The 52,822-nt window shown below is 36.4% G+C and overlaps 4 protein-coding genes across 4 annotated transcripts; 2 read left to right on the top strand and 2 right to left on the bottom strand.

Moving 5' to 3' along the window:
- Nucleotides 1–534: 534 nt before the first annotated feature.
- Nucleotides 535–19,167, top strand: LOC116300545 (uncharacterized). Its single transcript, XM_031709428.2, has 18 exons — nt 535–576; nt 1,524–1,600; nt 2,057–2,222; nt 3,837–4,029; nt 4,620–4,837; nt 5,112–5,216; nt 5,498–5,654; nt 7,124–7,311; nt 8,606–8,734; nt 9,577–9,730; nt 10,684–10,756; nt 11,000–11,052; nt 11,559–11,843; nt 12,225–12,299; nt 12,381–12,503; nt 14,196–14,309; nt 15,748–15,846; nt 16,551–19,167. The coding sequence occupies exons 1-18, from the start codon at nt 535–537 to the stop codon at nt 17,486–17,488; spliced, it is 3,189 nt and encodes a 1,062-aa protein (XP_031565288.2). The 3' UTR covers nt 17,489–19,167.
- A 119-nt stretch (nt 19,168–19,286) lies between these two features.
- LOC116300546 (RYamide receptor-like) lies at nt 19,287–20,431 on the bottom strand. The gene has a single exon (XM_031709430.1). The coding sequence runs from the start codon at nt 20,379–20,381 to the stop codon at nt 19,404–19,406; it is 978 nt and encodes a 325-aa protein (XP_031565290.1). The 5' UTR covers nt 20,382–20,431; the 3' UTR covers nt 19,287–19,403.
- Nucleotides 20,432–21,922: 1,491 nt separating this feature from the next.
- On the bottom strand, nt 21,923–22,819 carry LOC116300548 (growth hormone secretagogue receptor type 1-like). Its single transcript, XM_031709433.2, has one exon. It carries the CDS (start codon nt 22,817–22,819, stop codon nt 21,923–21,925), a length of 897 nt encoding a protein of 298 aa, XP_031565293.2.
- A 7,594-nt stretch (nt 22,820–30,413) lies between these two features.
- On the top strand, nt 30,414–31,743 carry LOC116300551 (somatostatin receptor type 5-like). The gene has a single exon (XM_031709436.2). The coding sequence runs from the start codon at nt 30,483–30,485 to the stop codon at nt 31,380–31,382; it is 900 nt and encodes a 299-aa protein (XP_031565296.1). The 5' UTR covers nt 30,414–30,482; the 3' UTR covers nt 31,383–31,743.
- Nucleotides 31,744–52,822: the final 21,079 nt, after the last annotated feature.

A 52,822-nucleotide genomic window follows, 5' to 3' on the forward strand; every position in this document is an offset into this window, starting at 1 on the left:
AAAATATTTTATAAAAGCAATATAAACACTCTTGGAACACTCTAAAAGCAAGAGCAACGCCCGGCTACGCTACGTGTTCCGCCGTGCACATATATCACTGAACAGAGCACGAAACAACTGTTGTAGATTTCAATGCTTTTTTTAATACTTCTTTGCAAAGTTACTGCGCACGCGTGGATGGCGTCAGCAGCCGTACTCCGTTCCTCACTAATAAAGCACATTTTTCGACCAATCATAGCGCACTTTTATCTAAGCTATATAATAAAGACAGCATCGTTCTCTGATATCAGTTGGTTCACAACCAATAAGAGCAACTGTATGAAAAGCAAGACTAGAAGCTTCTCATAGCTGGGTTTCAACATCATACATATGAACCAGCTGTATGAGGCATATAGAAAGGTCTTTGTTTCGTTGTGGCCGGATTGTAGTTTCGCTAACTCTATGATCACACGATGGACGTGAAATAGGTAGGAAATATAGCTCAAGTGAAAAGATTCTCTCTCTGTAATCTAGTTTGCTATAAATATGAACACGATGAAAGGATTCAACAAACTTGTTCTCTGTTTGATGATACAGGTAAGTCTTTGGAAAGGAAAGTTTATTTATTCTGTTAGTAAGTTATCTGTTCTATTAAATGGTCTCAAATGTGAAGGCCTTTATTAAACATAAATAATTAATGACCTTAGAACAATACAAAATCACTACCGTGAAGGCATCTGTAAACCCTGATACAGAATTCGTCCTGATTTCATAAGGTTGACTTTGAAATATCTCGGCCAAATTACATTTAGGCCCCGTCCACACGTATCCGGAAATTTTTGTATCCGCAAAATATTTTTTGCGGATACGAAAATGTTTCCACACGCAGCGTATTTGAATCGTTTTCACCTTCCACACATATCCGTTTTCGTAAAATTTGCGGATACGGATACAAAAATTCGCGGACACGTGTGAACACAACCCGTATCCGTAAAAAAAAATTGCGGATACGAAAATTTGCGGATACGTGTGGACCGGGCCTTAATGTTAAAATTTTTACTCTAAAAAGAAGCATCAATTTAGACATTTTAAAAGCAATATACAATATTTGCGTGAGATCTGTATGAGGCTTAAAACAGCTCGCTGTTTTAAATCCTCATCCCGCTCATATTGTATATGTTACATAAATACTTTAGCCTTAAACTTATACAGGAATGTACTTATCGCTCGGCTGATTTTTGATTGGTCTTTTTGATCAACGAAATTCTAGTATACTCTGTCTTTGAAAAGTAATAAACTTTCGTACTCATCAATCTCTGGCAAAGAAAGTCTCATGAAAACTATCAATGATAAAAACTCCCTGATTGATTAAAAATTAAACATTAGAACTTTATTGAGAAAACGACTTGGCCGAGTACCTCCTGTCTTGTGCAACGTGTTTGTCGTAGTTTTTGTTACTGTTTTTTATAATATACAGTCAAAAATTCACGTAAGCAAACCACGCTGTCGAGTCCTTAGAGTGAAAAAGTTTTTTTTCCTTCCAGTTGTCTTCTGTGCTTGCCATCGCATCTTTGAATTGTACGTTAACAGAAACCACTAATGCTGGACCACATTATCCTGGGTAAGAACTCTTCATAAATTTGCTCCGGATTAAAATGTCAAAGAACAACTGAACTGAAGTTGTGTTGTTATTCTAGAAGTCAACAGGTGTACAGATCTAAGACCATATTTATGCATTTGAAAACATGAATTTTGTCGTGGTCGTTTTATTTTGAAATAAATTATTCTCTTGTGGAAAGAATAAATCAAAATAAAAAACGTTTCTAGTATTCTCTTGACGAAGATTTTATATAATATCTAAATATATATAGGACTAAAACTTTTTCAAACATTTATTTAGGTGCAAGTCAGTTTACGTTTCAACTTAATTAAGGGCTTCAATTATTCATTGAGACCTACTATGTTTTGATATATGAAAAGTTTGACATTTCTAGTTTGGTTTGAAAGCTAGCAGAACTGATAATTTTAATTTCCCCTGCTTTTGAAATTAATGTTTTTATTTTCTTAAACCTCTTAGAAATTCTTCAGTTCTGTCATTGCTTTGCGTTCATGGCAAGACATCAAACCAAACCGCCAAAGACTTGACTGTGACCATCTATTTACCACGAGTCCTTGTTTATAAAACGTATGCGTCATCCAAGTCTCCAAGTAACTTTGTGAACTCCACCGCTCTTACAATTGAGGTAAACATAAGCTGTTGTATGCATTTTTTTACAATGATTTATGATAGTATGCTTCTTCACAATAGTGATTATTCAAGAAGACCCTATAAAAAGACTAAATGATATTCTATAACAAAATTGAGTTCATGGAAAATTTCAAGACGATAAGTATCGGAACAAATTGATAAATTCATGATTACGGAAAGAACATTCAAATTTTGAATTACAGACAGTGAAAATAAGATTTAAACTGGAAAATCTTAGAGTACCGCTTAATATCATCATTCCCGATTCCCAGTCTTTAATAGATTCATAAGATATCCTGTGTTTTCGGAAACTCGCTTTCATTTCTTTTATAAAGAATTTAATATTAGTGTGTTTCATGGGTAGCACAGGCAGTTACGTAAAGCTAAAACGGCCTAAGTATGTCACTGCGAATCTTGCCGGAGGTCCAACAGGTCCAAGTCGTTGTTCAGACCTAAAGAATTTATTTGCTGTGTTGTTCAGTCTCTCTTGCCGCAAGGGTTTTTGCAATATCTCATAAATAGTGACGTCATTGCCCCGACATACGGGATACTCAACCTCATATAAAGTAGTACAATGGCTGACAACCATGTGCTTCATGTTGTATTGAATAAAGCTTTTTTCTGACTCGAAGTTACAACAGTTTTCCCAGTAAGTCTAGGTTTTCTTCCTCTGTAAAAATCGAAATGCGAAGTGAAAGTTGTGGGCATTGAATATTGGACATGGTGTGTGTGTGAATGAATTGTGTTATTCGGTTATGTACCAATCCTCCTCCCCTGTGGACGGTAGGTTTCATTGATGGCCATCAGATTTGAAGAATTTCGGACTACCTTACTGATTCGTACAATCTGTTGCTTGAAAGAGAAGGAATTTGCGAGAGAGTTTCTTTGTGAGCAGTTGATAAGTTTTGTATTTATGCACTAACAATCTGTTGCTTGGAGAGAAGGAATTTGTGAGAGAGTTCTTGTCAGCAGGTGATAAGTTTTGTTTTTATGCACTAACAAGCAGTTGCTTGGAAAGAAGGAATTTGCGAGGGTTTGTTTGTAAGCAGGTGATAAGGCCAAGGCCAAACAAAGGTCACTCAGATTTCGGCACAAACACGATAAACACGCCCACGTCTCTTAGCTCTGGAGTATTCGTAGCTCGTTTCTTGTGAACCCCTAAATCACATCGTCCCTCCCCCCGGTAAAAAAATGAAAGGTTGCTTATTTTTCGTTTTCCAAGTAAAATCAATAAAGCGTAAAATGTCGGCCAGAGTTTTTCAAGAACAAAAGTAGGCCTGTGGGTTGGCTGGTGGTGGGTTTTGTACACTTAACAAAATGCCCTAAGCGAGAGAGTAGTGAGTAGCCTCCTCTGCAAGCAGCACTCCAATCTCGTCATGACGCAGAGCCGACGTTCCTCTTCTTGTCAGCACACATAAATGAGAGGGTCTGGCTGATTTGTTAACATTCTATGCTGCATTCATGAGGTTTAAACCTCATTGAGGCCAATATGATTTTACCACCGACTTTTTTAGTTTGGTCCACGGTCGGCCATTTGTTCTACGGCCTGCTAGTCTCCATCCGTTGCTAACCATTTGTCAGTTTGCTCAACGTTTTGCTTTGTTTTCAGTTCCAAAGTCTTGAAGCGTCAGAGAAAATAGATGTTAACTTAACAGTGGATATCGACCCGTTCCGCATATCCAGACAAGGGTATCTGTACAAGGTTGTGATTCCATATGAAGTAGCGTACAGAACAAACTCGTCGACATGTAAGGAAAAGACTACAACTGTCGCTCAAGCTGCTTTGACTTTTTATTCGCCAAGTACGTACATCATTTTGCTATGCCATGCCATGTCATGCCATGCCATGTCATGCCATGCCATGCCATGTCATGCCATGCCATGCCATGCCATGCTATGCTATGCTAGGCTAGGCTAGGCTATGCTAGGCTAGGCTAGGCTAGGCTAGGCTATGCTATACTCCCGGCGGGGAGGGGGGGGGGGTCACTCCCATATATGGACTATACGCTGAACAGGGTATGGTTTTTCGAGCTTCTTATCATAACATGGTATGCAATTTCACTCAAGTTCCAAGTTCTTCCCGAGTTTCCTGTCATACTCAGTGATTCTGCTTTCGTATTGACCGAAACTGGTTATTATGGTCTTCAAAAACGATACGCGAGATGACATGATAATTGAAACAGGAACTCAGTGCAATAAATTACATCTTTTGTCATAAACAGGGTCCACAAATTTGAGTTTTTTTATCTTAAACAGGGTACCCCTTTCAGAATCCCAGCGGAACACCCTACCCAAATTCTGGCGGAGTACCCCCCTCCCTGGGCTATGCTATGCTATGCTATGCTGTGCTATTATTTATCGGTATGCAGATATTCTTAATATTTTCCCTTAGAGTGCAGTGGTTTCACAGCTCTCGGGATGGAATCTGGAGCTATCAAAGAAAGCCAGCTCTCTGCCTCGAGTATTAAGCTAGACAGCAATGGTCATATGCTGTCGCCTAGTTTGGCTAGATTGAAGCACAACACCTACTGGACCGTGGCCAACTATCAAAATAGCGTCAACAATAACTTTATTCAAATCGATTTTAGGAAAGTTGTGGCAATTGAGGAGGTTGGTAGTAAAACCAAAGAAAAGAAAAAAAAGATGCAAATCTAAATTCTTGCTCCCCTTCTCCCCTATCCCTATCTTCTTCCCTAATCTAAATCATTGCTCCCCTCTCATATATTCCTACCACTTCCCCTCTATCCTCCTTTCCTACCCTTGTTTTACTCCCTTACCCCTATCCCCCTCCTGTATCCCTATCTCTACCCACTCCCTTAACGCTACACCTATCCACTCCTCTACAGAACTGCAATGAGTATTGATGGTTTGTTTATAATTTGAGATGGTGACACAAGGATCGATGTCCGAACATGTGACCAGTTTCCGTATTGAACACAGTAAAGATGGTATAACATGGACTGAATACAGACAAGATGCCCGTACCAAGGTATGTATATGACTGTCAATCTTATATATTGTTAGAAACTTAGATGAATCAAGTATAATCCTTTAAAAATAACTTCACAAGTCACTTCCACATTCATCCACTCACGACGCGCAACTTCGCTGTTCATCCAATCAAAATGCGTGTTCTACTCATCAAGCAGTGTTAAGAAAGAGCCCAAACTTACCATAATATCCAAAATATGTGAAACAAATATCTTGTTATGAAAAGGAGAAAGTCCTGCTTCATTTCATTTGAGCTACAGCACTGATTTTATCTCGTAGATTTTTAAAGCAAACAGCCCAACAAATCAAATGGCAGAACATCCTCTGTGGTTTCCAATAGCAACGAGATACCTTCGAATTTTCCCGACAAAATGGCAAAAAGAAATAAGATTCAGGGTTGAATTTTATGGCTGTGTGAAACAAGATATTTTGCAAGGTAAGCGATACTGGATAAACGAAAACATTATGTTAGCATAAATGGCTGCGCGCGCGCATTTAAGCTTGATGAACAAAAACATCCATCTCGTACCCTCGCCGCAGGCCAGAACAAATGCAGGCTCTGGCATGGGTACGAGATTGCAAAAAACATAACATAAGCATAAGGAGTTGCGCACGCATTCCAACTTGATGGACAACAAAAGTTAATCAATTTAGCCTAAAGCTAAAAATATCAGGTAATCATAAAAGCTTGGGCCTGCATTCAATCTATATTTTTCTCAGGGTTTATCGGTTTTCTTTCCCCCATAAACTCAGTTTTGGTAATATAAGGATTGAGTAAAAAACGACAACATAAGAAAAATTAAATGGTTCTAGCCAGAAATGGCCTTCATCCCAGGCCTTCACGAGCTTGAGAAACCTAACAGTCCAATTTCAAATTCGATTTTTTCCTCAATTTTAATTCACCGCGCCCTGACTTTGATCAGCCTAGTGGTTGCTTTGAGGGTATCGATAAGATTCCAAGTTATAATGAATTTCCCAAAGTTGTTAATTGATTCAAGAATTCTTGAGGACAATTGAGCTTCTGGTATTTGGTTGAGTATAGAGTTCTTAGAAGCAAGGGCGATTAAGCCATGATTCCTATTAGAATCGGGCTAATTCTCCACTGACTTTTCTGCGAGAAATATCAATCCACCCACCCCCCATCGGCTCTCCGACACCAGAGGACCCTGAATCGTTTTTCACTCGTCTCTACTGAGTTGTCAATGTTGCTTAGGGCATAATAGAACTGCCAGTACCGCCGCCCTGATATAGCTCAGTTGTTAAAAGCTACTTACTAGTCTCTTATATTTTCCAATCTTAGCCCCCCCCCTTTCCCATACTAATCTCAACCTTAGCTCCCCCCATTCTTTTTTGGTTGCTCCGCGGCCCCTGAACATTTCCTTTTTGTATCGGCAAATAGTTAGACCTTCACATGGCTCGGATGACCACGATAATGGCGGTTCCGTCCCTAATCAACTAGAAAAGGTTAAAAGAAGACTACGAGTTTATCAGTTGAATTACTGTCAAGTGTCATTCCGTTGATGAATAGATTTTTATTTTTTTCCGGTCCGGTATCCTAAAAAGCATGCGTTCTGATTGGCTGTTTGAGCGGGCGGTATTTTGTCTGTATCTACTCGCGCTCGCGCTCCGGTATCCTTTGTATCCTTTGCCACTAAACAACAAAACAAAACGATTACAAAAACAAGTAAAAAAATAAACATAATAAAAAAAATTAAAAAAAAAACGGCAAAAAAATAAAAAAGTTATTTAAACGTCCTATAGTCGGTCCGGATAGGGAAAAACTGTGCCCGAGGTCTTGAAAACGGACCTCGGCCTAAGCACAGTTTTTCCCTATCCGGACCGACTGTAGGACGGTAAATAACATATATATTTGTAACAATTGTGTATTCTCTTCTAAACGAGAAGACGACCAGTCTTTAGGTATGGAAGCTGGACAGATCTTATCCAATCAAATCAGTTCTTCGTCGAATTTGGTGGGAACCCAGTCAAGCGCTGGACGTCTGAATTACCCTGGACAAGGATGGTGCGCGGCAACACAAGATGAGCTACAATATCTACAAATAGATTTATTAACAGACCACGTAATTAAAGCGGTAATAGTTTTTTTTTGTATCTAAATTGTTGGTGTTGTCATAGTGATGCACGCTGCTATTTTCCTTATGCTATAAACAATACTCTAGATCTTGGAGAGGAGAGCTGGCAGTACAACATCAAACAAGCTAAAATTAATTGTGCTGCAAGCGCGCGAAAAATTGTTTGGAAAACTTATAAGGAACTCTTCATGCACTAGATTGCAGGGCTAAATTTAGAGGTGTTTAAAATGTTTCAAATTGCATTCATCCTCAAAAGGCTCAGGAGATATAGTGCCGTAGATCGGAGAATAACGTTAACGTTGTTGAAAAGTGAACTGACTAGCATTTCTACCCAAAATTTCTTATCATTGCCGATAGGTAGGAACGTCGTATATGGTACATTATTTTATTTTTCTGCCAATAAGCGTAGTTTGTGATCGCCGTATTTGCACTATACATGAAGTACCATTCGACTAAAGCCTTAAGATCAAGTCTGAATTGTAAGATACCAAAGGTGGCCTATTTCATTCCACAATCCCACGCACCTGAAGGCTTTCTTTCGGAAATAAGAGTTTCTAGCTCTATAATATGCACTATAGCTAGGTTATTCTAATATAGTGAATTTGCTTATCTTACCTCTTTTTGAGAATTTTGAGATATAGCGCACGCGCAGATTGGCTGGCTGCCGTGTTTATATCAGAGCACAGAAACACGCTCGCGCAAAATCGTTCAAAAATATTTTATAAAAGAAATATAAAACGTCTGTTGGGTGCTGTAGAGCACGCACGGCTATGCCGTGTGTTCCTAAGCTTATTTCTCTCGTCCTCTACAGCACCCAGCGTATATCACAGTACAAACCGACGTGCGCGCCCATTTTATATTTCTTAATCAATAAACTCATTCAAAATGTATGAGGAAAACGGGAGGAAAACACAATGGAAATTATGACCGAGAAGAGTTTTATAATTCTGATATAGAATCATGTTCATTTGTATAAACTTTAACTTGGATTTTCTTGGGCAGATTCACTTTTATCTTGAAGATTTTAGTGAAACACAAAGGAACTAACCTAGACGTTTATTAAGCAATATACAATATTCTTGTCCGTTTTGTATTCTTCGTTTGCACGTTACGTCATCGCGGCCATGTTGGTACCATTTAACAAAATATTTCTCATTAGCATCCATTGTTAACGGTACCACAATGGCGGCCATGTTTTTGTCTTTTAACTCTCTTGGGAATGCTTGCAACCCATCAATACGATATATAGTGTGATGTGATGTGACATGAATACATTGACTACTTTATTTTGCAGGTGTCTGTTCAATCTGGTGGGTGTACCTTTGGTAGCTCATGCCCTCTCAACACCGTAGAGTCTTTCTACTTGGCCAACAGTACAGACGGTACTATATGGGATATGTACAAAGAAAATGGAGCAGATAAGGTATCAAGTATAACTTTCTTGACATTAATAGACATATCAAGCTTTACTCTATATGTTAGTGTCAAAGTTGGAGTAGAGAAAGCTCACTCCATATATGGTATGATCAATTCCATAATTGGATGTGCGGAAAAGCGGCAAACAAAAAGGCCGTCGTTTTATAACGAATTCGACATGAACATTTTTGAAGAAGAAGAAGAAAAAAAAAAAAAGACAAGTAAAAAAAGAAATACTTTGGAAAATCGAGGAAGGATACGAGGACGATCCTAATTCGTGGGTCTGCCTCGCAGACAACAGACACAGGGAAATACGACACTCAATGCTTGAATTGAAATCTTAACATGACGGACGACATCTATCAATGCATGTTGGAAGACAGAACGAGATCAGAGAATCCCGGACAGAATCTTAAATAAAGATTTACCTATATAACACATACTAATTTTCTTCATTTTTTCCATCAAACATAGTAGCCTGACTGTTATATAACGAACTTACGTGTCAATCATTTTAAGTGAATTTTCGCAGGACTATTCCTTGTTTCATTAACTGAGTTTTTACTAGGTCCCTGGAATGACGTCATCATTTTTTACTGAATATCTCAACAACACAAAGACACATCAAATAATAGTCAACGTCATTTTCATTTACTTTATATATATATATATATATATATATATATATTAAAAAAAAAAAACACAAAAGAATCCTGTAGACATTAGGTGCTCATTTTCATGCTTGTAACCAAAAGCTAAACAAGTCTGCGCCATGTTCCTGCGCTAATTAATTGCCTTAAATATCTACTTTCACATTAACTAATACCTATTCATTGATTTATTGGATAGCTGTTTCTTGGTGCGTTGCAAAGCCAACCAACCAAACACACTCTGATTCAAGCAATCACAACACGTCTGGTTAGATTTAAGCCGAAGACGTTTAGAACAAAGATCTGCATGAGAACAGAGATTTATGGTCAGGACGCCTCTCGAGCAAATGGAGGTTAGAACGGGATTGAATCAGGAATAATGCATTAATGACGTCTTGTCGGGACTTTTTTCTTTGTGCGGAAACCTTGTAATTAGTATTTTATTTATCAATTGAGAAGGTTTTCTATCAAATGTTTAAATATTTGACAATTGAAAAATGAAGAAAAAAAAAAAAAAGAAAAAGATAAACAAATAAATAAAAAGAGATTGAAAAATACAACCTGCATGAGCGGGGCTAATGATTTGAACTGAATTGCTCATTATAAATGCGAGGTCAATATATAGTTAATAGAGAGTTTTAGATTTACGTTCACGGCAAACGTGAAACGTCAGTTGACCATTTAAAAGTTATTCTGAATAGTTTAAAAAGAGTCGCAAAAAAATCCAAGTAGTAGAAAAACAAAAGAATATTTGCGCTTGGTGAGAAGGTTTGTAAAAGGTAAAGTAAAATACACGAAAACTATGAAAACGTGGTCACGTTTGCCGTTTGCGGGGAGAAAAAAATGTCAATCTAAAACTCTCTAGTAATTGGGTTAATAACTATATATTGACCTCGCATTTATAATGAGGGTTATAACAAAAATAAAGTCTTGTGAACAATAATGAAAACTGGTCAACTGATAAATAATGGCTTATATGGCTTTCGTTCTTGGTGATTACCTCTTATGTGGTGATGATGATGATGGTCAGTGATAATGATAGTGATGAAGAAGAAGAAGATGATGATGATAATGGTGGTGATGATGATGATGACGATAATGATGATGAAGATGATAGTGATGATGATGATGATGATGATAATGGTTGTGGTGTTGGTGGCTTAGTTAACAGATTGTGCTTAGATAATTGCCTTGGATTCACAAATTGGCAGCCATATAGTGGCTCTACGCACACTAGATCTTCTCCTGTTGTTGATAATGACCATCTGTTAACATTCATTCTATATTATTTTCTTCTGTACCGCAGACGAGCTGCCATTCTTCTCCCGTAGTTTTATGCTTCTCCCAGATGATAACATTTTGATCATGTGTAACGCAGAGTAAGTTTTTTTTTTTATAGCAACCTTGTTTATTACTTGAATTTATTTTGTGTTTTGCTTGTGTGTGTGTACAACAAAACTGGAATTCAGTATTGACTGGAACTTCGGGAAATCAGTGTGTTTTGTGGTCCCTCGAAGGCACTGTTTCGTCGTCTCGGGACCACAAAACACACTATCTCTTAATAGTCCCAGTCAATAAAAGTGTTAAATATTATGTTATTTTCCCCATGTTTTAATCCAAAGAAATAAACGCATGAGATGTTTTTTGACAAGAGGTGCATCAAGGCATTGGCTTGGTGAGTGACGGAGTTTCGTTAACATACACTGTTTGTAATAAATGAATCTACTGCTATAGTATACTATATACCTGAAATTCTGCTTTATCAACTGTTTGTAATAAATGAATCTACTGCTACGGTATACTATATATAACTGCTTTTATTTGTCTAACATATACACAAAATGCTTCATTGTGTGTTTGAAAATTGTCTGTTGTCAATCAGCTCAGTGAATGAATTTCCTGAACCAGCCTTGAGTGAAGCGAAATACTGCGCCCGTCATGTGCTATGTCATGCAACCAGAGAGTAATCTATCGCTAGCCTTGTTATCAATCAGCTGAATGAATGTCATGATTCACATTACCAGCCTAAAAGCAAACACTGCTATCCATACACAATCATCTATCATGTACATTTCTATTATAAACAGCTTATAGAAATGCTACATGAAAACGGAAATGACGTCTATTCATAACAACCAATTTGTTCAATTCATGCTGATTGGTTTGCTGTTATTTTTGAAGGGTTTCCACTTGGTGTTCGAAGTCTTCTTGGGTACGACACTGTTAACGATACTCTGTACGCCGTAGGAATGAAGAGGAGCATGGTATTTCAAGTCAGAAATATACGAAGCACGAATATTAGCCTCAAGACGTATTTTGTACCAAGAGCATCCTGGGAGGAGGTGAAGGGTCTAGTTAGCACCATCTGGGCCACCGAGGTCCCTTCTGTCCCTATCACGGATTCATCCTCAGATCAACCATCTGAGACACTTCTAAAGCAAGCAACTAATGGAGATACATGGGGTGGTATGTGTTATTATGACCATCTATTTATTGCCATATTTATAAAAACGCGAACTCGCTAGCTGCGAGCTGCTAGCTGCATGCCGAAACTGGTTTTCGCTGCGGTTAATCAAAACTAATGACTTGGTGACTTTCATATTTTTGACCGCGAAATACCAAATTTTAGTGTGTAGCCCGCAGTTACAGAGTTTGCATGTTTATGAAAATGGCAGTTACGAGAACCCACGATTATATGTGCAGTAAAGGTAGTTCCGTCTAAAAAGGCAGTTGCAGTTGCAGCTGGTGTCTGCGTGGTCTTTGGTCAGTGGACTTTGAGGAAATTTCTCAGTCCTTTCGACTAATATTCAAAATTTAACCACCAATTATAATGTTCTTTTTTGAAAGCCTCATCACAGGGTATTCATTACAAGCCTTCAGGAGGAGCCACATTCATTCTAGCTGCCTATTGGAGGACTCGAAGTAAATAGAAAGTTTTTTAATGTTGCTCGCTTTTCAGTCAGTTTGTTGTAGAAAAAATTGACGACGTGATTTTTTTTTCAGAATTCGATGGTTGTCTGAGTTCTCCTTGTTCCAATGGTGGAACCTGTGTTCGTAATGCATCTTCAGTGGGGAAATATTCATGTGTTTGTAAACACGGCTGGAGAGGTAGCAGCTGTAACACCGGTGAGTGCTCAGCTAAAACAAAAATAATTTAATATACTCCATTAAACATTACCTGTGTTCCTTGATCACAGACTCATTTACGCAAGGTTAGCCTCGAATACTTTGAATTCCCACGGACCTTCACTTAAATGTATGAATATTCTGCACAAAATGGTGGCTAACCCTGAGCAACAGAAAACTAGAAACTGGAGTATTATATTTTTATGATTTTTAAGAGCATTCAATAAGCCTTATCATAGTTTAAGAATCGATTCCACTGCGCATGCGATTTTATCCCGAATTTCTCACCTTCAGTTGTCTAAACCTCCTTTTGTTCTTAATTAAACAAAAGAAGGTGAGAAATTCGGGATAAAATCGCATGCGCAGTGGAATCGATTCTTAAACTATGAAAAGGCTTATACTGCTGGCCAGATTGTGAAGTAAATGAAAACTTAGGGAGCGCGTTGCCTTGTGTTGCTGATGTTCGGCAGGCACATGGTTAGACATAGCTGGCCATTGTATAGCATTTTTTAAGTTTGGTAAGATGATAGCAATACATCAAAAGAGATAATTTGACCCCAACATTGAGCGATAACCCCACCTTGGTAGCTCATGTAGACTCAGATTCTTTCAAAGTGTCAATGATTACTTCTAGAAGTCAAACTACTTTTTAGAGGAATTAGACTAAAGATTCAATTTGAGTGCTTGTAAAAGCTAAATATTATACTTCTTTGAAGAATCTGACTCAAAGCGACTTCACAAAGGGTCGGTAAAATAGAGTCAAAACAAGCGGTTTTGAAGGGTGTTCTCTCTCTTATTCATTTAGGATAATGGACCTAGTCCAACTATAGTAAATATATTACACTGTAAAAGACCTAATACACTATTTTCCCATTTCAACCCGTGCGTCATTCCTTAGTTTATCATTTGTTTGTTTAATCATTACACAATGGAAGATACATGAAAGAATCTTCGGGGAATGACACGTGCCATTAAATGGGAAAGTCATATCCCTATTCACAAATACCATTTAAAAGTCGTAGGATTTCAAAACATTGGTATTGTTCAACTTGCACATTCCTTACATTACAGTTGTATAACTTTTGCAAAAGATTTGCCCTCAAACGAGGATAAATCTGTACAGCGGTATTAACCGATTAAAGTGCACATGAACCCTTTGACAATACTTTCAGTACTGGTTCTGCATAAAGTAAATAGTTGATTGGTAAAATATTTCTTGATTTAAGTGATGCGTCTCTAAGTTACGAAGGTTTATACTTCCAATATGTAAATGATGGTGACGTCAGGTAAGGTATTTGAGTGTTTTTGTTGTAACTAGTAATACTAAATGCTGGCCATTTTGAAAATAAAATTTTTAAATAGCTTTCATGTAAACCATGAATAAAATAATGATGCTTTTTAAATACTGTATCTATGAACCAGTTCGATTTTGTATATTTAATTAAGCCTTAATAGACGTCACGCTCATTAGCATATTGAAAGTATAAACCTTCATAACTTAGAAACGCATCACTCAAATCAAGAAATATTTTACCATTCAACTATTTACTTCATGTAGAATCAGTACTGAAAGTATTGTCAAAGGGTTAATGTGCACTTTAAAAAATGATTAATTAAGATTAAAAAAATAATGATTAAGAATGATTAAAAAAACTAGTCATTAATTATTCAACTCTTCATATCTGTTGTCAGCAATCAAAGCGTGTGAGTCCAGTCCTTGTCAGAATAACGGCGCGTGTATTGACACAGTCCATGGATTCTCCTGTAACTGTACAGACGATTGGACTGGCGAATTCTGTACCATATGTAAGTAACAACAAATTAAAGTGACCCAGACTCTCTGACGAATCTAAATACAAAAGACGAATTCAGATACATTATCAACGGATTCACAGCTGAATTTATAGTTTTTCCAACTTTCGAATTCTCTCGATTTCCTCCTTCAAGAGATCCTAGCCGCCATTTTGTTATGAATCAGTAGTTATTACCAGGGGCGGAACCAAGAATTTTTTTATGGGGTGTCCCAAATGAAATGAAGAAATATATACAGTATAGAGATATTATGCATCGCTTCAAAAAGACGTAAGAGTAATTACAGCGTTAGGGGGGCGTCCGGTGCACCGCAGGACACACTCTGGATCCGCCCCTGTGATTACAGTGTGACTATGTATTAACCAAGATCACCCAAACAAATTTTAAATCGCATTAACAACATTAGCATCGTTTTGACGCCGAATAATACGATGGTAATGAAATTTCTTCAGATTCCATTGTTTTTAGTAATTAAGTGTTTACCGAATTGACGGTCTGTTCAGTATCATGCCCGTAATAGGCGACTTGCACTAAGAGGTCACGTGATCAAATCGGCCATTGTGGCTGGCATTCAACAGGATTTTAGCAATGCGAGAATGTAAAAAAAGATGGTGGATTCGAGTAGTTTTATTAGTAATAAATTAGTAGATTTTTGCTATTAACTCGCCAAGAAGAGAAAAAATATGGTATGTTTTGAGGTAATGTAGCCTGCGAAACAAGACTAAAACACTTCGTAGGTCTTCACATCGTAGCGCAAAAAATACCATATTTTCTCTCTTTTTGGCGAGTTAATAGCAAAAATCTACTTTAGATATCTACTAAGAATATATTTCTTGGAATTAAAGGAGATTTTTATTGTTATTTAGTTCGCTAACGTACCTTTTATCACCAAAAAACTACCCGAATCCGCCATCTTTTTTTACATTCTCGCATAGCTACAATCCTGTAGAATGCCAGCCACGATGGCCGATTTGATCACGTGACCTCTTAGTGCAAGTCGCCTATTATTACTCAGTGACTACACCAACCAAGGTTAGCCAGACACACTTACATATCAATTAGCCAATCACGATTCAGTATTTTTCAATACAAAATGTGTCTGATTGGCTTTGGTTGGTGTAGTCGCTCAGTAATAATTACGGGCATGATACTGAACAGACCTTAAATTCGGTAAACACTAGTTTCAATTACTAGTAATACTCAAACCATAATTGTAGGCAGATATTCTCGGTTAGGACAATAGACCTATCCCGAATTCGCTTGACTGACCACGAAACAATGGTTTGAAGTCTAGATTGAACTTGATTCTTTTATTCATCAAGTCCAACCTCGACTTGAAACCATTGTTTCGTGATCAGTCAAGGGAGTTCGGGATAGGTCTATTCCAGTTTGAGTAGATTGATAAAAAATGATATATTTATTATGTTAACAGATCAAAACCCAGCATGGTTCTGCGAGGGAACATGGAAAGCGAATACGAAGACATGCTACTGTGATGTCAAAGATTATTGGGGAAGACACTGTCAAAAAGGTAAAAGGATCATCTCATTGTGAAAACAATAGACCGCATGTTGAGCCCGCGGCCCAGCGTTATCCTTAATGACTCGGAGTGTACATTGAGTGAGGCTATAGATTCGAGCTCGCGATAAGTTTCGAGAAAAGCCATGTAAGATATATGGACTTATATGGATATATTAGCTGCAAATTCATATATTCATGAAAATGTATTTATATAAATATTAAATAACATTTTTATTGAGAGGGAGAAAAACCTAAAAGCATAAGAGGAGAGAACAACACATCGAACAAACTCAACTGAGCGCGGAACTACACAGCAGAGAGATACAGCGCCACAGCAGCGCATGCCCCCATGCCAAACAATGAAAAAAAATTCATATATTGTACATAATTAAAAATTGATCTCATGGCCTGACCGTATATTAGTGGGAGCATGTTGGGGATGGTGTACTTGGAGAAAAAGCGTCCAGTTCTTGCAAATGATTTATCTTTCTACTAACCTTATAGGAAATCAATGGTTGATTGCTCTGACACTACTAAATGGAGAGGGGTTTCATGAACCCAAGTTGTAGGGCCAGAATTAATGCAGTATTTTTGCATGCCAAGCGATGTTATTTCTCGAAGGCGAAACTGATTTTTTAATGTTCTGCACAACAACACGGCTGCCGTTAAATCCTTTTGTTATAACTGACGTTCTTTATCTGTTTCTACTGGTAGCTGCGCTCTATAGGTTGGTCAATGGACTCAACACCTATGAGGGACGCGTGGAATTGTTCTATAACAACCAATGGGGGACCGTATGCGACGACAGCTGGAATCTTAACGCAGCAAAAGTATTATGCAAATCTCTCGGTTATCCAGCCGCAACAGCTGCTCACGGCACCGCATATTATGGTCAAGGGACCGGTCCTATGATACTAGACGACGTTAACTGCCTTGGCAATGAAACACGCCTTGGGGAGTGCTCGATGAAAGAGCCACTGAACAGTAACTGTGCACATTCAGAAGACGCTGGGGCAGAATGTATACCGAAGTACAGACTAGCTAATGGGAGTAAGCTGAATGAAGGTCGATTCGAAGTCTTTTACCTTGGATCTTGGGGAACCGTTTGTGATAGAGGTTGGAGCAATGATGCTGGGCTGGTTGCTTGTAAAAGTTTAGGATACAGCTCATTAATCAGTTCCTTCTTGGGTGGACACTTTCCTCGAGGAGATAACTCCAGCCAAGTAGTGTTTGACAATGTTGTATGTACTGGAAGCGAGGCAGAGTTAAGCTCGTGCAAGCACAGTGGATGGGGAATTAGCACCTGCAGCCACCAAAGAGATGTTGGTGTGAAATGCAAGCCAGGGATGCGGTTAGTAGGCGGAACCACAGCCAAGGAAGGAAGAGTTGAAATATTTTATCGGAATAAGTGGGGAACTGTATGCGATGATCACTGGACATTAACGGAAGGAAATGTGATATGCCGTAGCCTAGGGTACCAACATGCGTCTTCAGTAACGATCCAAGCTTCCTTTGGTGCGGGCACAGGAACCATTTGGTTGGATAATGTGCACTGTTCTGGTTCTGAAGCGTCTATTGAAGAATGTCAACATCAAGGATGGGGAATAAATAACTGTGGTCATACTGAAGATGCTGGCGTTGTTTGTAGCTGAAGGCTTTAGTGCACATCCCAAATTGACTATTACAATAAATCAATCAATCTTTATTTAGTATCGTAAGAGCAAACAAATACTTAGATTAAATTGAAAATAATAATGATAATAATAATAATAATAATAATAATAACCCCAAAAACAACAACAGAACCCTTATTGGTGCTGGCCAGCTGTAGTAGACATAGGCTAGACGAGTCAGTTGACATTTGCTACTCATTTACTCACAGTTATGCTGGTCGACGTTATTCAAGAATGGCTGCCACTATTACTCCGTATGTTTTTTTAACCAGCCACATTGTTTGGGAATTACCGCAAAGCCATCAACATTAACCGTGCATGAACAATAGATATATTACCGATTGTTCACTTACGATAGGAGGTCTGAATTTTTGACTGAAACAAATGTGTCGTAGTAGATAATTTTATCACCGTAGGTACGAAAGATAGTAGACTGACGTTTCGGACGTTAGTCCTTCGTCGGAGTCAATGAGAGAAAGAGAATGATGGAGGGGTTTATATAGTTGTGTAGGGAGAAAACAAACCAATGAGAAAAAAGGAAGTCGAAAAACAAAAGAGAACAAAGGGATCGAAAATAGTAATGGCAGGTGAGAAGTGGCTAATCAAAGGTGAAGCGTTCATTCATCCCGTGCGGATGTGCCAAGCGAATGAAGCGCATTTCTTTTGTATTACGTGAATTATTGCTACCGTGTTTTAAGCAAAGACCAAAAACATTAGCATTAGTTTCCGAGTGGTTCGCAAAATTAAAATGTCGAGAAATGGGTTTAGAGAGATCTTTCTCGCAAAGGTGGTCTCTGAAACGATCACCTAATCTTCGTCCAGTTTCTCCAACATACAGCATGTTAAAATAAGAGCATTGAATGCAATAGATGATGTTAGATGAAGTACAGTCAAAATGATTCTTTATATTAAAGGTAGATTTAGGACCTTTAACTGTTAACAGATCGACTCTACGACAAGAGCTGCTTGACTACGAGCACGTTCTCTTAAAACGACGCTGAACAAGCTGATTACATTACGCTCGACCACGTCGTCACAGGTATTTTTTTACAATACCACGCGCGCCTTCAATCGCGTCGGTGGTAATTACGAGGTGTAAATCGGTAAATCTAAATCAAATCGCATAAAAATTTAAATCTAAATCAATCAAAAAAGAGGTTTCTTCCTACTAGTGTCACTCTTGTCACAGCCTCTCACTTTGTCATGAATGTTTTGAAACATTTCGTAATCAAAACTTGTTGTTTAAATTCTTGTTTGATTCATAGCCATATCAATATATCTGAAAATCTAAACCACAATAAAACACAATGGCAAATTGATTTACGTACAGTAGTTAACATTGCAACATAAATGCATTTATTGGGGAAGGAAGGTTACCACCATTATCGTTGAAGTGCAACCCTCTAATATCAATGTCTCGTTTGCCGACTAGCAATTCGATCGACGGCCGTCAATCAAAGAACTGAAATATAAAAAAAACCTATCTTAAGGGAGATTTTAGACTAAATTTTAATCTTTAACAAGATTTAGAGGATTAGTGAGTTAAAATCTATTGACAGTCGCCAAAATGCTAGTCGGCAAAGAGGACAATAAATTTTGCGGGTCGCACTTCAACGATGATGGTAGTAATGTTAATTAGTATTTGCTTCGTACTTGCTGACCTGTAATTTAGTATTTCTCATTACGAAAGATGAGAATAAACCAATTTAAAATTACAAATAATATCTACAGTGTAAGATTTTCCATTTCAAACCCCTTTTAATTAATTACTCCAAAGCTGACGTGTAATTTCACAATCTCCCGCAAACGTTGTCAAGAGGTTGGAATCGGTGTAAGTACCTTCAACCCGTCCGATTCCAAGTCCTTCATATCATCATTTTCCAGCAACTGATCATCAGTTCGGCTCTTGTTTCGCGCGCGTTGATACAGCAGGCTTTGGAATTTGAAGATCATTAGATTCAAAGTTTACTCTGTTTCTTTTTGGAAAAATCTTGTGCAAAATTTCCACATAAGCTTTTCTGTACTCGCCAGATCGGAAGAAGTAGATGAATGGATCAAAAGCGGAGTGGGAGAGAGCGAGAATAAGAAACCATTCTCGTTCAGGTTTGTTCATTTGTTGTGTTAATCGTACAACAGTGTAAGGTAGATAACATATGCCATACACGACTATTATCAAGGCTAGAGTCGTAGACATTTTCTTTTCTAGTGAGTGCAGGTGATTTTGATGGACGTTCAGAGACACGCGAATTTTGTTTTGTCGTAGTATCCTTAAGAATATGCAAGAATAGCAGACAAGGACCAGTAAAAAGCAATGAATTGTTGCAGCCACGGCGAATATTGAAGTTTCCTTTCGGTGTGATTCGAAACCTGCGAAGATTCCATAGATAATACAACCAAACCAACCTAACGACATGAGAACAACACATCTGGGAGTGGAGATAATATCTTTGTGCTTCAATGGCCAGAAAATAACAATAAAGCGCTCGATACTCACTAACCCAAGGGTGAGCAAAGATGCTGCCGAGCTAAAACTGATCACACATCTTCTGGCATATAACAGTTCCTCAGAGAGACAAGCCTTGTACACAGAACGTAGATATACCCATGCTACTTCCAGAGGAACTCCAAAAGCTGACGTTAAGAAATCCGCAACGCAGAGGTTTACAACAATAAACCGGGAGCATGTTCTCAAAGATGGTGTTGCAAAGAAGACAAGACAAACGGTGATGTTACCAAGAACTCCTGCGAGCGAGACCAGAACCCCGAAAAGAAGCACCAGTACCCCAGAATCATGTGGATAGTAGCAGTTGGTGAACAGTGTTTCTGTTTGGTTGAAGACGGACGTGTTCTGATATCTACTGTAGTTGGCCATTGTTTATAACCCTACCAAATTAAAACCTTAGCAGCAGTTGTAAGATATATTGCTAACGGAGACCTAATGTTTTGCTCATCATCGGGGTACTCCTATCTTTTATTTCCTTACTTCTGATAAGATTTTAATCCAATTGCTCTTCGAAAAGTTAAGTGGAATGAATATGTAATTAGTTTATTCAGCTCGCTTGATAAGTCAACAGAATAAAATGACAGAGATCAAAAGACATATTAGAGCGATATCACATAAGCAATGTTTACATGCAAATGAGCTGCCCTGTGAAATAGCATGCTAATGAAGTGTGCACATGCTGTTTGCACTACTGAGCTTGTGGCTTTTATGGCCGAGAGACGTGTTGAACTTTTCTAACAAAAATGATAATGAACAAAAAACGGCTTTACACTGCTATATTCAATTTTGATTAAGTCCTTGAAGCACAGCAATATTTTTTGGATGTCGTGAATAATAAAAATTGCACCATGCATAGTATAGGTGGGAAAACAGTCCGATATTCACTACTGTTTAAAAATGAGATATGCGTGAATCATACAATTTTCACAGTATTAGAAAACAGTTCAAGTCCTATCGATCTTTAGTTTGTCAAAAATAATATTTCCAATACAAGGCAATTGTTGTAACGTTTTAGCTTACAAAACTCATCTGGTTCACTTCATTATCATGCTATTTCACTGGGCAGCTCATTTGCATGTAAAACATTGCTTATGTGATATCGCTCTATTAAAAGTTTATTTCTTGTAAAGCACACCAAAAGTGTGAATCGTTGAAAAAATGGCTGTGAAATATATAATTTTGAAATATATTTCATGAGCTTCGCACTGGGAGTGATTACTATACCCCGTTCACGCATACAGTCAATTCAAAAAACATTGTCGTCGACCATGCATCTCCGCCTACGCGACTGGACCGAAAGGAACTCTGGGTAGTAATCATTGAAGCCCAGTTGACTCCATAACTTTATCTGACTAGTTATGCCTGGTTTACAGCACGAACCTTCGTAGGCGAGCGGGAAGTGTTGAAGAAGACGTTTTTTTAATGCCTTCATATTTTCGAAATTGTGAACTGAATCATAACTACTTTGTTTTTCTTTCCCTAAACCCAAAGACATACATTTATTGGATTGTTTCTCGCCATTATTATCTTATTACTAGCGGGAACAATTAATTCAGAACGAATATTTAACGCTTCAGTGATTTTTACCCATATTCCTTTCGGTCCAGTCGTCCAGTCGCGTAGGCTTGAGCCGGTCGACGACAACGTTTTTTGAATTGGCTGTATCCGGATAAGCGTATCCATACGTAGCGTTTTCGAAACGTTTTCGCTCTTCCAAACGTATTCGTTTTCGAAAAGTTGCGTTCTCAAGACCAATCTGCAAAGTAAAAGTTCTGTTTTCCAAAAAAATCCGGATACTTGTGGACGGGAACTAAGACTACCGAGTCAGAGGCTCGGAATTTAAAAGCTGATTTTGTGGAAGGAGGAAAACTTAGCTTTTCTATCGCAGGCCTTTATATCGGCGTTATTGGTTAAATTTTAAAACATTTCAATATTTGTTTGAACGCCTGTCGAAAGTTAGTGCTTTGAAAAGCATACAAAAAAGGGTTGATACCAGCTTCTGTGAAAAACAAAATAGCAGCTATTTTGTAGTAGCTTCGGTAGGTTCGTTCATTAAAGAACTTCATAATCGCCAAAACTGCAAAAGGAAGAAGAAATACAACAAATACTAAAGTGACTGAGAGAGAAAGTTTGACTACATGACGCTTGCGTTGATTACGAAGTCTTTCTGCTGCTGAATGCTCTCCAAAATTAACGTTTTTCTTCCTGAAATATAAATTTCTAACGATATGAAAGTAGCATACCACCATCACAGCAAAGGAAATGAAGACGACGGAACTAACGATTGAGACTTGATAGGTAAGGTAACCCAAACGATTCCAGTACAAATATTGTCGACATATCTTTGATGTCTCTCTATAATAGCCGTTAATGAACATAGGTAGTGTAAAGAGAATCCCAGTCAGCCAAATTGCACAGAAAGCATACTTGATGGTGTTTTCTTTCAGTCTCATCCACCTTTTCATCGGCTTGACAACAGCGTGGTATCTCTCCACAGCAAGTATAGCCAGTGTTAGTATAGATACGATGCTTGCCATAGTAGGAACATGGTAGGATAAAAAAAACTTGCACAAAATGTCTGCCAGTGTACCGCTCGTCAAGGGGATATATTCAGCGAAAACTGCCATGGCACAGAAAATTAAGCAGGCTACATCTGAAATAGCTAGATTCGCGAGAAGGTAGTTTGTAGTCGATCGCAGAGATCGTTTCTTTGATACAGCAATTACTACAAACAAGTTGCCAATAATACCAAAGAGAAAAATCGGTACTACGAATACCCCAGCTATCATAGCTTTGTGGATATTCATTGTGATAATTCTCACCTCCAATGTGGGGAAAGTATTGCTCCTTACATCCAATATTTTCCCTCAACTACTTGATCCAAATGATCCAATCTAACACCAGAAAGAGAGACACATGAGACCGCTTTAAGATTTGATAGGTTGCTAAACAATTCAGTGATTGGTTAGAATATTTTAAAATTGTATGTTGCGTTGTGAACGTGCCATATATAAGGTTTGCTTGGTCTTAATAATTGGCTAATGTTGTCTGTCATATGGAAAACTGTACGAGAATATGCGAGCCATGTTATTTTGCTGGGATTCATCAATTCTGAGGTTTGTATGGCCGGAATTAAATCTTGCTTGAGCTTGACAAGGCTATTTAAGCTATATATGAGCATCATATAGTTTGGTTTATACTTATCCATTGAAGTGTTTCTCTTTTATCAACCGAAAGTGAAATTGAAGTGAAATTTTTATGAAACGGCTTTCACGGGCTTTTGCAGCCATTTACGAACATTGACAGGCTTATTCTTGTCAAAGTAAAAATATTATATATATATTTTATTTAAATGTAAACAGGAACAGTTAAGTTTCAATCTGTGCGCCCGCACAATAAAAGCTCAAAACAGCGAAATTACCTTCAAAATTTTATTAAGGAAACATACACGTTTTGAATTTCAACAGGGCAAAATCTCTATAGTGAGGACTTTTTCTTTGAATTTTCTTGAACAATAAGAACAGTTAAAGTTTGATAAAAAAACTTATTACTTCAGCTTATAGAAAAAGTGTTGGGTGTGTTTCTTGTTGTTGTCGTTTGAGAATGGTTTTTGGTACATTGAGCGAAGAAAAAGCGAACGCATACAGAACCCCTACAGACCCGTAGAATAGCGGGTTCAACTGACTAAAAACAGCGACACATCGCCGGGCTAGACTCACATGCACTGCCAATTATTTTTCACAGACTACTATAAGTAAACTGAAAAGGGAACAGAAGTAATTTGTGGGTTTTGAACTGCTCTTATGGGCTGTGCTTTTCAGTTGGAATTGTAAAGTGATGTGATGAAGGTCGAACGAAGAAGAATGTCCGAAATGTGATGTCTTATCTTCACTTGACTCTCCCGGCGCTGATTGACACATGTCATTTGCAGTATATTCGTGAAAATCATTCTCCATCAAGCATGAATTTCCCCTTTTAACCAATCTGCAAGCAAGAAAAAGGAAACAATCACATAACATCGCTGGAGCTTGGAAGCCACAAGGCAGTAAACTTACAATACAATCTAATAATAATTTTTTCACTAAATTTTCCGTTCACCCTATGCCTCATCTAGTTCTCTCATGATATCGGCCAAGGCAAATATGTAACAGCTTGTAACATTTTCCTCATGTTTCTTTTTCTGTTCGCCTTTAATACGACTGAAAACCATTATTTTACAGGGGCCGTATGCACGAGGGCTTAATAGTTCTATGCACCGGATAAATCCTTATCCATAAAAAAACTATAAAAATTATATACTCTGGGTATTCTTATCCGATGTGGATGATTTTATCTTGTCTTCGTGCAACCGGCTCCAGCTGTTTTTGTTGTCGTTTTTATATAGTTGTTTTTGAGATAAGGAAATAAGATGAGTATTAGAAATTATGATTGATGGATTCGATTAATTTTAGCATCATGGTGAATTGAAAGCATTTCAGTCCTCTTGTATCAACACACCCGACCTTCAGCCTACATCAAAAGAGGCGATCTTGGTTAAGGCTATGCTCTTATAAATCTGAAGGTTTAATTTTCAAACCAAAGAACTCTCATCAAAAACCTTTTGTATTTTACTTAAGACCGCGATTATTGGGATCATTTTCGACAAAGCATAGTTTTATTATTTCCCACAAACTAGAATATATTCAAAAGCTGCATCTTAAACTGATCAGGAGCCTTTTTCCACCTTAGTTCGTGACTGTGCCACAAGTGTGTTCTTAACCTGAGCGGGGCCTATAAGTAAAATATATCATTCAGTCGACACATGACTGTCAAATGCATTGAAATATAGATACTTCTTGATCATGAAGTGAATAAGAAGGAAACTTAAACACAGTGTAAACAGGATTTTAGCGATACCAACTTATGGCCTCGTGCCAAAATTTACGTCAAAATTATCTCACGAAAGTCTCAAGCCGGCTGATTTCTTGATCGATGAGAAAAGATCTTGTGCGCTGTGTTAAAAAAATACCGTACCGTAGCACTGTTTTTGTTCACATGCATATTAAATCTACTTTAATGTGGCTTAACATTCCCGATTCAAGAATTTATTTGGCAGTGACTATATTGGATACTATCAGTTTTAATTAAATTTGGTCAATTTGACGATTTCTGAAAAATTTCGCTCGAAAATACGCCTTCATTTTTTTGATGTTGCAGCTTTAATTACCATAAACGTACAGTAAAAATATCACGATAGCTCATCGAAGAAGATTTTTAAATATTCGCTGTTGAACACTGAAACGGCTTGCCGTCATATCAAAAAGGTCTTACCACAGGTAGCCCAACCAATAAAAATGCACGTGCGCAGATATGGTGCGCAATAATGCACGATTATTATTTTGTCTCTTGGCATCATTCACGTTCCAAGATCCTGCGCTATTGCCTGCCGGTGGTAGGCAACGCGCGAAAGGATGGAAATTTTTTGTAAAACCGGAAACCAAAAATCTTGTTTCCGGTTTTGGATTGCCCCAGACCCTTTCTCTGGCTGCTAATAGCGCAGGCTATGCGAACGAGAATGCTTTGGTATGAAATCGAGATATCATTTAACAACCGCCTGGAGTTGAGATTACCCACTTTTTTAGTTCTCCCAAGAACAATACCCCATTACAAACATATGGTAATGAAATTGAAATATGTTAATAATAATAATTAAACTTTTGGTGATACTCAAATATACATATTATGGTTTTTGGAGAAACATATCATTTACAAACGATTTAAATTGAGAGATACTTTTGATGTCTTTTAGGTTTAGGTAGGCTATTCCGGAGATCTAAAGTTCAACAAAAAAAGAAGATCTGATCAGTTGAGCAGCACGTCTGAGATTCCAAATTGTCTCAATTTGTGCAGCAATAAGTGGTGAGAAACATTGTCAAAGGCCTTGCATAAGTCCAGATTAGCCACGTCTAACTATTTACCACTTCATATCAAGTTTTACTTTATATGTTAGCGGTCGAAGTTGGAGTAGAGAAAGCTCAATCCATATATGGTATGATCAATTCCATATTTGGTTGTAGTTGACGTAGACAGAGCTTTTCATCAATTGTTAGCTGCAGAAATCTCTCTTAAAAATTCGAGAAACCTGTTTGCCATTGATTGATCTACCTTTATCATACCCTAAATATATTTACCATATAGAATATGGTAAACTATGCAACTAAGTTTTCGTGGTCATCGCATGGGAACCCTGTGCGTAACGCTAAAAGTGTCGCCCGCCAGGTGTACATCGCGCTTCTGATTGGTCGAGCTTTCAAATCACTCGTCACTTGGAAAATGAAGACTTTTTTTAACGAGCTTTTTAACTATCATTTTTTTGTCAATATTGTAAAAACGAAACAAAAAATTATTGAAGAAATCATGGAAAAAAAGAATTAGCCTCAGTGTGAAGATAGAGGTTAGGGCATTTTCTATTTTGTTTTATTTAGTGTAGATAACATAGCTACAACATTACCGGAAAACAACCAACAAACTAGCATGACGAACGAGCGAAAAAAGTACTTGTTTTGTTCTTATGGTAAGAGTATTCGTAGTTCATACATGATATAAAATAATCATTTGAAAAAACACTTTTTGAATTCCACAATTAGACAAATCTAAGAGATTTTTGACAAAGTTTAAAGCTAAATAATATTCCTAAAATTACCGGCAAACGAGCAACGAACTAGAATGACAAACGTGCGAAAAAAGTGTACCTGTTTTGTTATTATGGTCAGGGTAAGAGTACTTTCATTTTAAATTTCATTCAATAATTTTATATCTTTCTACAGATAATTTATGTAAATATAGAATGAGTTTTAAAATTACACCAAATATTCAACTGTTTATTGAGCTTTTCGACCTTAGTAAATGATTATAAAAATGAGCTTAAATTTGTGTTGTTGTGAGATATGTTATTGTATAAAGAGCGGTACCTTTTCTTTCACTTTCAAAAGCTAAGAAAATATTTAAAAACATTTCCAAATGCCAATTTACTGACAAAGAAAATTTTATTTTGTATTTTCATTGCATTTTGCGTTATTTTCTATTTTGCCTCTTTTGTTCTTGTCAAGTATAAATGAATGTAAACTTATTATTTTTTCAAAAACTTTTGTTGTTCCTTGAAAACTGGTAGAATTGAATTTTCAAAATCTAGTAAGCTTATGTTTTAAAGCTTCTCGAAAAATATAGTTAAGACTTTTAAGAATGAAAATACAGTACTTGTAAAAACATAAAACTTTTGATATGGATAATTAACCAAACATCGTTATAAGTGTAAACGAATTAAGTAAAAGTAAGCTTATGTATTTTGCTCACCTTTTGTTTTACCAGTTTTCAAGTCTGTTTAATAGTCTTGATTTGTCCATAAAAGTTCGGAAATCTCCAAAATTTCGATTTCAATGAAAGACAACCGAGGTAAATTTCACTAAACCGGATATTGTATTGGTTTATTTGTAGTTATCTTTCGTTTTATAAGTAAAATTAACCAGGAATTCAAAGCTTAAAAAATGTCGGCCATGGAAAACTTTGTCGAAGAATCTTCCAAGAAAAAAACTAGCCCCTGGGGGGGTTGGTGGTGAGTTGTGTACAAAATTCATATAAGTGGGATCGGGAGAGTATTCTCGATGTAGTGCATTTTGATTCGTTTTCAGTGCATGCTTTTTATTATGGGAGACATTATCTTAATATTGAATAAAAAAATTGAAGATTTTTTTTCCGATTTTAATTTTATCTTCCACATTCATTCAAATTGGGCTCCCTGTGACTTGCGTATCGGGAGCTCCGCTTTTAGGCAGTGCCTAAAATATATTTAAATATAAATATAAAATAGAAATAAGATGTATTGTATCAGGAAGAAAAAGGACAGAAAAAAACATTTTAAACTATTTTTCATTCACCTAAAGTGCAATGAAGTAAGTATTCTTTTATTTTTTTTTTCTTGTAGTAAACTTACGTAGTACGCCGGCTCCACAAACTTAGTGTGAACAAAGTTTATGAAAAAATACATATTTATCAAACCAATGATAACCAACTTATAATTAATAATATTTTCCTACTTGCATTAAAAATGTGTATTTTCTCTGCATGAATCGTCTTAGGAAGGCATGTCAGTTTTTTGGCTTTGAAGACGTCGCAAGCCATTCCAGTGGAACACACTAGGTTAACGTTTTTGCCGTTACTTTCAAATAAATTAATCATCTCAGTTATAAGAAAAGATTTACCAGTGCCCGCTTTGCCTTGTATAAGAAAATTATGCCCTGCTAGTGCTTGGTCTAAGCAATACTTTTGCTCTAGTGTCAACCTAAACGGCAGAGAAAATACACATTTTTTCTTTCTGATTTTCATTTTCTTCCTAATACAATATATCTTATTTCTATTTTTTTCTATACGACGTTTTTCAAGATAGATCTGACAACTCTACGATAAAAAAGCTTTACAAAAAGGCACCGAAAATCGCCGGTTCCAGTTTCGCAAAGCCAAAAATAGGCGACGCTTCTTGATTGGTTAAAAAAAACACCCGGAAGTAAAATGCAAGACTCACGGGGTGTGGGATTGGGAATCATGTGGTAACGAACCAAAAACACTTGGAGAGGGAGGGAGAGGACTTGTTTTGGATCCCTTTTCTCGTGTTCAGGCCCGCTCGGATGCAAGCATAACTGACGGCAAATAAGTTTTCGCTAAAAAAGCCCAAAAAACCCCTCCTTATAGAGAATTTATTATCAAAACTCCTTTAAATTATTGAAGATTAGATGTAAGTACGACGTTCTGTATACTTTTTTTGTTTTCGGAGTCAAAATATTTGAACAAATTCGCGGCTTTCTCTCGTCAAAGTTTGAATTTTCCACAGGAAGCCCGTGAAGTTGCCTACCTTGTTAGTATATTGTATAGTAGAAAAACAAAATTGTTACCAAAGGGGGTAGGGGAGATGACAAAAAATCGATAGCGCGCGCGCATAAAAAGACAAAGACAAGACAACATTTAGTATTTCCTTCATTTATTAGAGTGGTTAGCCTGTGTCTTTGATGGCCACGAATATGTTTTCTGCATTTCTTTGTTTTCTTTTTAGTTTTCTCGAAGAGTTTCTTTGATACCTTTGGTTACTCTACAGCGCGCGTTTTTTCCTTGACGAACAGCATATTTCCTCAGCGTTTAGCAAAATAACGAATATCACCCCCATTTTTCATTTCATTATTCAACAAGAATACGTTGGGGCACGTTTATGCCAAGTTTGGAAATTCTGATTGCATCTTCATTTGCCCGCGAACGTCCTTAAATTTGGTATTTTGGTATTTCTTCAGTGAGGGACTTCCTTACTTCAAATTTCAAATCAAGCCGAACAAACAAATGAATAGGAAATATATAAATGTAATTATAGTCAATAGTCTATACTCTTACCAAGTTCAAAAATGTTTTTTCCCCCGAAAAACCAGGGTTGTTTTTTTGGAGGTTTGATAACCCCAAAAATATTGCTAATTTTCAAATAAATCCATTGAAAAATAATATGAAATTTCTCTCGATTGTACTTCCTGTCAAACAATTAACCGAATGAAACCTTGAAAAAAATAATAACAGCCAAGACTAAAGCCAGCTGCTATTCCTAGTTTACAGCAGGCATATAACAGTAGACATGCAAATGAGATATATAAATCCCCACTGAAGGTTATTTAAAAATGCTGGTTGTGAACTTATTATTTTCCGTGTACAATGTTTTAAAAAAATGGCATTGAAGCTAAAATAGCTTTTTTTCAAATTTATTCATGATATAATTGATGACAACAATAACATCTAAAACCAGTTGCTTTGGACAAATAAGGACCTTGCAGTACTATTATTTAAATTATTCGAAAACGGAATTATTTTACATCAAGCATTGAGTGTCGTATTTCTCTGTGTCTGTTGTCTGCGAGTCAGACCCACGAGTTAGCATAGTCCCCGTATCCTTCCTCGATTTGCCAAAGTTTTTTTTACTTGTCTTTTTTTTTCTTTTCTTTTCTTCTTCAAATTCGTTATAAAACGACGGCCTTTTTGTTTGCCGCTTTTCTGCACAATCCAAACATGGAATTGATCCTACCATATATGGAGTGAGCTTTCTCTACTTCAACTTCGAGATCTTTTCACATCTTTTGAGATGTGTCCCGTTTGTGTTATGAATAGTCGAAGATCAAAAATCTTATTGCTTAATATTTACAAATATAGCCCAATGAAAATTCAGCATTGTCACGTGGTCATGATGTTTTATTCTTGCGACTGCTTATGAAAGAGCTTCAGTTTTCTTGACAAGGACTTCGTAAAACTATCGTTTCTTGTCAGTTTGTCCTGAATTTATCGAGGCATTCACATGCAAAGAAAGTGAAAGACAACGAAAGATTTAGCTTCATTGTAAAGTTAAGATTTTGTTTTGAATGAAAGTTTACACTTGAGACGTTTTTTAATAATTTTATTGAACGATAAAATATGGCTCTAAAAAGTTACGACACTCAACAACTGATCTTGGCATCAATTGGTTTTGCAATAGTAATTTTTGGCATCGCTGGGAACTTGTTGGTGGTGATAGCTGTCTGGAAAAAGCGATTTCTACGTTCAACAACGAACTATCTCTTGGTCAACCTTGCTGTCTCAGACATTTTGAACTTAGTGTTTCTCCCATTCATGCTTCTGCAGTTGTACGCAATTTTTGAGGGAGGACCATTCGCAGATTTCTTGTGCAAATTTATTATGTCTTTTAATGTCCCTCTCACAGCCAGTTGTGTGTCGATCCTCACGCTCATTGTCCTGTCCGTGGAGAGATACCACGCCATTGTTAAACCTATGAAGGAAGGAATGAGGCTAAGAGAAGAGACTGTAAAGTATGCCATCATTACAGTCTGGTTGTCAGGGATAGCACTGAGCCTTCCTTTTTATATCTTTGGACACTACGATACTACAAAACATCGTTGCAAGCTTGTTGAAGCAGTGTACAAATACACTAGCTCAATATACTTTATATCAATAGGTCTCTTAATCCTAATCTTCGTTCCCTTCCTCATTATCAGCTTCTGTTACTTTCAAATCGTTCGTGAGCTGTACTTCAAGAGCAAAGTGGAACCACAGAACGTGGCAGCACAAGAAGACGCCCGGACTAAACGAAAACTCGTCAAGGTTTCTCTAACCGTGACTTTGGCTTATGTCATTTGCTTTTTTCCTACGGCTATTACCTTATGTTTGGGAGCTTACGACAGAGCAAAGTACGGCTCAAGAGGCTTTCAAATGGCTAGTCTTATGTACTTCTTAGAATCTGCTCTTAATCCACTGTTTTACGCCTGCCAAAGTACAAACTTTCGGCAAGCTTTTAAAGAAGTTATGAAATGTCACTGAAACCGTCAAACAAGAAAACAAACCGGTACCTAGAAATCCAGTTTTAGTAAGAGCAACGAATATATAAAAGTGAATACTAGAAGCTATTTTCTGTGCATGAATTATTTGTTTGATATTTCGATCACTGTCCAGTGATCATCATCAGACTGGAGAGAGATCGAAATATCAAACAAATAAATCATGCACGGAAAATGGCTTCTCGTATTTACTTTTTTAATACAACCATATGCCCGAACCAATATTTTAACGAAATTTTAGCTTATAAGTTAAATTTAACGCGAGTTGACGGTCCACGAGAAGTAAAAATGTTATAAATTGATTACTATCCTGTGACTCTTGAAAATAATATTCAGAATTCATAATAATATCGGCGGAAGACGATAAATGATTACTTTTTTTATATTTTGGCAGACTTGTACAAATGCAGTCGTTTGGATTCGTTCTGCATATCTTTTCCCTTTTTCATTCAAAAATTACTAAAACGAGAAGATCGAGAAAAATATATTAGGCAAATGTAAAAAAAAAAAAAAAAAAAAAAAAAAAGAAATCATTTAATTTTCACAAAAGAGAAATTGTAAAACACGTTCACTTAGTAATTCAGATTTCTCGCATACGTTCTCTTCTTCTTCTTCTTCTTTTTTTTTTTGTCTTGCTTTTATGTCACGATGGTTCTAAACCTCAAAAGCCAAAAACGTTATAGCAAAACGTTATGGCAAAAACACTATTAAACAAATAAAGGCAGACAAGGCCACGAAAAAAAAAAACACACAAAAAAAAAACATGCCAACACCACAAAAACAGGTTATGTACAAGCAAAATATTAAAATTAAAACGGTAAAAAGTAAAAAGTAAAGTTGCCAAGTATTAGATACTGAGTGGTTTGCAGTTAGTGTTATTTAAATTCTTCGTTTCGAAATTCGTATAGGTAATCGTATGGGGCCGAGTATAATTAAGTATAATTTAATCCTTAATTTTACGAGGAACCGTACGATTACCCGTTTATCATATACAGGGCGAAGTTAAACGAAAATAAACTATCAAATATTTGAAGTTATGGTTCAAAATAATTTTATTCAGCAGAGTTCAGTGTGTTTCTTCATTACACATGTACTTTCTTCTATCAAACTTTGAACAATAAAACTTCAAGGTTTTCTTCTGTACAAAAGAATATCATCGATCGGCTGAGCTTAAAACAATAATTATTTTGCAGTTTTTACCTTGGATTCCGCTAAATGAAATGATAAAATCTTCACACAAAAAAGTGATTCAACCGAAAGTACGGCAAACGTAAAAAATCAAGTCAAATGCCATAAAAAGAAGCATAAAACTAGATCCCTATCAACTAAGTTTTTAGCTTGAATAAGAATCCAAAGCCGGAAGAAGCCGTTTAAAGTGACATTTAGGTCGGCGTTTTCACTTATTAATTCCAGACTGAGATGATTATTGTGCTGAACCGAATTTCCGGCTCGATGTTCAAAGGCACATGGCAGCTGGTGAAGTTGTACACAATTGGAACTACTTGAATAGCCTTTCCGAAGCCCATTTACGTTAAACATTCATCCAGACACCTGTCCCTTTTCTAGTGTTCTCATTTTCGCTTGAACTTTTTAGCTTTCTTATGGTTTCTATCGTCTGCCAATGCAAAACGGGAAAGTAAGTTACGGACCGAGTTTTCTCCACTGCTTTATGGCCCAAAGCGCGTAGGGCGCGGGTCATAAAAAAGTGGAAAAAACGAGGATCCAAACTTACGGTACGGACCGAGCAAACGAGATTAATCAGTAAAATTTCATTATATGGATGGGCATTTAGATTAAAAAGAGGCGAAGCAACAAAAAGTAAAGTTGACAGCACATGTCAAACGAGAACTGCGTTAGAAGGGCTTCTTGTACGTGCCACAAGTCATGTAGTGTTTGAGTAGCTCAAAAAGAGAGGTTTTAGTTTACTTTGAATGAATTTAGCTATAGTTTAAAGTTTTCTAAAATACTAGTTAACAAAAGAGAGGCTTTCTTTTGTAAAACATGTAAATGCAAAGCAAAAAAGGCATCAAAAGAAGATCTCAAGAACTCCACATGAGATTGAGAAGAAAACTGTCGTACTTCAAACTTCAAACTTTAGACTTCAAGATATATTCACAACCAAGATGAAAAATACTACAGCCTTCCGTTTGTTTTCCTGCCTTTTATTGGAAAAAAACCCCTCAAAATCTCTCCAGAAATGAATGAAAAGTTTTGGAAAATTAATGATTAATTAATAAATAACTAATTATTCTTGTAAATCTATCTTTATTTCATTTACTGAATTAGCCGCTATTCACCACCCTTTAGTTCGTAGTTTGACCTAGTTTTAGTTCTAGCATAGTTAGTTTTTCTAGTTTTTTATAGTCGTACAAAATCGCTCAACTAGTGCCGTGTAGAGCCTTGATCGAAAGAATTGTCGCTTGTATGATAGGTTTTACATTAAATGCCATTGCCTTTCAGTTATCTTTAATAATTTATTAAGGTTTTTTCGGCAATTTTCATCCATAAATATTTTTCATAACGAAGACTTTAATGTTTTAAAAGATAATAAGTCAGTACACTCAGTGATCCATTTCATTTTTCGGTCCGTACCGTAAGTTATGGACCGCAAATTGACCAATCATCATAGCGCATGAAATTACCTTGCCATATAGTAATTGCTTTAGCATATACCAACTTGTGTACAGAGTAACTTATTTTTATATACAATAATTCAAAAAAACAAACAGAAAGTTTTAGTTTGTGTGACAAAACTTTTAGCAAAGCTTTTAAGCAAAACGTTTAAGCAAAACTTTTAGGCCATACTTCGTTGCCTTTTTAGTATTGATAGGAATGGCATTTACTTTCATTTTTTCAATTTCCTCATCGGAAATTGTAGCAAAACGATTGCCGGCAGATGCCATTTTGTTGCCGACTCAATATTCCGAGATTCAAAGGTGAATATCGTACAATATTCACCTCCGAATAACCAATGAACTTAGGAAGTACACAAGTCGGTATATGCTAATGCCATTTATTCGTCGCGTGGGTGGAATTATATTGGCTGATGATTTGTATTCAGTCCCTTCAAGCTTTCCTACGCAAGTTGATTATCGTTCTTCTATTTAAATCGTAACTCACAAGTGCAAAATCGATCAAGATCTCCTCAATGTTTCCTTTTCAATCCTTTCCGCCTTCGGTGAGAGACAAATTGAGTTTTATTTGTAGTAGTAATCTTTAAAATTACGTTATTTGCATATTTGCATTAGCCTAAATCTCGCCGATAAAACCAGCTTAGTCATCATCCTTTTCATATTTCTTTTGTCGCAGATGTTAGCCACTATGGCAGCTTAGTCAAAACCACCAACATGCGACTCTAGAATTATAAATTAAGTTTTTGAATGATTCAAAAACAATTGAAAATCGATGCTATTACGGTCAACTAATTGTTAGTCAAAATTATGATTTCCTACTGAAACTATCCAAACTAAAGACTCGATCAAGAAAATCGAATTAGCATGCATTTCTGTGGAAGCTCAGTATTCGGTTAGACGTTCTTTATAACGCTTTTCATAATTCTGCGACCTATAGCTACTGGCGCAAGACATCAGGTGTTTGGCTTCCGTCAATCAAACTTACAACAGGTCGTGTTCGTTCCGAATTAGCCACTTTAGAAACGAGGAAGAGACTTGGGCAAGTTTTGAATTTTATCTCATTAATAAAAGAAAAACTTTTGTCATTTGAGAAAGCATCTCAACATTGTCTGGCAAGTTTGTCGTATGGAGAGAACCAGAATTTTCGGGTCTCAAAAGTGTCAAAAATTAACAAAGAATATATGGTGCCTCCGTAACCATACATTCTTTTTTTGAAAAACTTTTCAACAAAACTTGTGAAATTACTACTTACTAATATTGAGATGCTTTATCAGATGACAAACCTTTTCTGCTAACTCTATAATCTAGACTCTGATTGGCTATCATATATTCGTGTCTTGATCAGTGTCTGACCCAGTATCAAGGCACATTCACCTGACCAAATACGATGTACTGATTCGTTGCTGAGATTGTGAATTATTAATAAGTTTGAGAAGGCGATGCCATAAAAGCCTGGAACACAGGCTTTGTACGGTTTATAAGGGAATGCATTTGAGTTATGATAAATATATATAATTATAACAATAAAATGCTTCACTCAATGATTTACTCCAAAAGTTGCTGCAGTCGTTGCTTGTATCTTGCTTAGTCTTCTGGTGAAGTTTCAGCGCGATTTGGGGCGGTTTTTTTTTCAAACTTTGCTCTTCTCTCTCTAAATTAATATTTAGAGAGAGAAGATAGATCGTCATCAGTGTAATGGCCGCTTAGTACACTCTCAAAATTAATTTTTAAATTTCTTTGGCAGCGAAGAGATGTTCTTCACCGATAATTCTTGCACCTTTTACAAAAATTTTCCAGGGTTGTGTGCTGTGACAATCAATAATAACAATAACAATAACAAAAATAATCTTTATTGCCATTTCCATATTATAAATATTTACATATATATATTTATACAGCCATTTGCAAAAATTATGGCCGTTTCAAATATAAATACAAGTATATCGAAAGTATATCAGACAGGGCGGGATATCTTTCTTGATATTTTGTTCAGAAAGGTCCTAATGATAGAGAACTCGAAAAAAATATAATGGAGGATATCCCATAATTTTTGATATCCTTTTCATATACTTGTATATATAATATTGGAAGCGGCCATAATTTCTGTATAAATAAATAAATAAATAAATAAATAAATAATAAATAAATAAATAAATAAATAATAAATAAAACAAACAAATAAATAAATAAATAAATAAATAAATAATAAATAATAATAAATAAATAAATAAATAAAATAAATAAATAATAAATAAATAAATAAATAAATAAATAATAAATAATAAATAAAAAATTAAATAATAAATAATAAATAATAAATAAAATAAATAATAAAATAATAATAAAATAAAAATCATAATAAATAAATCACTACATATAATAAATAAATACATACATAATAATAATCATTAACCTACATAACTCCTCCATACATCATATACATCAATAATAATAATACCTAACTACTCAATCCTAATAAATAATCCCTCACTAATCCACTCCCTCCTCATACTACATTCCCTCCTCCCTCCCTCCCCCTTCATAATCATCCCTCCTAAATAATCATCTCCCTCCCTCCTATCCTCCCCCCCTCCCTCTCCCATATCCCTACTCCCTCCTCCCTAACTCCCTCCCTCACATCCTCCCTCCCTACCCTAACCTAATTCCTCCCTGAATCATGCTCCCTGCCTCCCTCTCCTCCCTCCTCCATAATAAATATATCATCCCTAATAACTCATACACCGATCGATACTTTGCACTTCGATTATATACATATATGTGTATCCCCTTTTTTTCTATTGTCTTACCTGGATTTTCAAGGAAAGACAATAGGAAAAAGGGGATACATATATATGTATATATATATCGCTAAATTGTCAAAGTTTTAGGGATTCGGTGTATATATATACTGTATATAAATAAATAAATAAATAAATATGTATATATATATATATATATTAGTGCATTTCTTCCCCTAATATAGTTTTACTTTACATTATCTATCATGAAAAAAAGCATTCAAGGAAATGACTAGAGGCTAAAGGAGCCGTAAGGTTTTCAAAGTTAGACCCTAGGCAATGTAAGTTATAGTTTCATTCAGTAGCTTCAGACAGTAACACAAAAACAATAGCAGCAGAAAAGCGCAGGTGACAAATGTGAACGGCAAAGCGACAAGACATCACAAGAACGAGAAATAAAGAGGAAGACAAATATTGGAAGAAATTTAATTTAGTTTTTTCCACAGGACGAATTTTGTTTGGTTAAAAGATATTGTTTGACACTTTTTTTGAAACAGTATATAGGCATTTGTTTGAATTCAGGGGGGAGTTCTTGCCAAAGTGTCGTTGCTATTGAAAGAAAAGTTTGTCTGCCGGTGTTAGTAGCAAAACATGGCTTATAAAAATTATCTTTTGAAGCGTATCGTGTATTGTATTTGTGTATATATATTCTTTGCATATTGAAAATAGTGATTACTTCATGGAAAGCGCGTGCGTACGGGATTTTCGCACGAGATGGTGCACTCACTGCACTCACTCGTTCGATGGTTTCAGATACAAAACCAACGAGTGGGAAAATCCCTTACAAAGCCCTCTCCATGCTGTAATTTATATATTTTAAACATACTGATGAGATTTTGTTGTTTTTATTTATTCACCTTTAATGGGTTCTCTAAAAAAATAAAAATACAAATACAAAACTCCTGTATTTTAATATTCTGTTCGAAATGCTAAAACCTTAAAAGCTTTTAAAAATATCACTATTTAAATCAAAAAACATATCTGTTAGAAATTAAATAGCAAAACGTTCAAATTCCAAACCAAACATGAAACTGTTCGTTTGAAACTAACGAAATAAGCAACCAAAATCGGTAGGTCAATGAAGTCTTAACTTAGTTTGTCAAGGAGGGCTGTCTTCGTCTGGGCATTTGCTATTTGCTGAGTTGAGTTTGAGTTGAGTTTGAGTTGAGTTTGAGTTGAGTTTGAGTTGAGTTTGAGTTGAGTTTGAGTTGAGTTTGAGTTGAGTTTAAGTTGAGTTTGAGTTGAGTTTGAGTTGAGTTTGAGTTGAGTTTGAGTTGAGTTTGAGTTGAGTTTGAGTTGAGTTTGAGTTGAGTTTGAGTTGAGTTTGAGTTGAGTTGGAGTTGAGTTTAAGTTGAGTTGAGTTTGAGTTGAGTTTGAGTTGAGTTTGCAGGGCTGTCAACTCTCCCGGATAAGCCGGGAGTCTCCAGATTTTGGACTGTATCTCCCGGTCTCCAGATTAGAGTCTCAAATCTCCCGGATAATCCCTGAAGCTAACCATTTCTTGTGAGACTCGACTTTCACAGCCATAAAATTCCAATTATTTTATGTTGTTTGTGTTGTTTTACATCGCTAACAAAATCAAAACGTTCCTCATAAACTGTTCTTGCAAGCAGGCCATTGTAATGTAAGCGAAAATCTGATTGGTCAGAAATAAACCAATCACATCAAATGTTACAAAGCGAAAGGCGTCTTTTCGCGCGCTTTTTGACGCGCTGTGACGTCATATCCCTTCCCTATCAATTCTCCAGATTTGAATATCTCGGGGGTTGACAGCCCTGAGTTTGAGTTGAGTTTGAGTTGAGTTTGAGTTGAGTTTGAGTTGAGTTTGAGTTGAGTTTGAGTTGAGTTTGAGTTGAGTTTGAGTTGAGTTTGAGTTGAGTTTGAGTTGAGTTGAGTTTGAGTTAAGTTTGAGTTGAGTTTGAGTTGAGTTTGAGTTGAGTTTGAGTTGAGTTTGAGTTGAGTTTGAGTTGAGTTTGAATTGCGTGATGGGAGGCTTTTACCTGGTCTAAAAAATACTTCTAATTCCATTTTCCGTTCAAAATATGCTTCAAATTGAGAAATCGCCGAATGTTTACTATTACACTTCACATAACTCTTTTTATCAAACAATTGCCTTACAAGAGTTGTCGTTCGTTTGGCCATCACCCCACATCTTTATTATATGGTAATCTAACCTTATTTTGAAGCAAGTGTGAGCTGGTTTTCAGCGAGTTTTTCGGAATTTAAAGCTTAAAATCATTGAAAACCTGCAGTTATGATTGCAGAAAGACATCTTAAACAATACGCCATCTTGGTTGGCACAGGAAGCCCAATGCTACAAATACAGGGATCCCGCACATACATAACATACATTGTAAAAGCATTAAGGCGAATGTGAAAAGCGTTGTTATGAGCACCACATCATTATGTTATATTACCATTATAAATATGGTTCGTGTTCTTCTCGTGAACCTTTTGGACATGTTCACAATGTAGAGTAATAAGCAAGCAGTGTGACCTGCCGGTACGTAGTTCAACCGGAAGTCTTACCGATATGTCTCTTGGTAAGTAGATCGAGTTAAAAATATTAAAAACAAGTTAAGAGAGAATTCTTCTCGTATTCAAGCAGTGAGCGCCAAAAACTATTTTCTTGAAAAAAGGCTGTTGTACAAGGCTAAAATCTTGTTATTCAGAAAGTTTAACTTGATTAGAAGTGGAGATAACCGATGAAAGTGGAATCAAAGTGTTAAAAACCCGGGCAAAAAAATTATTCGAAAATGATGTTTAGGCCTTCATTTGCTTATTTCCCGTATATTTCCTATAAAAAAGCCTGACAAAGCAACATTCTAACACAAATGCAACAAAACATCTTTGTACAATAGTGAAAATACCGCTTCAAACAGGCATTTTCTCATAGAGTGTAAACAATATAACCGTGAAACTTTAGTAATACTTAAATATAGCACAATTTCTTGCAAATTCCAATGTTTTCTATTGTTTCATTAGCAATGTTTTTTACTATTTACTAAATAGTGTTTCACGGATTCATTGTTTGCACTCTAGTACATCAGTTTATAAGTGTTTAAAAAAGGTTTTGAGTGTTAACCCAAATCGAAAATTGGGATAAAAACTCATACGAAAGTCTAGTTTTTAGCGCTTTTTGCCATTTTTGCTTATTATTGAAAAAAACATTTCCTCTTAATGTGTATCATCGTCAGAATGAGTTTGTCGATAAACACAAAGTTTCGCTTTTGCTTTATTATAATATGGATGAGTTATTTCGGGCTGCAGGAAGTGGTTTTCACTTTTTCGAACTAGAGAAAAATTAACTTGAAGCAGAAAACGACTAAATTTGTTTAAAAAATATCAAAGTAAATAAAGACAAAAAAGAAAAATAAACAAATACAAAAAAATATGTGACAAGATCATTTAGAAAACTCAACTCAAACTCAACTCAAACTCAACTCAACTCAAACTCAACTCAAACTCAAACTCAACTCAAACTCAACTCAAACTCAACTCAAACTCAACTCAAACTCAACTCAAACTCAACTCAAACTCAACTCAAACTCAACTCAAACTCAACTCAAACTCAACTCAAACTCAACTCAAACTCAACTCAACTCAACTCAACTCAAACTCAACTCAAACTCAACTCAAACTCAACTCAACCGCTAACTCAGTGATTATCCTATCTCCTTCGTCTGACGATTCAAACGCACGCCACACGCTTGATGCGTCATGAAGCTACGAGTTGACTGTGTTGACTTGAATGAGTTATCGGTGGAAGTCGGCGACTTGTTTAAAGTGTTTATTGTTATGTTAAACTGTAGCTAACTGTCCTCCGTGAAAAAGTGCTCCACTGAATGGGCCTGCTGCAGGGAAACTAGAACTTTTCATGAATGAAGATTCACGGCACTCGGTGCCCACTGCACTTTGTAAACTCGACACTGGTCTTTTTTCTATAGACGTACTTGTAGTATTTCCACTTAGAATCAAAGACATGTTTTTCTGTTCTTCGTTTGAGATACTGAAATTCACTGATATATCCATTAAGCTCTTCTGACGGGAAGTAAGACCTCCTTCCTTCAAAATAAGTGCTTTGATTGTTTAATTAATAAGTATGAATCCACAAGTTAGATCCATGTTACTTTATTGAGATTTGAGATCATCAAGCAATAAGGAAGGATTTGATAACAACTTATATTATATTCACAACTGCTTCTACGATTTTCTTATTGGACATAAATTGTTGCATACTTCCCAATCAGGTTTTCGAAGCAATCACTCTTGTGAAACAGCTTTATTAAAGCTTATTGACCGCTGGGCATCAAATATGGAAAAAGGTCTTCTAACTGGAACAGTGTTTGTGGATTTCCGCAAAGCTTTCGACATGGTGGACACAGATATACTTCTTCAGAAACTTGCAATCTATCGTTGTGATAATTTAGTGCTATCCTGGTTCAAGTCATATTTACAAGGCAGACAGCAGTGTGTTCAGATTCAAGGAATCCTGTCATCTACGAAACCAGTCCATTATGGGGTACCTCAGGGAAGCATACTTGGGCCGCTGCTGTTTATTGTATTTATAAATGACCTTCCCCTATACACTAGTTCCAATATCGATATGTTTGCAGACGACTCTACATCTCATTCCAGTGCAAAGACAGTTGAGGAACTCAATGACATTCTAACTGATGATATGTCTAATGTTCACACATGGTGCAATGAAAATAACATGGTTGTTAATCTTGACAAAACAAAGGCAATGTTGATATCAACTTATCAGAAAGCAGCAAGATTAAAGAGTGACCTTGAAGTTTACTACAATGGCGCTAAGTTGAAAACAACTAAAACTGAAAAACTGTTAGGAGTAATAATTGACAAACACCTCTTATGGAAGTGTCATATTGACAAAGTAGCCAAGACCTTAAGTAAAGGAATCTATCTGTTAAGAAGGATTAAGAAGTTCTTACCTTTAGACTGTAGATTGACTTATTATAAGTCTTTTCTACAGCCACATATTGATTATTGTTGCACTATTTGGGGTCATTCAAGTCATGCTAAACGTATCCTTAAGTTACAGAATATGGCATTAAGAATAATTTTTGATAAGCCTAAACTGACTTCGGCTGGTCCACTGTTTAACATATCAGGAATTCTTACTATTCATCAAAGAGTAACATTCAGACTGTGTACTTTAGTATACAAGGCCCTTCATAACATGGCCCCCCAGTATGTTAGTAATATGTTTAAGCTGAAATCTTCAGTTTGTAATAGGATAACTAGAAGCATTGCAAATAATGATTTATGGCTACCTAAAGTTAAGTTATGCATCAGTAGAAATTGTCTGCCCTATAGTGGGGCAAAGGCTTATAATAATTTACCTACTGCTTTAAGAAATATTGAGCAATTTAAGAGTTTTAGAACGGAACTCTACAAATATATGTTAAATAAATCATAATTATAAATAGTATCTTTTCTCAATAGTTTAGTGTATATTTAAATTTTGTAGTTTAGATATTTATATTAGCTTCACATATTTTTGTATTTTTATATTTCTTGATGACCCAATGTAAGATTAGCTTTGCTAAATTGGTTTTTTATCATCGTTAAATAAAGTTTATTATTATTATAATTATTATTATTATAACATTGACGAATAACCAGAAGATTTGGTACTTGACCAAGTGGTTTTCACATTTTATAAATGAAGGTATTATTAAGTCATTCGTGATTTTTGCGCAATATCTTAACAATGAAGAAAAATGACTTCATCAATAAAAATGCAACAATAAACTCCTCTAAGCATGCGCGGAAGAAAAATCGCTAGCAGGAGATAGCTACAAGCGCTCCAACTTTTTGAGCTATGTTCTTAATATTTGCTTATTTGCATAAAGGGCAAAAGGAGACCATTTGATTTGTTGATTATAAAAGTTGACGTCTTATCTCGAATAGCAGTTCCATTGATTTTAAAATATCTACGACTTAGCTATTTTATTTCCCTCGCTGAAAATGACCGTACGTCCCTGAATGGCACCTCTACGTCCATGCTCTTATACTACATTCTGATATAAAATTTAAAATTAAAATTGAAATTTAAAATTTCTGAGAAATCCGACAAATCCGGCGACCTCAAAAGTATGCAAATTTTCAGTTGAATCAAATAGGTCCAAAATAGCTAAAGCATGCAGAATAGGAAAAAGATATGAAAGCTATATGTTTATGAATTGATAGAAGAGATGTTTGAGACTTGATTGGGTATAAAATAACGGTTTTAGCTATTTATTGAAAGCGGTCATATGATATTTAGAATCGAGTGGTATTCACACATCTAACCCTTGCTACGCCAAAAAAAAAAAAAAAAAAAAAATCAATCAAGTGCGCAACTTTTTTTCTCAATGAAACTCACGTCATGAACTATTTAGATGTTCGTCTAGAACATATCCAAAAATTAGTTTGGATTATTGTATTTAGGGTTCATACGGAGGCCGTGAACATTGATACATTATCGACATACATACCGTGACTGACATCGACAAGTGTTTGTTCTTTCTGGTCGCTATTTTCTCATTGGTTTCTATTTTCATCCGGAATTTAAACCCGAAAATGCTTTTCCTTTAAAAAAAATACCTTTTATTAGCAATTAACATTATTTTAGTAGTTACAAACATTCGTTTAGGAAGATTCTCTAAAGAAACAAACAGTCAGCTTAAGCCAGTAAAACTGACGACACAATTAAAGACCTCCCCCTGATAAGATAGTTTCAGCTTTAAAAACTTTCCTTATGAGAAATCCCAAGATTTCGGGTACGGTTTACATCGCACAAAATCAATGCAGTTTAAAAAGGAAAATGGACATGCAAAAGCCATTAAGGATAATATGCTTTTAAATCAAAATAATAAAACAGTTTCATGCACGTTTGTCGGCATTCCGCAAAATCCCAAATGATAAGATGTACATGCCCAATTAGAACAACGTTCCAAGGAGCGAAGCTTTTGGTTAAATGTTAATTTTAATTTTAACAGCAAATATTTTCCTGTGTACCCTGGACAGGGCGGGGGTTTTAACACTACATAAATGTTAAGTTTAAACCGACACCCTGCTAGCTCAGTTGGTAAGAGATTCCGGTCTGTTGTGCGGGAGGTCGTGTTTCTAGCCTCGGCCGGACCAACATTCAGGGTCTTAAAATAACTGAGGAGAAGGTGCTGCCTTTGTAATTACATCTGCAAATGGTTAGACTGCAAGTTTTTCTCGGACAAGGACTTAAAACCGTAGGACTTAAAACCTGTCTCCCAAACCTTCCTAACCTACAGTAAAATGGGGGACATAAAAAAACCTGTTGAATTATTCATATAAGAGTAGGGGATTGTCTCCCGGTTCAACAGCCTATCGCGATCTGGAGGCATTAACCTAACATACTAACAAATCACTCATGATTGTAAGCTGCACGGCTAGCTGCTATTGACGCCTAAATACACAGCCTGTAAAGTCCTCCACTGATCACGATTGTGAAGCGCATTGAGACCATGTAAAATGCGCTATATAAGAGCCCCGTTATTACTAAATTCTCCCGTCCTTTCTAGGAGGTCGAGGGGTGGGGTTTCAATTGACTAGTGCATGAAAACAAAAAAAGAGAAAAACAAAGAAACGAAGAAACATAGAAATGAACGAATGATGGGAGGGGAGTGATGGAGGGAGGGAGGAAAAGGAAGGTAAAGCAAGGAAAAAGCAAGGGGAAAATGGAAGGAAGGAAGAAAGGAAGGAAGAAAGGAAGAAAGGAAGGAGGGAGTAGGGGAGGAAAGCAAAAGGTCCTCACCACCCTCCTCCTCCTCCTAAAAAAAAAAACAAAACAAAAAACAAGGTCGAACCACAAACGAAGGGTTGTTTTTTTTGAGAATTAGAAATCAATGCTCTGAAATTTAAAGATTTCTCCTCATTAAAAACACAAGAAAACGACTCCATGACGCTTTGAAGTGTAGCCTTTGAGTCTCCTTTTACCTTCTCCCCAGGATGAGAGTGGTTAAAGGACGGACTGCTCGTCTTAATCTCCATTCCGATTCCACAAGGCACACACCCCCACTTTTATAGCTAAATGAAAATGTGCAAAAGTTTGCAAAAAGTCGCCGAATAGCAATGTGAAAATAAAATACTGAGATTGTCGCGAAATCCGAATCTAACTAAACGAATGTTGAACTGCTGAAATAAGTAAATTGCTGATAAAAGGTATTTTTTAAAAAGAATGAATGCATTATAGGGTTTAAATTCCAAAAGAAGTGTACAAACAATGTCTATTTCAGGTTCCACTACGGTATTGCTCTTTGTCCCTTTTGGTGGTGTTAAAGTACCAATGTTCACGGGACTCCGTATGAACCCATAATACAATAATCCACCTTAACTAATTTTTGGATTATGTCTAGAAGAACATCTAAATAGTTCATGACGTGATAATGAGGAAAAAAGTGCGCACTGCGCACTTGATTAATTTTTTTTTGGACCCCGACACGTAGCAAGGGTTAGATCTATGTGTGAATTACCGCTCATTCTAATATCATATGACCGCTTTCAATAAATAGCTAAAATCGATACTTTATACCCAATCAAGTTACAAACATCTATTCTATCAATTTATAAACATATAGAGTTTTCATATCTTTTTCCTATTCTGCATGCTTTAGCCCGGGTTTTTTGGAACCTGTCTGATTCAACTAAAACTTGCATCGTTTTTAGGTCGCCGCTAGGCCAATAGTTTTCTCGGATTCTCAGAATTTTAGCGTTTTTTCAAAAAACCCTAACTACACCACGTTTGTTTACTCAGTGATACCTTCCAGCAAACCAAAGATGTGCTAAATCGAAATTTTGACTGTGATCGCGAGTTCTCGATTTTGCTCGATAGTAGTGGACATCTGCTCTTAATAAGTGGAAACCCATTAATAATATTTTCCTGATTACATCCGATCTGTCTACCACTCTTGAATTTAGGTTCTTTACACTCAAATTTTTTAATTTTGAAAGTTATCAAAGAGGCTGGAAAGTGTTCTGTGCTTTACATTATGAAAACTAAAAAATCTTATTCTGGCTATAATATGACAGCAAGTAAACCGGAAGCCAAAGACCATAAACCAATGATCACAATGATATTTTAAAAAATGAGTAAGACGTTGCTATGACAACATCAGAACCCTTGGTATGCCATCAAAAATGTTATTTAAAGAATAACTCAGAACCAAATGGTGAATTTTTTTAAAAACTGGAATATTTAAATTTGTATTCGTAATTTCTTTTTCACAAAAAAAGAAAAAAATCTGCAAGAGGGAACTATTCCAAACAAATTTTATTGATTTTTAGGAATTGAAGCCCCTTACAGAGGGGTTCACTTGCTGTCATATTTAGCCATAATATTTTTTTTTAGTTCATAATGTGAAGGCACAAAAACACTTTCCAGCATCCTTAAGTAAGAGTCAATACAAAGCCAAAAGGATTCATCATTGTTATATTTGAAGTGTTAATCCTGCATCTATATTAAATCAATCTCGAGATATATATTCAGCTTTCCTGATTTAGTTAGTAATTCGGATAATACAGTTCCCGCCTGATGAACTGATTATCCTTCAATATGTCAAAATGATTAATGCGCATTATACACTATCGCCAAGAGATAAATGGAATAAATGGTTTTAAATAACAATTGAAATTATTCCTCAAAAACATCTAGAAGTACGTTAACCACAGGTTGAGGGGAACGGGCCGGCCAGACTAAAACTAATGCGTTTATAGGCTGCAGACGTGCTAAGACGTCAGTTTACCTCGTGCGTATGAGTAAACTATCATTGTGAATCAGAGTGGAAGTTGAAAAATAGCTTGTGACCAAAACGGAAGGCTTTTGATTTCTCAGATGACTTCATTTCCATTTCTTTTCGCCAAAATATTGCTGTCCTTAGCTATGATAGCAACTCGATGGTGGTTAGCTGCAGTACGCGAAAAAAGAGGTTTCTACGATCGACAACCAATTATCTTCTGGTAAATCTTGCTGTAGCCAGAATTGTGAACGCAATTATTCTACCCTTCATGTTGATTCAACGGTATGTCAGATTTGAAAAGGGATTTTGGCTGATTTTCTTGCAAGTTTTTCATTTATTACACCTCGTCCGGTGACGGCACGTATTGTATCACACTCACTGTAGGTGTTCTGTCTGTAGAAAGGTAACCACGCATCGTGAAACCAATGAGGACGTGGGAATAAGATGAGAAAGATAACCGTAACAAAGATGCCATCGTGCAGTGGGATTAGTGCAATATTTGACCGCTGGCCCTTATATCTCCGGAATATTATGACACTAAAACGAAGAAGTTCATAACAGTTGATAAAGAGTTTTCTCCAGCAAGTTTTTGTCCAGTTTTAATTTTATTGGTCTTTCCTCCCATATCATCAACACTTTCGTTACTTCCAACTCGTTAGTGAGCTGTACTTCAAGACAAAGTGGCAACCACAGAAAACATTTTTGCGCACAACAGGAGCATTAATATTAATAAGAGAAAAAATCGTGAAGTTGAAGTTTCCATCTCATTCACCACGGCCATTAGACTTTGTTTTTTTCCTCTGGGGCAATAAATATAAGTTTGACAAACCAAGGGATTCTAGAAGGTTCGCCGCAAGTACTATCAGACAGCCCAGCAGTGCTTATACTTTGCAAGAATATTATAAACCCATTCTTGTATGCTTTTCAAAGCACTAATTTTCGTCGGCTTGAAAACTTAATACTCTCATGTCGCCAGTAGGTGCATTAAATGTAGGTGCATCATGGACCGGGATGTACGCGGCAGATTGAAACAGTTGCTGAATGGAGAAGATTCGGTTATAGTCCTTAATTTGCTGATGTGGTTGCCATGTGGACCAATTTAGACTATCGTGTCATTCTAGAGTAGAGAATAAGAACCTTTGTTTGATTTGTACCTATAAACGTTTTTTTCATGAGTGTTCAACGTTAATAAGAAATGATGCTCTTGCAAAGAGATGTGGCTGAATTATGATGATGGATTGAAAGTTGTCACACTTTTTCATTTTCGTTGTCATTCGCTCGAAAAACGAAGTTGATTTTCAAATTACCAATAAAATGCATTTACTACAACCTTTCCCGGTCTTAGAAGTGGGGCGGATTAAACTGGACATTTTGTCTAAGGTGTCTAACAACACATTAGCACCACGATAAAAATGTTTCGGCTAAACCTAGAAACACACGTACATATGTTACTGCGGTTTTCCATATTCTGCGAAATTCAGAATTTCAAACGGCTCGTTGTAAAAATTGTTTTTTCTACTGCCACCAGTCACGAAATAAAGTTACTGAAGGATTATTTGATTGTCGAAGCGAATAACTAAATTCAGCGTGCAGCTCGCAACTACCGAGTTCGGCGAATTGGAAAACCGCAGAGTACTTTTCATCTAGCATAATAAAGTAAACGCTTCAAGTAATGGAACTGCCTTTATTCAATCAATCAATAATAATTTATTATTCTTTATATATAAATACAATAGAAGATAAGGAAGACCAAAGAATTGTTTAAGTTCTGATATCAGTAAACTAATTATATTGTTAAAATTAAAGGAAATAAAAAATGATTTATAAAGTAAGAATTATTTAAAGTTTGGGTAGAGTTATTCCAACATATAGTCTTTTATATGAGCTCATCGACATCGTGAGATCGTTAGAAAAGTGGATTTCAACCGATGTTGCTTAATTTTTGACAAGTAAGGGGGTAGCGGCGACGATGGAGCTAGAATAGCGCTGCGCGTGAGGACGTAGTGAAAACAAAGACAGAAGCCGAAACTCAGACGCACAAAGTTATGCTACCTTAATAATTTTCATAGTCGATCGTATAGCAGAAGACTTTGTGTATCGAGTTATTTTTCTAAAATTTCAGTAAATTCTTAATAAAGCCGATTGGTATACACTCGACAAAAGGTTTAACGAATGCAATGTTTGGTGCAAGAACCATTTTGATTCATCTTAGGGGAAAACTCGTACGGCCAAAAGATCTTCGACCTCACCAAATACCAATGGTCGTACGTAGTTAAGATTCCCGTGAGATTTTCAGTCATGCAAAATGTTCTTTAAAAATGAAATATCTCATGATAAAATCCAGGTTAGATCAAGAAATAGAAACTGCAGTTATGCGGATTTGGGGACAGTTGGGGATTGCAGACAAGAAAGAGTGGTGAGAGCAAGTTTCTCGCGTTTTGCATTACATGAGACTCGTGGCACGTATGAGGTAGGTTAATAAAGCTAGGCAGTGGGGGAAAAGCTGGCACTCGGTTTTAAAGAGAGATCATAATTTACTATTTTGAGCGAAAAAACAGGAATAATTTTTAATATTTTTAATTGCATACGTCAACTCTAAGTTAAAAATAAAAGTTCAATAAAATTTCTATATATGGAGATTGGCCAATCTCAGAATGAGGATTTATTCTGTTTCAGAAACAAAAGGTAAACCCTATTTAAAATATGGATTGGTTTGACCTTGAATGTTACTCGAATATACTGAGTGTCTTCATCGTCAACAAAGTTAAGGCCAATAAGCCATTAATTATGTCAAAGTTCATTCATCAGTCACTTTCTTAGGAGCACAAGGTTTATTTGCTCGTTCTGTTTCCAAATACTAAACACAGTGTATATGTTATTTTTGTGAAAACGGCCGTGAAACGATGGTTGCAGGTATCGTTCCTAGGGTGGAACAGTAAATTTTTAACGTTTATTTACATCTGATTGTTGTCATTAAGTATCTAAAAGTTTATTCCTGAAATTGAAACACATCAAAATAGGGGATCCGTGAAACATGATGGTTGCAACAATCGTAATTTTGAAATACATCTTCATGTCCATCGCGCTAGGATGACTACTAACACCCCTTCCACCAAAGCAGGACAAGCGTATCCACCACGACTTAGCACGTTCTAACAGTTTTCGCCCGAAAAAATAGTGTTTCCAAAAGTATCCGGGAAATACTTGTGGACGGAACTAAGAACAATAGTAAGAGGCTCAGGGAATGGAGTAGCTGATTTTGGAAGGAAGAAAATTTAGCTTCATCTCTTGAAGACCTTTTTATATCGGAGTTATGGTTAAGTTTAGGAACATTTCCAAATCTGTTTGAACGACCCGTTGAAAGTTCGTACTTTGCAGCGTCCAAAATGGGTGATCACCAGCTTCTGAGAAAAAAAGAAAATGAAGGATTATTTTGTAGTAGTTCGGTAGGCTCGTTCATTTTAATTAAAGAACTTCATAATCGCCAAAATGCAAAAGGAGAAGAATAGAAATACAAAAATACTAAAGTGACTGAGAGAGAAAGTTTGGACTACTGACGTTGCGGTTGATTTACGAAGTCTTTCTGCTGCTAATGCTCTCCAAAATTAACGTTTTTCTTCCTGAAATATAATTAAAACGAATGAAAGTAGCATACACTACACAGCAAAGAAATGAAAGACGCGAAAATAACGATTGAGACTTGATAGAAAGGAAAGTCCAAACGATTCCAAGTATAAATATGTCGACCTGACTTCGCGATGTCCCGTCATAGTAAACCGTTAATGATATGGTAGGTTAAAGAGAAAACCAGTCAGCCAAATTGCACGAACGAAAGCATACTTGACGGTGTTTTCTTCAGTTCTCATCCACCTTTGATCGGCTTCGTTATTGACAACAGCGTGGTATCTCCTCCACAGCAAGTACAGCGAGTGTTAGTATAGATACGATGCTTGCCATTAGTAGGAAACATGTAGGATAAAAAAAAAATTGCACAAAAGTATGCCAGTGTACCGCTCGTTAAGGGGATATCTTCAGCGAAAAATGCCATGGAAGCGAAAATTAAGAGAGAGTTCCACATCTGAAATAGCTAGGTTCAAGAGAAGATAGTTGGTAGTCGATCGCAGAGATCGTTTTTTGATACAGCAATTACTACAAACAAGTTGCCAATAATACCAAAGAGGGGAAAACCGGTACCACAATATCCCAGCTATTTTATAGCTTTGTGGCTATTATTCTAATAATTTTCACTCGATGTGAGGTAAGCATTGCGATTCCTAAATACGAATGTTTTCTCTCAAATGTGACAACGAACCCAGAGTTGGCTCGTTAAATGATTGCAACACTAACCTCAATAAGAGTGGACAAAGAAGACGTTTACGATTTGATTGCGTTGCTAACAAACAATTAAGTGAAGTCCATGATTGGGTAGAGTATTTCGGAAAATTTCTGTGCCCTGTATAAAGTACCAAATGTTTATTTCTTTAAGATGATTGACGTGGCTTATGTTGCCATATATATGGAAAAACCTGTACAAGAAAGATGGGAACCAATTCGGTCGCAGTTTAAGCGTGTAACGGAAATGAATTTGTTGGATGTCTTTTTTGAGTCAACACTATTCATCACATTTTACGAATCGGTTTTGGTATATTTATTCATTTTGAAGTGGAACTTTTTTATGGACTTTGCTTTTCGAGGGCTTTGCGGGCATTTTTAAAATATCACAAAGCTTTATTTTTTCCACAAGGAAAGTGTTGTATAAATGTTAAACAAAGCCACAGTTAAGGTCTGAGCGCACATTAAAAGCTACCAGCAATTTGAGCTTTTCAACCTGGCAAAACGCTATACTTAGGCTATTTTTTTCTGATTCAAAAGGTAAATTAAAAAAGAGAATTTTTGTAAAAGGTTGGAAAAATAAACGACAAAATTTAACTAAAGAAAACGTTGTTGGGTGTGTTTCTTGTTGTCATCCTGCAGAAACGCTGAATAATTGGCATTATTCCCCAATATATTATTCAGGCATTATTTTTATTATCAAGAAAAAAAAATCTTTTCTGAATCTTATAAATGTTTATGTTTGGACTGGCGGCAGTTAAGAAAACAAATTCTCAACAAGCCGTTGAATTCTGAGTTCAGCAAGAATATCGAAAACCGCAGAAATATTCCCGCAAACTATAATATGTTTAAAGCTGTATTGTATAAAAATCTAGAAGTTAGAGTGTTTTTAGAGGCGGGGAAGCGCGTGGCCGCGTGACAGTCTTCTTTACGATGTTTGCGCGGACACCGATCGGGAGATTCTTTTTCACCAAAGTTTGTGCAGCTGTTGTCACAAGTTGTTCTCAACCTGATCTGCCTTATAAGTAAATATAGCATTCAGCGAAAGAGAACATTGCGAACGCAGTAAGTAAGAATGTTCTAATGGCCATTTAAATGTGGAGAGAAGAGCATACTCCTGAAGTGGAAAATTTAAAAGAAAATCTCTAAAAAACAGACAGTGTAAAAAGCTTTGACGTTGCTAACGTACAGCCGCGTGTCAAAATTTAAGCAAAAAATATATTAATCGTGAAGGATGTTGAGTGACTGATGAAAGACGGAAAAATCTAAGCGCGACCTCATCTGATTCCGTGATCGGATGAGCAAAACATCTTTGTAAAAATGCCCGTACCGTTAGCACTGTTTAACTAGACCTGGATCATAGTAATTCTAAATACAATACAGATTCCTAAGGAAGATGACTCTGAATTACTCGAGCATTAGTGCAGTGACAGTAGCTAGTAGCAGTACCACGACCCGCACGAAAAAAGAATGTCTTCTGCTTCCGGGTGGTACTAGTCGCTTAATTTGAAACTCAACGAATTAAACATAATAGTGATTTCAGCAAAAGATAATGAAAACATGATGAAATCGCTTGACAGCCTTAAAAAGACCGGAATGAATCATGGAACAGACTTAGTGTTCAAAGATCGAAAGACACTGTTGGGAAGTAACCAGCCAATGATAAATTGTCCAGAATGTCAAAAAAATCGAAAGAAACGGTTGGACACCATTAAACAGCAACAAGAAGAAAAGCAATACCTCATACGGACGGAATGCCTACGGAAACCCCCTATGAAACTCCAGACGGAACCCATACGTGACGACAACTCCCTACGAAGCCCCTCGGAAGCCCCTACGGAAGCCCACGGAAGCCCTACGGAACACCTACAGAACCCCTAC

The sequence above is a fragment of the Actinia tenebrosa genome, unplaced genomic scaffold, assembly GCF_029948245.1.
Source record: "Actinia tenebrosa isolate PJP-AT-01 unplaced genomic scaffold, QUT_ActTen_1.0 PGA_scaffold13__45_contigs__length_12533684, whole genome shotgun sequence".
In the NCBI taxonomy this organism is placed as follows: domain Eukaryota; kingdom Metazoa; phylum Cnidaria; class Anthozoa; order Actiniaria; family Actiniidae; genus Actinia; species Actinia tenebrosa.

Excerpts from the sequence above, each read along its gene's own strand:
- LOC116300545 (XM_031709428.2), top strand. The coding sequence starts at position 535 with ATGAAAGGATTCAACAAACTTGTTCTCTGTTTGATGATACAG. Across the intron at positions 4,030-4,619 it reads TTTGACTTTTTATTCGCCAA|AGTGCAGTGGTTTCACAGCT; the intron begins GTACGTACATCA and ends ATTTTCCCTTAG. Across the intron at positions 12,504-14,195 it reads AGGTAGCAGCTGTAACACCG|CAATCAAAGCGTGTGAGTCC; the intron begins GTGAGTGCTCAG and ends ATCTGTTGTCAG.
- LOC116300546 (XM_031709430.1), bottom strand. The coding sequence starts at position 20,381 with ATGGCCAACTACAGTAGATATCAGAACACGTCCGTCTTCAACCAAACA.
- LOC116300548 (XM_031709433.2), bottom strand. The coding sequence starts at position 22,819 with ATGAATATCCACAAAGCTATGATAGCTGGGGTATTCGTAGTACCGATT.
- LOC116300551 (XM_031709436.2), top strand. The coding sequence starts at position 30,483 with ATGGCTCTAAAAAGTTACGACACTCAACAACTGATCTTGGCATCAATT.